The following is a 65,884-nucleotide window of genomic DNA, read 5'->3' as shown; positions in this document are numbered from 1 at the left end:
GCTGCTGGGGCAGGGAATTCTGGGGTCCTGGGTTGGGGTGTGGTCTAGAAGGGGGTGGAGTTCCAGGTGGGCACAACCCTGTGGGCCTGTGGACCTTGAAATTCTTCATTCCATGCAGAAGAGGGCTGTCTGAAGTAGAGGCCCAGGGCAGAGGTGGCCGTTGCCCAGGGCTGAGATTATTGGGGCTGCTAAGTGACAGATCCAGGAGACCATCCCAGGAACTCTGGCTAGATCAGCTTTTAACTAGGTGGTGGGGGCTGAGGATGCCTGGAGGCTGATGGGGGCGGGGGGCGCGCAGAACTAGCTGAGTTGTCCTTCCCCACCCACAGTTCTGCTCTTACCAAATTCAGGCCATTTCCACCAAAGGGACTGCTCTGTGCCCAGGTCCACGTGGGAGCCCAGGGCTCTCAATCTTGTTGCCCCTCCATCCTCATTCCCACTGACATCCCCACCCCTCCTGCTCTGGTATACGGGAAGAAATGGAGGCTTCTGGGATTGAATGGAGACCAGCAACCTCAGTGCGTCCAGCTCCCTGCCTCTGTTTCCCTGACCCCCAAATTACCGCTCTATCTCCAGAGGCTTTTTCACACAATTACTCAGGCTAGGAATTTCAATCTCTGGTGCCAGCCAGACCCTTGTTATGCAAATATAGGCAAATGAGATGCAAACAGAGCAGTCCCAGATTAACAGAGAAATCCCCAGCAGCTGGAGGAGTCACCATAAAGTCAGCTCACTGGAGCATGCTTCCCCCAAACCCCTCCTTTCCCAGCCTCCGTCCACCTGGATCCGTCTGGCCCCTCCCTGCCCGGGGCTACCACTCTTCTGCCCCGATCAGGAGCTCTGTGCTCCGACACAGGGAGGGTCTGGCCAAGGGGGGACAGCAAGGCCCAGGCCCAAACATGATTTCCAGTTTGAGATCTCTGCCCTTCCCCCCCATTTTTAAGAGAGCCAGACAGGGGTGGAGATTAGGGGTAAAGGCGGCGAGGGGAGCTGGGGAAGAGGGAGAACTCTAGTTCTCCCCCCTGGAAGGGAGAATTCTCACACACACACGAACACACGCCTGCAGAGCTGATGTGAGTGTCACCTCTAAGAGGCACATGCACACACACACACACACACACACTCATTCAGACACAAGCATCACACCTACCACCTCACAAATCTGGCCAAAGTCCACACTCCTCTTTTTCCCCCAACACACTGTAAATTAAACCACCGACATCAATAGCCCATAGTGGGAGGGTAGACTGTGTCCGTGATTCCTGGGGCCTGGAGGTTGACGGGCACTACAGGCGGGTCCCCAGGTCTGTGTGAAGACAGAAGGGAGTAGAAGATCCTACCCTACTCAGGGCGTGACCTGGGGAAGGAGGCTGGGGGCATGTGGGAGAAGACTGGCATGGGTAGTGCCCAGTGGAACCCCCCCAGCGGGGCTGAGGCTGGTGTCTATGTCTTTAGGCACCGCCCAAGGGAGCTGGGCCCGCTGGCCGGCCCAACCAGCCCAGGCCCAACTTCTAAAAATAAGAGTCAAGAATCTCAGCTCCTGGTTGGTTCTGCAGGAGCCTGTTGCCTTGGCAACCTCTTCCTCCCGGCTGCCCCGTTTGGCTGCTGGTCCCTGTGCCAGTCCCCCGTGCTGGCCCCTCTGCCAGCCCTCTGCCTGTCCTTCTGGGGAGGGAAGAGCACCCGGAGGTCCAGGGGGCTCTAGCAGAGCACAGTGGCCTGAGTGTGAGACCTGTGTGGGGCTGTGTTGGTGGCTGTCTGATGGTGGGTGTGTGACTGTGTGCGCGACAGGCCTGTGTCGAACAGCCTGCGTCAGGCTGTCTCTGTATGTCTCCGCCTGTGACTTGACTCTCAGAATCCCCGAGGGTGACTGGGCTCTTTCTTTGTGTTTCCAAGTCCACGTGTGTGACGGTGTGGAGTATCAGGTCCTGAGGAAAGATCTAGGGGTGGCCTTTTATGTCTGTTCCTGCCCATCCCCTCCCCCACTGCCCGTAGGCTTTCCCTTAACCCTGCCCACCCCACCCCCCCACTCTCTGGGGATGCAGGCTGGGAGTAGGGGCACCCAGTTGAGCCAGAGGTCAAGTGTGGTGACCTGGCCAAGGTCAGCCTCTTCTAGGGTGGGCAGCTAAAGATCAAATAAGGTCCAAATCTGCCCCTTTAGGAAATGGTGTGGGGGAAGGCACTCCTGAAACTGTGTGATCTAAATTTCTGAGTGTGTGCCAGTGTGTGCTCTAGTCCCGGTCAGAGGCAGAGCCTTCCCTCCCCCACCTGGCTTCCCCTCTCCAATCAATCACCAAGTCCTGTCAGATCTCCTCATCATCACTGCTCCGGCTAGCTCCTCCTCTCTTCCTCTCTGCCACCCTCACGAAGCCCAGACCAACCCCTCCCTCACCCAGGCACTGCCACAGCCTCCCAGCACTGCCTTCCCGGTCAAGGTTGAGCCTCACCTTCCCTCCGGTGCCCCATCCCCTCCTCCATTCTGCAGCCCCAAGGATGATCCTTCCAAAACCCAACTTGGATCCTGGGAGGCCCCCTGCTTGGGACCATTCACTGACTGTGTTCTCAGGGCAAAGCACCAGCTCCTCAGCCTGGTCTTCTATGCCTTTCCCAATCTGGTCTCTGCTCACTGCCTGGGGTTTACCTGTGCCCCCTTCACCCAGCCACACAAATGACTAAGAGTTTCCAGAAGAGCTCAGGCTATCTCTTGCCTCTGTGCCTTTGAATGTGGTTTCCTAGGCTAGAACCAGTCCACCTTCCTTTGAGTAAGGCATTCCGAGAGTCGGCACGGACATCACCTCTACCAGGAAGTCTTCCCTGACTGGGCTTAGGAGTCTCTATGTTCCTGTGACATTCTCCCTCCCCCACCCCCCACATTGCATGTATTTTTTACTTCTCTCCACAAATTTGGAGATTTAGAAGAAACAGAAAAGTACCGATTGAAACCAAAAAATTACCCACAATCCTCTCAGATTAACTCCCAGCTTATTTCCTTCCAGACTTTCTATAAATGAATGGATTAAATTTTTTTATAGAATTAAGAGCATCCTATATGTATAGATTGGTTTAACTTGCCATTACACAGTGAGCATTTTCCCAGGTTATTAAAAATTTTTCAAGAACACGACTTTTAATGGTTGCATAATATTCTTACATATGGATATATCATAATTTATTTAACCAAACCTCCACTGCTAGACATTTATGTTGGCTGTGATTTTTCACAGTTATAAATAATGGTAATAAGTATCCCTTTGCACGGTTCTTTTTTAGTATTCAGTTATTTCTTGGATAAAGTTCCTAAAAGTAGATTAACAGGACTAAGAGGTCTGTTTGGTTTTGTTTTAAAGATTTTTATTTACTTATTTGACACAGAGAGACCACAAGTAGGCAGAGAGGCAGGCAGAGAGAGGGGGGAAGCAAGTTCCCTGCTGAAAAGAGAGTCCAATGCGGGGCTTGATCTAAGGGCCCTGAGATCATGACCTGAGCTGAAGGCAGAAGTTTAACCCACTGAGCCCTTAACCCAGGTGCCCCTTGTTTTTTTGTTTTTTTAAGATTTTATTTATTTATTTGTCAAAGAGAGTGAGAGCACAAAAACGGGGAGCTGCAGGTAGAGGGAGGGCTACGATGCAGGGCTCAGTCCCAGGACCCTGGGATCATGACCTGAGCTGAAGGTAGACGCTTAAGTGACTGAGCCACCCAGGCATCCCTAAGAGGTCTGTTTTTAAAATTCTTGACAGCACAGCCAGATGGCCTTCCAGAAAAGTTGTTTTTGGGGTATCTGGCTGGCTCAGTTTGTAGAGCATGCAACTCTTGATCTCAGGGTTGTGAGTTTGAACCCCACATTGGACATTGAGCTTACTTAAAGAAAATGTAAGAAAAATTGTTCTAATTTACTCCTCTGTCAGCGGAGTCTGAGAGTGCCCCAGATTTCAGTTCACGTCAACACTGGTGCTGTCTCTAAACACACACACACACACACACACACACACACACACACACAAAACTATTAATTTCAGTAAGTAAAACTGCATTGTATTGTTGTTTTAATTTGCATGTCTTTGATTACTGGTGAGGATAAACCTTTTGTATTTTCTCTTTTGTGTCATGCACAGAACACACTGAGCGATAATTATATTTTTACATCCTGCTTCTCCCTCACCAACCTCAGTTCTTGAGGGCAGAGACTTGTTTGGGCCCAATTCTCTGTATCAGGAGCAGGGACAGAGGACACATTCCCAGAGTGCTAGATGGATTGAACTGAAGACTCTGTCTTCAGCCTGAGCTTTGACATCGGGCAGAGCTGGGGTCAAGTTTAGCTCTGAGACGTGAACTTGGGCGAATCACTTTGCTTGTGTGGGTCTCAGTTTCCTATGTTAAGTGGGTTTGAGTGAGGATTAAGCAAATGAAGAGTGTGAAGAGGCGTGTAAAGTGTTGTGAGCAGTGGCTGTTGTTTGAGGTCTGCTCATGTTTTGGATGTTGGCTTTGCTGAGGGAGGAAGGAATGTTCAGGAAGAGTTAATGCCCCACTCCCAGAGATGAGATGGTACCCAGAAGCCTGGTGGTTCAGAGGCGGGCAGGGAGCTCAGAGCAAAGTGTCTGGGCAAGACTGGGATGGGCCATGATAGCAGACAGGCCTAAGTTCAAGTCTGATTGAGACAAGGGGGTTTGTGCTCTTGACTCTGAGATAGGAACTGCTGGGTTTATTTACACCTGGCAGATGCCCACTAAACAGAGAGGGAGAATACCTTTGGCCTGGCAGTCCAGCATCTCTTTCTGAGATTGGCTCTCTGCCACAGGGAGCGTCTTGGAGACACACCCTAGCTGGGGGTGCCCTCACCCACTCTGGCTCAGGACATGTTCCAAGACAGACACGCACAATTTCTCTGCACATTACGAGCCTAATGATACTGTCACTCGAGTCTGGAAATGAGGAGAAATCGGCTTTTTCTTGGTAATTAACGTGAGTGATGGGCCTTGAGATGGAGTGGTGGCCCCCCAAGAGAGAACCAAGCTCTCAGGGAAAGTCAGCCAGGTCATCCCCCTGCCTCCAGGAAGATCTGAATTCCGTCCCTGGCCTCTGCACGGTCTCCTTTGGAGAGGCCAACCCCCACCTCCCGCCGCTGTCCCTTCCCTGTTGCTTATTTCTTTAGAGATCATTTTAGGGGCTGAACACTGATGGTCAGCAGCTCCCTCCTTGAGTCTGCCCATAAGCCTTCATGCTGCAGTTCCATTTGCTGTGCCATTGCCATCATGAGAGCCGCCTTTTTTTTTTAAGAGGGTATCCTTAGCTTAGTAGGGGTTTCCTTTATGTCATTTGCTGAAAGCAGAGGTGAAAACAGCTGGATAAGAATGGGTTGAAGGGAGGTAGTCCAAGATTTGGGTAGGTGTTCGGGAAGAAAACCTGGAGGGATGGGATCCGGGCTTGGCACTGATGAATAGGGGGCTGAAAGCAGACCCAGCTTTCCTTTCTAAGTGCAGCATCCACCAGATTCATGAATATTTCTCTGGGTCCCTGCCTCAGTTTCCCCGCCGTCCTCCGGGGAAATTCTTTTTTTTATCTCATCCCTTCATCTTCTCTGTTTGTTTGCTTTCTGTGCCGGATGAAGGAGACACAGAGTAAATCATCTCCAGGCCCTACCCGTGAGCAGCTCCAAGCCCGGTGGGACAGGCCAACGCTGATACCAACAGCTTTGATGCAGAATGAACAGTGGCACAGAAGAAGGTGACAAAGGGAACCTGGAGGAGAGACAAATTGGTGCTTCCTGGAGGAATCTGGGAGGCAGAGGATGGGGGGCCTGGCAGGATGCATTTGGTAACAAAGAAGGGGTGTTGGGACAGCAATCCAGGCAGAGGGAACAGCAGAGTCAGAGGCTGGGAGATGGGAATGAGCTTGGAACAATCAGGAAATGGGGTCTAGTTTTCAGGACACACCAGGTGGCTGTGGGTGAGGGGGAGCGCAGAAAGGAAGGGGGTTCTGCAGAGGCCGGATAGGAAAAGGCAGTGAATAGTGATGTGGGGTGCTTGAACTTATCCTGAGGGTACCGGGGAGCCATTGAGGGTTTAAGCAAGTGAGGAATCTGATTTGCTTTGTTCCTTAGGGTGATCTCTTGGGGGAAAATACAGACAGGGGATGAGGGGCAGGACTGGCAGCTACAGCTACAGTCTCAGTGGTCCTGGACAAGGGCAGCGGGTTCCAGTGATGTTAAGGGGGAGACTCGAGGGGGGCCCATGGCAGCTGTAGGTGGGATGAGTGGTTGCTGGTGGCCCCAGATCAGGACACAGCATGAGTCTCTGCATAGTTCCCTCCTCTTCCCCTGAGCCCTCAGTGGCTCCCAGGCCTCCAGGAGTGTGCTTCAGTCGGCTGCAATGGCATCCCCTGTCCAGCCGTAATTACCCACCTCGGCAGCCTTGGCACCCCCCACCCCCTGCATGAGCCTGTGCTCTGGCCTAAATGCTTTCTCCATTGGACCTGAGCTCAAATGACCTGCTCAGGCATCCAAGCCTTTAACCAGTGAATTCCTGTCTCCTATTCCTCCCCATCTCCTCAATGAAAGTGGTCTTGTCTGCTTCAGCTTCCCTCTCCTTACTATCCACTCTTCCTCCCCCTCCTCTCTACCCTACTCTTAGCAAAGGCCTGGGCAGACCATGTCATCAACATAAACAGCGCTTAAAGATCTTTAAAGGAGAACTGCAGACTTTGGCCCAGGTCTGGGCCTGAGAGCAGGCAGCTCCCCACCTCCAGGGGCTCCAGGAGGCCCAGGTCGGATGAACCGTCTTGTGTGCAGTGATCTCCCCGCCGGCCACTGGAGCTGTCATTATTGCTCCAAATTAGGCACCAATTTGCCCGTGTAATTGTTTGCTAATTGGCATGAAATCCTAATGTAATTAGTTGGGCCCCTTATCGGGGAGCCTGGGGAGCCAGAGGCGGTGGGGGGCCTCTGGAGCAGGGAGGGTCTAGGAGGCTGGGGAAATGTTCTGAGAGAGGAGGCCCTGAGCTGCCATCAGGGCTGAGATAAGGAATGAGAGAAATGGCAGAATCTCACAGTTCAAAGGGCCTTTGGAGAGCCAGCGGTGGCTGCCTATCTCACAGATGGGGAGACTGAGGGGAAACCCCTGGGAGCTGGTGGCAGAGCTGGACCAGATATCCATGTCACCTGTCTATAATGACCACAGCCATAGCCTAGTTGCGGGTCAGGGTGACGTAGCCCATGGCTTCTGGTCTCTGTTTCCAAAAAAAAAAAAAAAAGAAGAAAAGAAAAAAGGGGGGCCCTTCTGAGAAGGAGACTGGAAAGTGGGTGAGATTGTGGATACCAGTCCTCCTTTTGTAGGAAATGCAATGCGTAGAAGCCTAGGAAGAATGTCACACAGTTGAAGTTTATGAGAGCCCGTTGTTAAAAGTTTTGGAATTTGCCAGCCAGTGGACTTCACATCGGAGCTGTTTAAATTGACCACGATGGGAGGATTTACACCATGTAAAGCGGCAAATGCTACAAATCAAGGCTGTTCCTCCCCTGTCCCTCCCCAGGGCCAGTTGTTTGACAGTTAACAATACACTAACAAAACCATCTGAAACGTGCTGAAGAAGCCTCAGAAATTCTGATCCCATTAGGTCCTGCTGGGGGCTATCCCTCGAAACGGCAACACAGAGGGAAATGGAGACTCAGAGGCCACCTGGGAAATCTGCAACCTTCCAGACTCTCAGTCCCAGCTCCCCTGCTCCCTGGGACTGATTCCTGCTGCGGGAGCTGCCGAAGTGAGAGGAAAGAAGCTCTGAAGGTAGACAGGTTGGCTCTGATGGTCAGGAAGGCAGCAGAGGGAGCCCAGGGGACTTCCTGATGGAAACGGGCCTGCCTCTCTTCCAGGCAGCAGGGTAGACAGGCAAGTGAGGAGAGACTGTGGCCCTGAGGAAGATGGGAAGGAGGGGAAGCTAGTACCAGGATCATTGTGGGGGTGGGGATGCTATTTTGGCCATACGGTCCCCATCCCTGTTCCCCATCCCCAACAGCCATTCTCCCAGAAACTGACTCCACACCGTGGGCTCCTCCCTGTTCTCCTCCCTGTCTGCCATCTATCCTTAATCTCTCCTGCTGCAGCCACGCCCGCGCCTCCATTCTCCCTCATCTCTATCTTTACCCACATCTTTCCTGTTTCCTGGGCCCTGTCCCCGGATGTCCTGAAGGCACCTCAATGCAGTATGTCCAAAATAGAAATCATCGACTTCCCATAAGTCTTCCGTGTGTGAGGGAATGGCGCACTCCCCCTCAGGACCTTTGCACTTACCATTGCCATTATAGGGACTGCTCTCCCTCTGCATATCCCTCACCTCCTTCAGGTCTCTGCTCCCATGGTACCTTCTCAGAGACAGCTTTCCTGACCACCTCACCTAGAATCCCCCCACCACCCAGTTCTCCTCTAACACCCCTGCTAACACCGGACACTATTTTCTTTCTTTGTATTCATCAACATTAACCTTCCATTTATTTACACTTTTGTGTCTGCCTCCCATCCCCCACTAGGCAGTGAACTCCACATAAACTCAGGAGTTAAGTGGTCAGGTTCTAGAAATTCCTTGAGGTCCTAGCTTGTATCCATTTCACCCTTTCTCTGGCAGACAGTTCTATTTTTTTTTTTTTTTTTTTTTTTTAAGTAGTCTCTATGCCCGATGTGGGGCTTGAACTCACAGCCCGGAGATCAAGAGTCACATGCTTCACCAACTGAGCCAGCTGGGTGCCCAAGGGCCAGACACATTTAGTAAGCTCTCAATAAATATTTGCTGAATGAATAAATGAATGAATGAAAGAATGAACGAGCCTCTCACCATTCCTCTTCTCCAATCCTGGATTCCTTAAATCCACCTTCCAGCTGCCCAGCTGTTTCTCCTTAAACAAACTTGACTATGATGTTTCCTATCTGAAACCCTCCATAGAATTCAGTTGCTTTCAGAATTAAACCTACTTCTGGTTTAGCTTACAAGGCCCACAGGGATGTGTTTCCTGCCTCACCTCCAGCTTCCTGTGTCCTTCGCCCCAACATAAACACACACGCGTACACACACACACACACACACACACACACACACACACACACAGCCATGCAGAGAGCCTGGGTATACTATTTCTGCCTCTGTATGGTGCTCTTTCAGCCCTTAGGTGGTCCTCTACATTCTGACTCATTTCTTTCTTTCTTTCTTTCTTTCTTTCTTTCTTTCTTTCTTTCTTTCTTTCTTTCTTTCTTTCTTTCCTTTTCTTTCTTTCTTTCTTTCTCTTTCTATCTTTCTTTCTTTCTTTCTTTTTTATTGAGTTGATAGTGTTTTTGGAGCCGCCCTTGGTGCCAGGCCCCTTGCTGAGCCTTCCTGGGAGGAGTCAGTGCATACCCCTTCTCAAAACGCTCCCAGTCCTGCAGTAAAGGAGGACCTGAGACTGGCATCCCTCCCTAGTTCCTAATTTGTTGTCCTCTGGGCATCCTGACAGCACTGCCTGTCCCAGCCAGGACCCTGGGGGCTTCCCATGAGAAGGCGGTCCCGGGCTCCTGCCTGCCTCTGGCTGTAGGATGGCACCTTATAGGAATGACCAGGAATAACTGGATTCGGGGTCTTTATGCCTACATCTCCACCCTGGTTTCTGAGATACTGGGTGCAGGGTGAGCGCGGTCAGGGCCCAACCCAGGGCCTGACAGAGTAAAGGGAAAACGAAGTGACTTCAGGCTGCCCCTTTTCCCTGGGACTTCTGAGCTTCTGCCCCCTTCACCCCACAGGGTCCAAAACCCAGGGAGGGATGAGTTTGTTCCTGTGAGTGTGAGATGTGCCCATGAACTTGCCTGTGTCTCTGGGTGTGTGTGTGTGTGTGTGTGTGTGTGTGTGTGTGTGTGTTTACACGTGCGCACACATGCTCACTCACATGCGTGCCTTCCTGGCTTGCACCAGTGGGCCTGACCCCTGGGGTCCGTGTCAGTGGCCTGGCCCACACTCCCGTGCGTGTTCAGTGTGCCCGACAGCATAGTCCGGTGTGTCTGAGTTAGGGTCCGTGTGTGCTGGTCCCTGTTAGATGGCAGCCGCGGGGTCCTTGGTGGTCCTGGCCTGAGTCGGCAGTGCAGCCACAGGCCAGTGACGATCTCTCAGCGGCACAAGCTGGTGGCCAGCGACGACGGAGGAGCTGCCCCAAGCCCTCAGGGGAAAGAGAGCGTGAAACAGGCGCCACCGCTCCGCCCCTCGGGCTCACGGCCCATCCTCTCGGGCCATTGCCTCCCGAGAGCCCATTGAGCGCCCACGGGTCGGGGAGCGGGGCCGCTGCCACGGCGGGTGCGCGGGAAAGGGTGGGGGCGCCTTCGCACCCGGCTCCCCCGCCCTCCCCGGCTCCCCCACCCCTGCCCCGCGCCAGGCCCGCTGCACACTCGCACAGACACGCACTGTCCTTCGCGCCAGCGCTGGGGGACCCACAGTGACACAGGCCCCCGGCACACGGAGACACGGACACCCTCGCAGCCTCACGCGGAGCTGGACCCGGTCATGCTCAGATGGATACGCGTTCCTATAGACAGACGCCCGCATGGACTCACAGGGGCAAACGCGCGTACACACGTGGGCACAGACACGCGGACACACCCTCACAGCCCTGCGGACGTCCTCTCGGTGACACAGGACGTCCTCTCGGTGACACAGACAGGAGCGCCCAAACGCGTGGCCATGCTCGCAGCCACACTCAGGGCCTGGGGCACGGATACACACACACACACACACACACGGTCGTGCAGACTCGTCCTAAAAATACACACTCGCAGATGCAGCGCCGGCCCCGCAAGCCCGCGCAGACATGCGGCTGTGGACGTTCACGCGGTGACAGAGCCCCCGGTCGCTCAGGCTCCCCGGCACTCGCACTCGCAGCCCACGTGGGGGCTCGCGCGCGCCCTTCAGAGGCACACTCACAAAACACGCTCACCCAGACACACACCACACACGCAGGCGCGGCTGGGCCGACACACCAGCCCAGCACACACGAGATCGCACAACGCAGACGCACTTGGGCCCCAGCAGCCTTTGAAATTCAAATCCGCGCTCCCTCCCTCAGCCCCGCGACCCCGCGGCCCCGCACCTCGCTGCCGCCCTGCTGGCTCCAGCCTCATTACGGCCGCCCGCCTGGAGCGGAAATTAAAATTCATTTCAGGGGAGACCTGGGCGGCCTCCCCGGTAGGGGTCTTTGTGAGAGAGGAGGGGAGCCGGGCGCCCTAGGAGGAGGAGCCCCTGCGCTTCCTGCCGAGCGACCTTGACCTGTGGCCGGCAGTTTCTGGGTTCCCTTGCTCCCCCCCCCAACCCCGCTCCCCCCCAAGGCAAGGGCTGAGCTGGCCAAGATGGCTGGGAGTGGAGAGCGCCAGAGGTCTCAGCCTTGGGGTAGGAGGAGGCTTCCTGGGAGACATTAGCTTACAAAGTGCCCGAAGACAAGAGCAACAGTGTCATCCGTACAGATCTGTAGATAAACACTATGCACCAATCCATACCCTCATCTGGGCACCTAGAGAGGACACCCAGGGCCACAACCACCCATAGCCACACACCAAATAATGCCATACACAGTGCTTACCCCGCACCCTACCTGTGCCTGCCAACACCCCCCAAATACACACAGGGAAACACCACAGGCTGGCACAGACACCTTCCAAACACTGACACACAGAGGTAGTCACACACAGACCAGCAAATGCCGTGTGCCCTGACTCATACTCCGCCAAAAGGCACAGACAACACGCCTGAAAACACTTCCCCCCAACCACAGGCTCAAGCATGGAATACAAAGAAACACTACATTCTGGTTGCACACACACTCCAACAACCCTAAACCCAGCCCTGTCAACACACCCCACATTCACCAGACACCGAGCGGATTCAAAGACGCGGGCGTCCCGTGCCTGTGTGCATTATATGCCATACATATACACAAACAGAAAAATTATGCGTGAAACACCACACACCCTGCTTACAAAGACAAAGACACACACACACGCGCACACACAGAGCAGAGAACCCAGAGCCAGGCCCAGGCTTCTGACGTACGAGGCCTAAGCAGACACACACAAAACCTGCGCACAGGCACACCACAGACACACACACAGACTCTCTCCCCACGCATTGACGCACACAGCCACCCACACGTGTACCCGAGCTCAGCCCCACTCACTCCCACTCTGACACGTAGAACACCGGCTGGCGATGCACCCCAGGGCCTCGCCCCTCCAACCGCAACACTCAGAGCCTACCCCCCAACCCCCTGCCCCCTCCACAGGGCTGGCCCCCAAGCCGGGGACCCCCCTAACCCAGAGATCAGAGTTGTGTCAGGTTTGGCAGTAAGAGCTAGAAGGCCCACCCTCTCACCCAGCGGTGACCGCTTGACTGCCTGCATGAGGTGACGTATGTTCTAGCAAAGGAGACGTCCTCCTGGGGCGTGTCAGCAAGGAGCCCGGCTGTGCCCGCCTGGGAGGTGTGTGCGTACCTGTCCACGGTCCTGTGAGATGTCCTTCCCAGCACCCTCAGCCACGTCGGTTGCCTCCCCCAAATCTGGGTGTCCTGCTTCAGCCTTTCCTTAAAGCGGGCCGGCCCTGGGAGTAAGACCCCTCCAGATCTCTCATCCTGAGGGGGCTGGTTCTCCCCGGAAGATCAGCTCTAATCCTGAACTAAATTGTTTGCCATAGTCAGTGCTTGGTCTGTCCCCCTGGGGAGGGGGTGGCAGGGGGAAGAGGGAGAGGCAAAACTAAGGCAGGGCCGTTCTGAATGACGGGGGCTTGGGTTCTCCTGCTGCCTCCCTCTAAGCCATGTTTCTCATCTGGGAAATGGGGGTGACCATACCGGTAGACGGGTTTGTTGTGACAAAAAGTTAAAAGCAGCTGGCATGGCGTCAGGCCCACAGAGGGGCTCAGCAGTATGAGCTGGTCCTTCTAGACCTCTAGGTCGCCCCCACCCTTGCCTGCTACGCTCAATGTGTCCTGCTTGGCATGAGCCCAGTCCAGCTGGATCCAGGTGGCACAGAGCCCGGGGGAGAGAACATGGAGCATCCCAGATGGTGGGGACACACTGGCCCCCCACTGCCGGTGTGCTCCATGCCTGCCAAGTGGCCCAGACCCTCCTTGAGGGATTCCCCTTCCTTTTCCACCTGGGCAGGAAGCCGGGAGCAGCTCCTCTCAGGCATCTCCACCCTCCACCGTCTGCCTGTCACCAGCTGGGGGATGTGGGTACAGGGGACCATGCTGTCATTTCTGGGTGTCCAGAGTGCTTGTGGGGGCTCCTTGTCCTTAAGGCCTACAGCAGGGGAGTGTGGAATTAGGCCTCAGGGAGAACTGACCAAGGGGGAGAGCACAGGCTTCCACCTGGCAACCTGGAAGGGTCACGTCTAACCCTAGCCTAGAGCAGGAGGTGACAGGATGGATGGATGAGCCAGACAGGTCCCCAGTGGCCAGAAAAATGGAGGGTGTGAATCCTGGGGTTGCGTGTTTGTGTGTGCGTGTAGTTATTTATACACCTGTGTTTCCCAGGCACATGTATGTCTGGGGGCCAGTGACTGTGTAAGTGTGTGGATGCGGGCTTGTCAGCACATGCATCCGTATGTGCGCGTGTGTTTACACAGATGGGGAAGGCAGGAGAGAAGGAGGGACTTCCAAATAAGGAGAGGAACTGCTGCAGAGAAGTGGATTCAGACTCAGTTTCTCTGCGGGAATCCCACACTCACACTGTCCTGGTTCACTCCGCTGGCTTCCTTCACAGCAGTGATCTCAGCAGATAAGAACTCCTCGCTCCCTGGGTGGGAGGGAGGGGGCGCTGGGAAGGCCTCAAGGTCAGAGCCCCATTCTGAGTCATCTTCATGTCCTCAGAACCTGGAACAGCTGCAGCCCTCAGTAGGTCTCAAACATGCCTGCGGCTGACCCCTCCCAGGGGCTGCCATGGTGTGAGGCCTTCATCTTTTACCATCTCTTGTGACTCACATCAGCTCTGCTAGTTGGGATCATTATTTCCATTTTACGGAAGAGAAAACCAAGGCTTGGAGAGCGTATGTGACCTGTCCAAGGTCACACAACCAGTGAGAGATAGAGGCAGAAGTCCTTCCTCGTTTACCACATGGGAAAATGCGAAACACTGTTTTATTAGACAAACACAGATCAAGGATCACAGACTGGAAGCTGGGTGAGGGCAGGATCTTTCCTTGCCCTTTGACCATTCTTTCCCTTGACAAATACCTACCTTGTACTTGACATAATGCTGTGTGCCAGGGGATCCCACTGTGAATGGAGGGACAAGGTCTCTGCCTTTACAGAACTCATAGTCCGGAGGGGAAACAGATGACACGTGTGTAAACAGACAACATATTTTCAAATAATAATGTTGTGACGGAAATGCAAGGCCATGATTTGGAGCAACGGGGGGTGGGTGGGTAGGGCTGCTTTAGAAGTGTAATCTCAGAGGCCTCCTAGAGGAGGTGATGTTGGCACTGAGACCTTCCTGGTAAACTGGGGCAAGTGCCAGGGGGAGGAAAGATTTGGACTTTTTCAAGAAGACCCGTGTTACTCCCGTATTATGTGGAGATGGTGTGAAGATGGGTAGTGGAAATGGCTCTGGAGAGGCTGGTAAGGGCCAGATCACGTGGGGCTTGGAAGGTCATGGTGCTCAGTGCAGCAGGAAGACATTGGAGGGTTTAGAAAGAGGTGCTCTGATTTACATGTTAAAAAGATGGCTCAGTGAGCTCCAGGAGAATGGACTGGGGCTGGGAGGGAGAAGTAGGGACATGGAGATTAAAGAAGGGAGGTCCAGGCACCAGATGTTGGTGGCTTGGGTTCCCATGTTGGCAGTGGGGATGTGAAGAGTGAATAGATTTGGGATATTCTGGGAGGTAGAAGCAATGGAACTTGCTGATGGCCTGGATCCCAGGGCCTAGAACATAGTAAACACTCAATAAATATTTGTTGAATGCGCGAGCAAAGTCACCTTTTTGTGGCAGGCTCTCGTGTGCACCTTCCAGTGTAAGGCGTAGGACCCTAACGGTTTTCTTTGCCCCCTGCCCCGGGAACCAAAGAATGCAGGAACTGCCCAGAGGGCTGCATTCGAACCAGACTCTAAACTTCTGGGAGGATCTGGCTAGAGAGCAGCGAACACCCAGCCCAGGCTGCTCCAGGCTCCTAACCCATTTGGCATCTGCAGCAGGAAGGATGGAAATTGGACATGCAGGACTTCCCACAGGCAGAGAGGACCAGTCTGCCTTTTCCAGGATGCTGCTCCGGGATCCATGACATCTAGAGCAGCGAGGTATTTGTCACATGAGCTCCGGGACAGACCCTGATAGATTGCCACATGGATTTGGGTGTCTTTGGGAACATGTTATGAGCTTCTGATCGGTATCTGGGGTGGGGTTGGGGGACTAAAAGGGGACCTTGTACTCAGAGCTCTGGGCTGCCATGGGTGCCTGGCTGAGTGTCAGGGGAGGGTAGGGGCTGACCGAGGGACACTCCCAGGTCCCACCGACTGGAAGGAAACCTGACCAGGCTCTGGGCCCAATAAATCACTGGGAAGAGAAGAACATTTTCTCATCTGTTTAAAGGGCAACGAAGCACAGCAGTGGCTGGCCCAGTGGGAGGCAGGGCTGAGGCCAGGCGGGTGAGGCCAGGCCAGGGAGCCAGGGTTGCGCCCCCCAGACCCACTACCCTCTCCCGAACCACCCCGCTGAGGGCTGTGCTGCCTACGGAATGGACCGCTGGTGGTTGCCATTGTTAATCAAAATACGAATTGATTGGTACTAAAACAATGACTTAAAAAGGCCCTTTTCAGGAATGCTGCTCTTGCTAATCCGTATCCATTATCTCCCTGAGCCCTGATGAGATAATTTATACCATTTCACAGATAAGCAAACAGAGGCTCAGAAAGCTGGAGGGATTTTCTCAAGGTCACCTAGGGAGGCAGCGTGAGAGCATGGTAGAGAGCTTGACTTCTTAGTTGCCCTTGGGGGATGGGTCCGCTACCTCCCTTCAGAGGTTCCCAGAGGGAGCTCCAAATGAGGCTAAAAGGCTGGGGGTCATTGTCCTTTGCCCAGTCTTTGTGTTTCAGCAGAGGGGTGGGAGGGTGGTATCCCTTTCTTCTGCCTAACCCTGGCTGGGGCCTGTTCCCTTGCCCAGTCTCTGCCCAAGGCTCCCTGGAGGCCCCTCCTGGGGCTTAGACTTGTTCTTCCCACCCCCGCCTGGGCTGTCAGAGAAGTAATTTCTCTTCAACCAGCTGGATTTGAATATGGAAACGATTTGTAATTACTCCAAGTCCTCCCGGGGCGGCATTATCACCAGAGTGAGTCTGGAAGGGCAGGGGCTCTTGGGAAAGGAGGTGGGGAAGCCCTCATGCGGGGAGGCACCTCCGGGAGAGCCTTCTAGAGGTTGGCCCTAATCTAGGCTGCTGCTGCACATCCCCTGGAGGTCTGTTCTCTCCACCCAGCTCCCACAGCCCTTGCTGCCTTGCTGACCTCGACACCGCGCCCCGTGAGCCCCCAAGGACAGGGTACCATCTCTGTCAGTCCCTCACTCTGACCACCTGTCTTTCCCAGGGCATACATTTTTGTGGCTGAAAGAGTGGGGCTGAGAAGTCAGAGGGCTACCAAGGAACACAGAGACAGACAAAATGCTGCTGTCTTTCCAGAGCCAGCCCCTCCCATTACCCCTGTACCCAGCTGGATCCTGGGGGGAGAGGGAGGGCCTCAAGAATCCAGCTGCATTACATCTGCGAGAGAGACCTGCCTGGGTTTCTCTGGGCTCTGGGTCTCTAGTATGCTAATGCAATGAATATTCATAAAGAAGGAGGCAGGCTCCCTGTGGGAGTGGAAGGGCTGGAGCTCTCTGGAGTACTGGGTCCTGGAAGCTTCTGAGGACCTGTCCTTACATCCTTGTGCGTACCTCCTGTCCCGACCACTCTCCCCACCTTTGCCCACCTCCTTAAGGCCTGAACTCTAGCACAGACACACACACACACACACACCCACTGTCCTTTGCAATGCCCAAGGAAGGCAGCCTGGGATCTCCCACTGCCCTTGGGGTGGCTCGACACACTCTGTAGATGGCAAGGCCTGCCTTGGCTTTCACAGTAGCGGCTGAGCCTCCAAACCCAGAGAACCGGGGTTTGCTTGAGATTGCCCAGCAGGAACCCAGGAGCCCTGCCTGCCAGTGCCAGGCTTAAGGCACAGGCCTCCTCAGGCTCCCGCTGGGTAAGGAAAGGTGCCAGCCCTCCTCCCTGCCTCATACAGCCTCATAAATTCCCTTAAGGTGACGGGCGAGATTCCTTCATTGCCCCTTATTACCTCCTTCCATTAAAGTCGATAATCTCTCATAATCACTCACAACAAACGTCATCGAGACTACTGGGGGTGGGGGGAGAGAGAGGAAGTGAACAGGGGGCTTTTCTCTCTGCCTCCTGGTACTACTGCCCCTGGGGGGACGCGGAATCTTCTCGTCCTGTCATGGTCTCCGGGGTGACAACTCAAGGAGCTTCAGTGGAGAGGTGGGCTTGGGATTGGGTGGACTGGGGACTTCCTTGCTTCCCAGGCTTAGCCCCCTCCTGGCCATAGAACCTTCAAAAAGTAGGGTTCCTGAAACCGTCCCAACCCTCACTGCAAAGCTGCCCCCTGCTGGCTCCTCCTCTGAGCAGAGTCATCCGATTAACCTACTTGTCTTTGGCCAAAGTGGTGTGTCCCTGCTCTGCCCACCTTCCTGGTGGCAACATGCCCCAGGCTACAAAACCACCGGACCAGGGCCCCAAGCCATAGGCATCTCCCTGGGAACCACCTCCACCATGTGGGCTCTGGCCCCACCCAACTTCACAGTGCCAGGCTGGGGAGGGGGCAGGTCCGTACATTCCGGCTGCTTCTACGCAAACAGATGCAACATGGGGGCGCCCCTGGCACAGGAAAAGGCATTTGTGGGACTAGACAGGCACTCAGGAAAACATGTAACACACTGTACACGTGTAGCATCCTCGTGCCTTGGGACATGCGACATTGCAGTTTACACTAGAGTTTCATGCACCAAGGGGACCACACTGCAGTGTCCATATGTGGCTCCTACATACAAGTGACCCAGAGCACTCAGCACATAGGTGGCACTTGTAAGCTTGTCCACATATAGCATCCCTACCCGCATGAACGGCCAACATACAAGACCTGAACACATGTTAACACACCGTGTACGTGTGTAGCCATTACATGCACAGAGCCAGACAACAGTGCAGTGCACACACAGGCACCTGTGTGCACAAGCATATGCAAAGTTCAGCGCACGGGAGTGGCACCTGCATGCACAGGGATATGCAATTTGCAAAGCACACGGGGGAGGGTGGGGCGAATGTTTCAGCCCCCCGGGGCTCCGGAGACTCTGGCTGCGCGAGCTGCCTCCGGCCTGGGGTATCGCCGGAGGGGCGTCGCGGATCGCCGCATCCTGCGGTCCAGGAGGCCGCGGGCGGGGCGGGGGCTTACCCGGGGCTTCTCCCGCGCCGGCGCCTGGGGCCCAGGGCGGGGAGGAGGAGGGTGCGCTTGGCTCTGCTGACGCTGCTCCCCCTTTAACAGGAGGCGGCGCGCGTCGCCCCCGCCCCCCGCCCCTTCTCCCGCGGCTCCTCGCGCCCGGCCTGGCGCGCGCCCCCTCCCGGGCCCAGCCCGCGCAGGCGCCGCGTCCCGCCTCGGCCGTCACTCGGCCCGGCGCGCGCTGCGGGCAGCGGCCGGAGCGGCCGGAGGAACCGGGTTTGGCGGCGGCAGCGGCGGCGGCGGCAGCGGCGGCGGCGCTCAGAGACCGAGGATGCGGCGCCGGCTTTTGGAGCCCGGGGCTGCGGCCGCCGCCCGCGAATAGGAGGCGGCGCGCGGCGCGGGCGGTGCTCGGGGCGGGGGAGAGGGGAGCGGGGAGGGGGGGGGCGGCGCGGCGAGGAGGCGGCGGCAGGAGCCCGCGCCCGGCCCGGCGCCCGCCCGCCCCGCGCTGCTCCGCGGCGCCTTTTCTGCACCCGCCGCTCCGCGGAGCGGGAGCCTCGGCCCCTCCGCGCCGCTGCCTCGAGCTGCCCCGAGCCCGGCCAGGCCCCCGCCTTAGGGATGGCAAACTTGCGCCCCGTGGCTGCCTCCGCCAGCGCCGGCCCCCGCTCCTGCTGCTGACGGCGCCCAGGTGAGTGCTCGGTCCCAGACCTCGACCCGGCCCCGCACTGAGCCCTCCCGGCGCGGTCCCGAGTTTCCGCACCGGCCTGGACTCGGGGCGCTCCCCTGCCCCATCTCTGTTGAATCCTCCCCCTCCCGAACTGAGTTCTTTCTGCATCTACCCACTCCCATCTCTTTGGGAACTTCCAAGCCTGGGGCCGAAGCCCCTTTCATCTCTGGTAAGTCCCTTTTCCACCCTCTTCCCCTTACCCCTTTCTGCTAAAGCCCCCCCCCCCCCCCAATCCTGACCCAGACCTTACCCCCATTGCTGTCTGGAGTCTCTTCCTATCTTAGCTTGGATCCTGGCAGTGCGCCCCCCACCTTGATTAGAGCCCCTTTCTCCAACCTGCAGCTCGACTGTGTATTCCCCCTTAATCGCCCCTCCTCGTCTGGATGCCGGACCCTGCTCCTCCCCTCCACTTCATCTCTGCCCAGAGTCCTTCCTATTCCCATCCATGTCTGCCCATAGTTACTGCCTTTCCCCGCGCCAGTACCCCGACCATGCTTCCCTTCTTATTTCTGTCCCGATGCCTCCTCCCCCATATCTGCCTGGAGTATCTCTATCCCTCGCCAATCTCTGCTGCAGGTCTCCTCCCCCTCAGCCTGGACTTGGGGCCGTGTACCCCATGTCTGCTCCGCGCCCCCTCCTCCCCGGCGGGGATCTCGACTGGCCCTGCATCCCTGGCTCCCGTGTCCATCTTTGGTCGGAGTCTGTCCATCCCCCATCCTTCTCTTCCCACCCCTGGGGCATAGAGCCGGGCACCAAACGCACCCTCCCGCAGCCCCCGGGGACTGGCATGATGGGGTGGGGGCGGGGGGGGTTGTAGGTTGTGAAGTTGGCGGCCACTCCCGCAGTCAGCTCGGTCCGAGGGAAGTCCTCTGCGCCGCGGCGGGTGCAGAGCGGGTGAAGGGTCTGGTGCCCGCGGGGGGAGGGGCTCCCGGGCCAGAGATACTGTCCGCCTGCCCGCCTCGCCAGCTGCCGGCCGGGCCCCTGGGCGTCCTCTGGCGCCCCCTGCCCGCAGTCCTGGACCCGCCGCCCCTTTTCCTTCCGCGGGTAGCCCCAGGTTTCCGCAGCCGGAGCAGCAGTGGTGGCTGCGGGACTGGCGCTGGGAAGTCCCTGGGGAAGAAGAGGTTGGCGGGCGAGGCCGGGTGCCCCCTCGTGCTAGCCGTGTGGGAACAGTTCTGGTTGTCAGATCCTCTGCTCTGGGGATGGGGTGGGGTGAGGTGGGGTGGGGTGGGGTAGAAGGCTCATCCCAGCAGGAATTCAGGAGCCCTTTGAGCTAGCAGGGACAGACCAGCAGGACTGGCCGCTAGATTTGAGATGGTCTGGATGGGCTCTTTTGGGCTTGGGCAGGTGTCTCCAGGGAGCCTCTGTCTACCCCATGGCAGTCCCCACTAGGTGGTGGGTGGGGGCAAGGTGGGCTTAGTCCTGTTTGGGCATGGCATAGGCGGTGGGGGAGTCCACCTGGCCCTAGGACAGAGCAGGCACCTGGGGACTGTCGCCCTGCTGCCATAGGGGTCAGTGGGGACTCTGGATGGGTTATGCCTTGATGGTGGTGGTGTGAGGCCTGAGGGAGGGTCTCCCCTGGACTGAGATTGACAGATCCCCCCCCCTCTTCTTCTCTGCCTTCTCTTCTCCCCTCTTCTATCTCCCTTTCCCCATCACTCTTGAGAAAGGGAGAGGTCTAGCCTGAGGTGTGTGTGGGGGGGGGTAGGCATTTCTGTAACCCCAAGTGAAGTCTCAGCTGGTCTCTGCCCTCTTCTTTCCCTCCCAACACCCAGGTGATGGAGCTGAGTAAGTAGATAGTAAGTCAGCTTTTGGCCAGATGACCTGGGTTCAAAAAGCTTTGTGACCTGGGCAGGCTGTGTAACATTTCTGAGCCTCAGGTGGCCCTCTATAAAATGGGTCAGTGATAAATGCCTCATAGAGTTGCTGGGAGAATGAAATTAGATTGTATAGAATGTCTGGCACCTAGTAATGCTCAACAACGATTGGTTTATTGGGCTGTCTTCAAGAGCAAGGTCAGGCCCCTCTCCACACCATTCCTATTCCCAGAGGAAAAGTGCAGAACAGGTTCTAGTGACTTCACTCTAACCCCCATGATCATAAAGCCAGAAACCACCCAGCTCCCAGAGAGGGTCCAGGGAGCCTGTGACTGTCAGCCTCTCCCCTCCCTCACCCATCCTTCACCATCCCACTGGACTGCTCTGGGATCAGCTCTGGCCACAGGCTCATCAGTGAAAGCCAGGCCAAGGCTTCTGAGGTTTTGGTTCAAGTGTAGGGTCTGGGGAGGTAGGATAAATGCAAGGAAGAAACCCAAGACAAGGTCCCCAAAGGTAGGCTTGCCTGTTAGGGGGGCCCACGTGGGAAATCAGCCACAGAAGAGTACATGGTGCACAGAGGAACCTCTTACCTCTCCCCAGGGGGTCAGATGCCATCAGGAACTTTCCAGGACAGTTAATGCTCCAGGTTAGAGTTAGGGGGCGACCCGGCCTGAGGACCCCAAGAGTTCCAAGAAACCTGGCTTTGCCGGGAGGAGGGCGGGTGAGGGGGAGAGAGAACGCTCGAATCCGTGGCGTTTGGCTGCTGGAAGCCCTCTGGGCAGTGTGGCTGGGTCTGGGTCCCACCGGGGAGTTGCAGCCTCCCAGCCTCCAGTCTGCCGGGGCAGCCCTGACATTGGGGAACAAAAGCTTTCGGTTCCTGTAGCAACCGCGGCTCCAGCTGCTGCAAAGTTCCGGGGAGGCGGGCGGAGGGCGGCTGAGTCACCGCCCCCCCCCCCCGCCGCCCTCGCGGCCCCGCCCCTCCCCCTCCCCCCCAGAAGTGTTGTGCGGGAGGGCCCCTCCCCCAGCCGAAAGACCCCAGAGCTAGAGGAGGAGTGGCCCTCTTTGCGCTGTGGAGAAGGCGGCGCCGCACTCGGGGAGCCCCCTCCCCTCGGTCCTGCCCACCAGCTCCAGAAACTGGATAGAGGTGGGCGCCCTCCTGGGTATCAGAGCTCCGGGAGAGCCCCCCAGGGTCTTAAGGACCCTGCCACCCGGCCGGTGCATGGGCAGGGGACCCGAAGGCCCCGAGTGGGGGGTCCCCGCCCGCGTGTCGGCCTGGGCTCGGCCCCGCAGCGAGTGCCTAGGAGGCGGAGGGTGAGTGACGCGCCGGCGAATTGGAGCTGCCAGGTGGATAAACGCGACCCAGGCGCCTCCCCCACCGCCACCCCTCCCCCGCCCAGGGCCCGGCCTCCCGGCGCTCTGCTGCCCAGCACAGCTGCTCACTGCCCGCAGGGCGCAAGGGGGTCGATCCCGGGGATCCCAGAGTCCCAGCCTTTGCCCTGAGGTGCCCCCCGCCTCCAGTCTTGTCCCTGCCAGCTGCTGCGAAAGCCTCCGATTCCCTCTTCGGTACAGAAGGGGAAGCCCGAGGCCGGCGGCCTGTCGGGTTGGGGAGGAACAGGGTCTCAGTGTGCTTGGGCAGAGGGTGGGATTCTCAGTTCTGCTGGCGGGTGACAGGCATGTGGTGGAAGTAGCCCAAGGGGGTAGCCCAAGTCTCCCAAGGGAGACTGAGATTATGCCAACCGGCAGCTCACCCATCTCAGCCCACTGAAATCCTGAGTGAGGGGGGAGGACTTTTGATTATCCTCTCCATTAACCTCCTGACCCAGGAAGTTCTTCCTCAGAGCTGAGCTCCATACCTGTCCTCTACAGCTCTTGGGCACGTTTGTGATCGTGCTGGGCTTGGAGCTGGCAAAGTCATTTCCGTGTTTCAGCCCAAAGGGCCTTCCCAGAGATAGTGGTGGACCTCAGTAGGGAATCAGGGAGTTTGTGAGGTTCTCAGAAGGAGGGAAGAAGGGGAAGTGAGCGCGTGAGTCCTCAGCCTGGGCCAGGCTCCGTGCTAGGAACTCACCGGGAGGCTGAATGAGAAGGGTGGCCCAGTCCTGAGGGCAGGGATCATGGTCTCCATTCCACAGAGGGGGAAACTGAGGCTCAGGGAGGGTGATCATGCCCATAACCACCCGGGCTGCCTGTGACGTAAGGATTCTTCTAGGTCCCCTCCCAGGAGAGGCTCTCTCTGACTTAGCTTGGAATTAGGCTTTTTGCCTTTTTTTTATGGATGGGAAATGATGTTAAAATAAAGGGCCCCCAGAGGTCTTATGTCACCGCACAAACCACGAGGGTCATAGAGACCGCAGGTGAAATTTCACAGTTGGTGTGAAGGGGGTGTCTGAAGGAGACTGAGCGGAGGAAAGGGCTTAGGCAGGGTTTCAAGGTGGCTCAGTTGTGCAGAAGCTGGGCTGCACCTCGGAGGGTCTAGACCTAGGACTTCTTGATTGGTCAGGGCTGTGGAGGAGGGAGCGGCTGAGGCCCAGGAGGCAGGGTTGGGGGGTGGGGTCTGAGCCCCCCAGCTTCAGGAACTGCACACAAAGGAAGGAGCTGCAAGTCAGATCCTGCCTGACACTTAGCTGTCACGAGCTAAAGCCTCAAAGAGCCAGCTACCTGGATGTGTTCACACGAGCAGAATACATTTATTTGCCTCTCTGTGCAGGTGTTTAAGTGGTTGGCTCTTCACGCCTTGTACATGTGAGTGCCTGTACCCTAGTGTGCGTGTGAGTTCACAGTGGCTTCACTGATCTGTGTGTGTGTTTGTGTGCATGGGTATCTGTTCACGTGCAGAATGCCTGTGAACACCTGTCTTTTCATGAGTCTGTGCATATGTGCCTTGGTGCACACGGCAAAGCAATGTTCAGGCTTGTGCGTGCGTGTGTGTGTGTGTGTAGATTCCCCACCCTGCTCTAAGTGGGGGAGGCGAGGCCAGTTATAATGAGCCCCCACCTCCCCTCTGCTGAGCTGCAGCTATGGCCTGAATTTTGCAGCCTGCTTAAAAATAATTGGGGGCAGCGGGGGGATTGGATGTCACTCATCATCAGCTCCTGGCTTTGCTGGTGCCGCTGCTGGCCGGGCGGGCTGCATGGTTTGGGACAGGCATGATGTGGGGCAGGGATGGCAGGGCTCCTGCGTCCCTTTGTCAGTTCTGGCGGGAGCAGTGGAGATGCAGCCTGTTCTGACTTCTGCCGAATAACTCCACACGGGTCTCTGGAAGAGGGTGGGGTGGCTCCTCCCCAGTAAATGAGCCTGCCTGAGCTGGTCCCCCCCCACCCCCCCCTCCCCCATAGCTGGGGAGGGGCAGGTGCGGGATCTGGGGCAGTGAGGCGTTCCTTGGATGCTGCACAGGGATTGGAATTCTGGGGTGCTAATTCCTGCCCGCCCACCCCTGCCCTGCCAGCCTCTGTTGAGGCTCCCAAAAAGCCAAGGGGAAATCTGTGCCTGAGGAGCCTTCGGGTCTTGGGAACATCTGGCTACACCTGTGAATTATTCTGTTTGTGACCCAAGTTCCCAGAGCTAATGGCTTGTCTTTCGGGCTTGAAGCCTGGGCAAGGAAGGGGTTGGAGCAAGAGGTTGTTGGTGGACCAGAGGGAACCGCAGGCCAGGGGCTTCAGGTCCAGGCTTCTACTCCCAGCTGGATCTCTCTTGTGTGATCTTGAGCAGGTCGCCGCCCCTTTTGGAGCCTCATCTTTTCTCCTCTAATGTGGAGCAACCAGGCTCTAGGGGCCCATCCAGTGCTGTGAGCTATGCTGCTGGCATGGAGGAGGGAGGCAGCGTGGATCACCTTGGGGGCAGGGCTGGAAGCAGGACTGAGCCAGTCTAGGTGCCAGGCTCTGTTTTCTGGACAGCTAGGGTGGAGGCTGGGTGGGCTGTGGGCAGTGGCTCTGGCCTGGCCTGGTGGGTGGGAGGGTACCTGCAGGCGCCCTGGCCACCAGCTTTTGTCCACTTGGGCCTGACCACCCTGCATATCTGTCAGGGTGTGGCCTGGGTCCTGGTTGCCTGCCCACACCAGGAGTACATTCACACCTGCTGGGCATTCAGCTCCGTGCAGCACTTGGCCGGGAGGGAGACATCGGTGAACTCTTGTCTCCACTCCTAGGCGATTGAAGACTCCTTGAGATGAATGAGCTAGCCTTGGGGAGACAGCAGGGGATAGAGGTGATGACCAGGGCTATGGACTCGCAGGCAAGGGCTGTAGGAGCTGCGAGCTGGGAGATGGCTTGGTGGTCTCACTGGGAGTAGCGGCGGGCCCTGAGCCAGACCTGGGAAGATAACCCCATGGCAGGAAGGGAAGAAAGGGTAAGGGGAAGAGTGCACCCATTTTGCAGATGCCTCCCCCCATTGTTTCCACTAGGAAACCCACCCCATAGGTACTCATGACATTCATCCTTGCTACATCCCCTCCATGGGCGTGGCTCAGGTTGAGCGCAACCCCTGGCTCGCCAGTAACTCCTCCCCTTTCCCCACCCACTCAGTAAAGCAAGTGAGAATGGCATTGTTCTGGGAATAACCTTGAATTGCTCTGATTTATAAAAAAGCAAATTGTTGTCAAACATTGCTCCTTTGACAGTTGCCACTGGATTACGCGTGACACGCCTCACAGCTGATCACGATACACTGCGACTGAGAGCAAGGGTTCTGGAGAGTTCCGGCTGGGTGGCGGGGACGGGGCTAGATCCAAGAGTCAGGCCAGGTGCCCGTGGCTGGTGGGACTGACCCAGGAATCACAGGGTGACAGAGACAACAGAGACAATCACAGAGACAACAACTGATGTGTTTTCTTAAGGGCTGCCAGAGTCAGGCACTCTCCCACATGCTTTCATTTTACAGGTAAGGTGACCGAGGCTTCACGCAGTGGAGTCCTCCCATCTGAGACCACACAGGTGGACATGGGTGACTTCAGAGTCGTCACCACGAGGCCCCCTCCCGGCAGTGAGCCACAGGAGACTGAGAGCTCATGCTGGCCGTGCCTGGGACTGCTGACCACCATCTCTCTCCACAGGGCAAGGGACATAGGATGACCCCAGCCTGTCCCCTCTTACTATCTGTGATTCTGTCCCTGCGCCTGGCCGCCGCCTTCGACCCTGCCCCCAGCGCCTGCTCCGCCCTGGCCTCGGGCGTGCTCTACGGGGCCTTCTCACTGCAGGACCTCTTCCCCACCATCGCCTCGGGCTGCTCCTGGACCCTGGAGAACCCCGACCCCACCAAGTACTCCCTCTACCTGCGCTTCAACCGCCAGGAGCAGGTGTGCGCTCACTTCGCCCCCCGTCTGCTGCCCCTGGACCACTATCTGGTCAACTTCACCTGCCTGCGGCCTAGCCCCGAGGAGGCGGCGGGGGCCCGGGCCGAGGCCGAGGCTGAGGCAGAGGCAGAGGCGGGGCAGCCAGAGGAGGAAGAGGAGGCGGCAGCGGGGCTGGAGCTGTGCGGCGGCTCGGGCCCCTTCACCTTCCTGCACTTCGACAAGAACTTTGTACAGCTGTGCCTGTCGGCAGAGCCCTCGGAGGCCCCACGCCTGCTAGCACCCGCCGCCCTGGCCTTCCGCTTCGTCGAGGTCTTGCTCATCAACAACAACAACTCCAGCCAGTTCACCTGTGGCGTCCTCTGCCGCTGGAGCGAGGAGTGCGGCCGCGCGGCCGGCCAGGCCTGTGGCTTCGCCCAGCCCGGCTGCAGCTGCCCCGGGGAGGCGGGGGCCGCTCCTGCCACCACCACCACGCCTCCAGGCCCTCCTGCTGCCCACACTCTGTCCAATGCCCTGGTGCCCGGGGGCCCGGCCCCGCCTGCTGAGGCCGATTTACATTCAGGGAGCAGCAATGACCTGTTTACCACCGAGATGAGATATGGTGAGTCTGAGCAGGGCCCTGGTGGGGTGGGTACGTCAAGGTGGCCCAGGGGGCCCTCTGATGCCTGTCTGGACAGATCCCCCAGGCCATTTGTATGGTCCTTCACCCACGTCCCCTCTGTGTCCGGCCTTGTTCTGATGTTGGGGTCCCTGAAATGAATTTGGGTTAGACCTCACTCTCCAAGAGGTTGCAGTCTGGGCAGGGTGAATGGGAGGCAGAGATCGGCCAGTGTGGTGTGGTGAACCTGGGGAGAGGATGCTCCACACTGGGCAATCAAGGAAGGCTTCCTGAAGGAAGTGATACAGGAGCAGAGATCTGAAGGACGAGTGGAAGCCAGCGAAGCCAAAGAAGCGGTGAGGGCATTCCAGGCAGAGGGAGCCGTGAGAACAAAGGCCCCAAGCTGGGAGTGAGCGTGGCAGGTTCTGGCACTGCAAGTTGACAAGTTTGCCTGGAGGCTGGAGAGTCAGCAGGGAGCAGGGACGTGTTCCTGTCCATACGGGTCAGTGATTTTTGGCAGTGGCCCCAGGGTCAGAGCAGAGGGAGGTGCAGAAGAATGTGCCTGAGTGAAGAGGCCCGGGCTTCGAGGCTGCCTTGGAGGGCTGGACTGGCTCAGCTCCCAGCATCCCCTATCTCCCCCTCTGGGCCCATGTCTTCTGGGACCAAGGCTGCCAGCTGCTACAGCTTCCTGCTGACTGGGCAAAAGCTCTGCGAGCCCTCAAGTCCTGGCGGCTCTTGCTCCCACCACAGCTCCCTCAGCACAGCCACCTTCAGCCCACCCTCCTTCCTGCAACTTCAAGGCCCCCCAGCCCCTCGTCTGGATCCTGAGTCCTGAGACTGGCCAGGGGGCCTGGCAGGGAGTGGGTTGGGAGGAAGGCAGATCTGGGATCCGGTCCCCAGCTCTGGTGCTAAGAGGGAGTTCCCTCCCTCTCCGGGCCTCAGTTTCCCCATTTGGGGTAACAGGTCCTGGCCTACCAGTATGAGGATGTCATGCAGGGCTGGAAGTCAGAAGAAGCATCTAGATCTGCCTGCGAGTATTTACAGGGAGGCAAAGGGTCTTGTGTGAGGGCCACTAGGAATGTTGGAGTGTGACCTGTCCCCGCCCCTACTTTGGAGGCCAGAGCCCTGGAGTTGGGCACCGCCTTTGACCATCCCCTTCAGCGGATCCCATCTTTTGGCATCAGTTTCTTCATCTGTAAAATGGGGAGATATCTCTCTATTAGAGGGGCTAGTTATCGTGACTGTGGCCTCTCCCAGTGCGGTGGGGGGGGGGGCTCCTCAGCCTCCCCCAGGAGACATCTGGCACCATGCCTATCCACGGCAAGTGCCCAGTGGCCTTGCTCTGGCTTCTCCTCCTGGCCAGCTTGGTCTTTAACATTGGTCGATGAAGCCGTCTGAGTGACAGCCAGGCCGTGGGCAGGTTACGGGCCCTGGAGGCCGGCCTGGGATTTAGTGCCTGCAGGAAGAAATTGAATTTTGCTTCTTTGTCGAACATCGGCAGAGAGTGCTAGGCGTATATCAGGAGGTTTATGGCTCTTCCTGCCTGGCGGTCACTGCCTGGGACTCTGTGGGGGCCTCCCCCATTATGCTCAGCAGAGGGCAGGCTCTTTTGTCTGGATTTCCCTGTGGTCCATTGGCCCAGTGGTCCGCAGCGGACGGAGCAAGGCTCTCCCCTCATGGGCGAGCAGCATCTGGGCAGGCTGCCATGTGGAGCACGGAGCCAGGAGCAGCCAGCTGGGGTGGGGGAGGCCGGAAGCAGGAGTTGGTTGATAGTTGGGGTGTCTTTGGGGGTCAGAGAGGGCTGCTTATGGGAAGGCCACCATGGTTGCCATCATCATCACAGCCTCTGCAGGGGCCTCTGGGACTGGGGATGCGTGGAGATTGGATGCTCCCAGTCCCTGGGCACGAGGCCTGGTATCATCTCCGAGCAGGGAGCCTCAGGCTCCCAGCTGTTCCATGCCTGACCTCAGCTCATGCTCCTTGTCCTGCTTGGCCTGTTTTCAGGATGCTCCTTGGGTTGCCTGCAGGGAGGGCCCTTGGGGGGAGTTGCCAGGGCTGAGGTGGCGTCTGACTTCCTAAGTGGGCTGGCACAGGACACTGCTGCCCAGACTTCCTTCCTCTCCCCGGCAGGCAGGCAAGAGACTTTCCCTCTCTGCCACCTCCCCACTTCTGCTCAATCTCTTCGGGGCAAGAGACAATGGACATGTGGCTTAGTTCGTTCCATGAGGCAGGGGGCGTCGGAGGGCCAGGACATCATCAGGGCTCAGGGCACTTTGGCCTGGTGGCAGCACCACCCCTGCCCCGCCCGGCCAGCTGGACACATGTACCAGCCCGGGGAGAACCGGCTCGCACATGGAACTGCCAGATTGAGGACAAGATTGGTGGGGATGGTGGCGAGCAGGGAGAGTAAGACCCTTGGCCTGGCCCCTCTGCCAGGGACTTCAGCAAGGGAGTGGTGCTCCCCTTCCCTGGGAGACCCTGAGTGGAGTGCATGGCAAGGCCAAGTAGAGTGGGGCTGGGGCGCTGCTGGAAGGGCCACGAGGCCGGGCGCTGGTGGGCAGCGCTGGAGCGGAGTGCCGGGGCCCGCCTCAGAGCTGAGTGCACTTGACAAGAGGGTACAGGCGCCTGTTAATTTCACGCAAACTGCCTTTGATAGATCTCTTGTTATTTTTGGTGAGTTGAGCCATAAATTTGTGCCATCTTGCTGCCGCAATCTGTTAAGTGGGGAGAGAGGAAGAAAGGGAAGGCAGGCAGGAAGGAGCTCAGCGGATGCCGGCCGAGGCCGGGGCAGGAATCGGGGGCGCAGTTGGGGGGTGGAAGAGAGAGCTGCCACCCCGCAGTTCCTGCCCGCAGACCCTCGTGACCTGATGAGGCACAGGCCAGTGGGGAGGGCTGTGTGGAGTGATACCCGGGAGAAGGTGTCTTTCGCTCTGGCGGCCCTCCCCCTCCTCTCTCACACACTCTGTCCTCCCCAGAGCCACTGTTCCATCCTTGGCTTGTTACCACTCACCCACCTCCCCATCATCCCGGCTCCATTCCTGCGGCAAAAGTTCACATCCGCACTCTGCCATTGCTGCAGGGTGACTTGGACAAGGGGCTGCCCCTGGGGGCCTCAGGACCTCTCATCCTCTGAGTATCACTTCCCTGATCCAACCCCCAGACTCCCTGTTGCGTCCTAGACTCTTGAATCTGGCATTCCGGCCCCATCCCAGACCCCACTGCCCCCTGCTATTCAGCCTTCCTCCTGATTCTATCCTGCCCTTGACCGGGGCTCCTCACTGGCCCCCAAGTCCCTGCTTGCTGGACTCCCCACCTGTGCTTGGGCTGTTTCCTAGAATGCCCTTTGCCCTCGGTTATCCAGATCTTCCTCATTCTTCCCAAAGCTGCTCAAGCCCTGTTTCCTCCAGGAAGCTACTTCTACCTGCCCAACCCAGTCCTCGATTGGTCTTTTCTCCTCCCAGCACTCACGCCCTGCTGTCCTCTTTTGGCCAGGCTTGTCTGGTGGCAGGAAACGCAGCCTTCACTGCTTGTTTGGGGCTCAGACACTGGGGAGGCTGGGCCTCTCTCAGGGCAGGAGCGAGCGGGCAGGGAGACCTAGAGAAGGTCCTTCCAGTCCCTACCCGTGCCGCTGGAGCTCTGTGTGCTCTGTTACAGGATTGGGGGCGGGGGGCAGATTCCTGAGACATCTCAGCAGGGACCGAGTCCCAGCCCGTCCAACACGCACATCTTCATGTCTTTATCAGAGTGGAGTGTGTGCCAGGCCTCGGGGCGTCTCTGAGTGGATGAGATCTGAGATGAGCCAGACATACCTGCCCTCTGATGGGGGAGAGCCACCACTAGGGGACAGCGATCACAGGCTGAAGTCGCCCAGCCCCCGGTTCAGTTCCCAACCCCACTACTGACTAGCTGTGTGACTATGAGCCAGTTTCTTCACCTTCACTTTGCCACCTGTAAAATGGGGCTAGTAGAGCCTATTCACGGAGTAACCTTGAAGATGAAGTAAGAAACTGTGGGTCAGTGCTTAGCCCGGTGTCTCACACATGGTAAATCCCTAGTCAATCGCCACTTGGTGTCCTAATTTAGTTCAGTAGGTATGATGTACATGGACCAGAGGTCAAGGGAGGAGGAAGAGTGAGGGATTCAACCACAAAGTGGGGGGAAGGCAGTCTAGAGAAGGTGATTCGGAGTTGGGTTTTGAGGACTGAATAGGAATCCACTAGCCCGTGAAATTTTTTTTTAATTGAATCACTTTTAAAGTCAAACGTATTAGGAAGAAATTTCACATCATAAACAGAAAGGGAGTATCACTTATTTGAAGGAGAAGATAATGGAAGAGACAACCGTAGTGAAAACAAAGCGACGGTAGTAAATTCTAACTAGCTGCTTGTCTTTCCTCTCCATTTGTTAAAAAGAGAAATGAGCACGTGCTGGGGACTTTTATCTTGTGTGCGTTTGGAAGGATTAAAAGTAAAGCAAACCTATAATTTATTATTTAACTGGGACATTTCTGAGGTTTTAAAGTAGGGGAAGGGGTCCTATTCCTGGCATCAGGGCAGGCACAAAATACACCACCCCAGGCAGATTGGTAGGAAGTCACCCTAATTAAAAGAGACCTGGAAGGGGGAACTGCCTCAGTCCACGATCCAGCGTTGTTTAATGGAACGTTTGCGAGCCACCCTAAGTCATTTCCTACTGTATGCTTTGGGGCAGTTCTGCAGGAGGAAGCAGCCCATGCAAGAACGTGGAGGGGTGGGCATGTGGTTCTGGGGGCCTAGTAGACTGGCGCTACTGGGCAGTAGCCTTGGAGATGGGAGATGGGGGCCAGGCTCTGACTGCCATCCCCAGACCCTGGGACCCTGCCCCCACTGGCCGAGGGTGATAAGGCAGCAAGAAGTTGGGTGTCGGGGAGGCCAGGAGGATGGATGAGGCTGAATGAGTCAGATGTGGTCCCTGCTCTCCAGGAGCCGCTGGCCACGTGGGGGAGGTGGCAGTGCCCCAACTTGCTCTGGTGAGAGGCTGGGCAGACAGGCCCACAGCTTGGGGGAGGGAGTCATCGGCGGGGAGCTGGCATTGTGGCTGGGCATCTGTTCTCATGGGGATACCCAGTTGCATTGGACTGCAGAGGAAGAGCTTGGGGCTCTCAAAGCCATCTCCCAGTGCAACCTCCCTGCAGGGCTGGGAGGCACTGCTGGTGGTGGGAAGCCATGGAGGGACATGACAGAGCCCTGTTTCAAGGGGATCTGTTGGTGCCTACTCAGGGCCCCGGGGCCAGCCTCAGGGAGGATGTAGAGAGCCCTGGGAGGGAGGACCGCTTTGTAAATCGCACTGCTCTCCCCATGGAAGTGATGATTATCGTGGTTATTTTTAACACATTCATGACAAAGGAGGCTGAGGGGGCTGCACTATGTGGGGTTTGGGGGCAGGGTCTGCAGAGCATGAGGGGAGCAGGTGTCTGCAGTCCTGCTCATATGGCAGAGAGCCTGCACCCACCCTGCCTGCCAGCACCAGGGGGGAAACAAGAGCGGCTCCTGTATCACTGGGCTGGGGGAACACTCAGAGATATCTGGCCTGTGTTTCCCGAACGCCTGTCTTCTGTCTAGCGGCTCAGAGCTAGGTCCTCAAGGCGAGAGGAGCGAGGGAGATTGAGACCCTCCGGTAGTGCTCACAAGAGGGACAAGTCCAGGATACTCACAGCTGCAGGGGGCACCAATCTAGGGTCTCAGCCACAGAGGGGACCAGGGTAGCCAAACTCCTGTGTAGTCAACCTAGGAAGGCTTCCTGGAGGAGGCAGCATTTAACATGTAGAAAATTTTGGCAGATTGAGGTGGAGGAGAGGCATCCCAAGGGGAGGAAACACCAATCGCAGAGAGGAAAGCATGTGGATGACAAGAAGGAGGTAGCACTCCCTTTCCACGTAGCTCTTATTGTAGTCAGGCAGTCCATCTCTCTCTCTCTCTCTCTCTCTTTTTTTTTTTTTTTAAGATTTTATTTATTTATTTGACAGAGATCACAAGTAGGCAGAGAGGCAGGCAGAGAGAGAGGAAGGGAAGCAGGCTCCCTGCTGAGCAGAGAGCCCGATGCGGGACTCGATCCCAGGACCCTGGGATCATGACCCGAGCTGAAGGCAGCGGCTTAACCCACTGAGCCACCCAGGCGCCCTCTCTCTCTCTTTTTTAAGATTTTATTTATTTTTTGACAGAGATCACAAGAAGGCAGAGAGGCAGGCAAGGGGGTGGGGGAAAGCAGGCTCCCTGCTGAGCAGAGAGCCCAATGCGGGGCTCAATCCCAGGACTCTGGGATCGTGACCTGAGCCTAAGGCAGAGGCTTTAACCCTCTGAGCCACCCAGGCAGTCCATATTTCTTGTTTCTTTTAATTCTGAACTGTGATAGGATGTATCATTTCTATTTTCAGTCGAAGATGTTTAAGCTCAGAGAAGTGAGGCAACTTGCCCAAGGGCACACAGCAAGCCTCTGAGGTGAATTTGGGAATCAAATCTGCATCTGTCTGTCTGGCTCTTAAAGCTGTGTCCTTCACACTGGCCCACATGACCTTGCAGCGGGCTTGGCTGCCTGGTGGGGAGAGGAAAATAGGACTGGGCAGGTCAGCAGGGGCCAGCACGTGCTGGGCCCCGAGGTTTACGCTGGTAGCAGTACGGAGCCACAGAAGATTCCTTAGCGGTGGGGGTGGTTTGAGCTGGGCTCCCAGAGGATCACTTTGGAGGCTACAGAAGAGAATCAGGCTCAAGGGTGGGGAGTGGAGGTGCAAAGGAACAATTAGAAGGTGGTGTGAAGACTGGATCACAGTAGCAAGTGTGAGGGGCTTTGGGGAATGAGTAGGTAGGTGGAAGTGACTCGAGGGCCCATGGGAGTGAAGAAAGGCGTCTCTGAGGAGGTCCCAGTTGGACTGCATTGTGTTAGAACCAGCGTGGTTCAGAAGAAAGAGCGTGGCCGCTGGAGGAGTCAGGCGGGCCTGGGTTCGAATGGCACTCAGGCTCTCTGTGGCATGGTACCTCAGAGCTGCAGTCCCGATCAGTAACATGGGAGAACCTACGCTCGTGAGCACGAGATGAGGCGAGGGTCCATGGGTGCACGGTGACTGGCAGCGAGGGGTTGTGTAGTAAACGTTGCCTCATTCAGAACCAAACACAACAGTTAAGAGCCCATCAGGGGTTGAGCAGGGATGTGGGTTCTGGGCAGTAGGTCCCTCCTGCCCAGGGTGGGCTCCTGGGTGACAAAGCCCACAGATTGCAGGGCTGTGAGCATCTGAGCCCGGGATCCTCCAAGCTTATGCTGCTCCATGGACGAGACACTTGGGAGTACCGGAGGGCACTCACACCTCCTCCTGGACCCCTTCTTGTGCTGTTGGCTCAGCGGCCTCTTAGATTCCCCCAGTGGTGGGCCTCGAGCCGTCTGGACCTGTCCGCGGTATAGGCTGAGTAAACGTGGTTTCGGTAGTGACTTCTCTGGTCTTACCTGTGTTCCTCCCCTTCCGGTAGAACTGCCTCTCACCTGTGGGGACATGAATTGCTGGCTTCCCTTCGGAGGGAAGTGGGGTGGGGATGGAAGGGAGGGCAGTCCACGTAGGCCCCGCGGCCTTGGGGTTGTCCCCTCCCCTCTCTGGTCCAGCGCAGGAGGCCACAAGAGGGACTCAAGAGCTGGGCCTGGGACATGTTCTGATTTTCAAATCGGGTGCATTCTAGAAACCACCACCGTCACCTCTGGTTCTTTCTTGGGGCTGGCCAGCAAAGGGTTGGCGCCCGGTTTGTAGAGGCCGTGGAGACCCTGGGCAGTGGTGGGGGTCCACGGCAAGCGGGTCAGACAGCTCTCTCATCGCGTCCAGGTTTGCTGGCCCCAGAGGGATGGTCTAGACGCCAAAGCAGGAACTGAATGAGGGGATTCTCAGCTGGATTGGTGATAGGGTGGGCAGCTGCAGTGTTTACTAGGACACAGGTGTCAGGATGGGGGCTGGTCTAGGCAGAGGAGTGCTGGGAGGGGCTGATACTCAAGGCTTACAAGGGACCATTTCCAGCGACCCCTGTGGGGTTGTGGGGAGAAGCTGGGAGTGGCATGTTCATTGGTGTTCACTGGTATGCCTTTGGGCCTGCTCCGGGGCCAGCGTGCACTGTGCTCGGGGAGACAGCTTCCACGACCTTCCTCCAAAGGGGTCCACGGGCACGGGGAGGTTCGGACGGTTGGAAGGCAAAATCCTCCGTGGGGACAGGGCCCACAGTGGAAGGGACAGCTGACGCTGCCCGGGGAGTGGGGGACGAGGAGGGCTTCACAAATGAGAGGCCGCATGAGCTGGGTTTTGAACCTCAGGTAGGAGCTTTCGAGGTGAAAAAGGTGGGAAACCCGCTGGTAGATATTTGAGAAGAAATGGTGGTCCGATTCTGGATGGGCTGAATGGGAGGACCCCTCCTCAGGAGACCTGTTCAGGAGGCAGGAGGCAACAGGGGAGCGAAGCCCAGCGTGGGGGTGCTGCAGGGGTGCCCCGGGAACAGCCACTCAGAGGGGCTAAGTCAAACCTGGGGGGGGTGCAGCGGAAACCCGACGAAGCGTGGCTGCCCCATGTGGGAAGCAGCAGGAAGACAGAGCAGTCAGGGAGACTGGGACAGAGGCTGGACAGGTAGGAGAGAACCAGGAGAGTCGGGGAGGAGGGGAGTGTTCCCAGGTAGGAAGAGTCAATGGGACCCCATGCTGGCATGGGGTCAAGTGGGACGAAGCCAGCGGCCATAAGACTGAGCAATAAGGAGGGCGCTGATGACTTTGTCAGGAACAGTTTCAGCATAAAGATGTGGTCAGAAGCCAGACTGCGGTGGATTACCAGGCGAGGTGACATTTTGCACCAGCATGTGAGTGGCAGGTGAGAAACCAGAGTGCCAGCTGTGGAACACTTATTGATGGGGAGGAGGAGTGGGGTGGGGGACAGTGGCTAGTGGAGGAAGGAGGGTTGAAGTAGGGCTCTCCCAGAATGGAGGTCCATTTGGGGGCTGCCGTGAGAAGCCCGTGCTGACCAAATGCTGAGCCAGAGGGTCATAGGTGGAGCCCTCCTGGACAGTGGGTGGGATGGGGTAGGAGTGGGGAATGCTGGGCCAGGCCAGGGTGGGGGGCTGGCCTTTGTAAGAGGGACTGCAGGGAATTTGGGAGTTGGAGAGGTAGGACAAAAAGTCAGGGCCCAGGGTTGGGAGAGGGGTTCCTAGGTCACGGCGCCTGCTTTCTCTGTAAAGGAGCCCCTTGCAGAGAGCAAGGGGGCAGAGATGAGCTCAAGGAGAGAGGTCAAGGTCTGGCACAGCTAAGGTGGGAAAGGGGAAGGCAGGGAGCTGGGGAGTGCTGCTGAGAAGCCCCAGGCGCCCGGGCAGATATGCAGCCCTGAATCTGTCCTGGTGCCAGTTGGCACAGCTGTGGATTTCTTCAGCAGCCTGGGGGTGGGCGTGGAGAAGGCGGCTTGTCACAAGGCTCCCGGGCTGGGGACTGGCTGAGCGGGTGTGGTGGAAGGGCTGGGTGAGGGAATTCGGGAATGCGCAAGCATGGCACGGGCACCCTCTCTGTGGTCCCGCTGGAGGCAGGGCACAAAGTGAGGCCGGGAGGAGTCGCAGATGCTGTTTGAAGGGAGGAGGCCCGGGGGCCTGAAGGGTGGCAAGCGAGGGTGCAGAAGAGAGGCAGGTCGTGAGGGGAGGGGGAGATGGTAAAAATAAGCCAGATGGGTCCTGCCTTCTGGAGTGCTCACCCCATGCCAAGCAGGGTGCTAAAGGCTTCATGGCCCCCTCTCAGGGAGTCCTCAAGTCAGCCTTCAAGGGAGGCGGTATTCCGAGAACTGTTCTACAGAGGTGAAAACAGAGTCAGAGAGGCAAAGACACTTGCCCAAAGTCACACAGCATGTCAGGGCTGTGCCGCAGTTGGGATCCAGGATTGTCTGACTCCAGAGTTGTCCTGGGGGCCCAGGTTTCTGAGCTGGCGGAGAAGTTTTGGGGAAGGTATAGATTGAGTTCTGGGACTTGTGGCTGAAATGGAGGTAGGGGCCCCGGAGCTGCTGAGACCAGAAGCTGGGCTGAGTGGCACTTCAAGGCCCCCTGCCCAGTGGGTTTGCTCAAGGTGGCCCTCTTCCTGCCTGGTTGGATAGAGCTTTCTCTCAGACGCAGAGCCTGGACTGGGCAGCAGGGGGCAGGAAGAGCATAGCCCTCCTGGGTTTCTTCAGACACCAGGCCTTCTTGGTGCTGACCTGGCTTTGGGATATAGAAGAGGGTCTGAGGCTGGGGGCCAGCAGTACCTTCAAGTCCGGTGACAGCTTGGGCTGAGTCTTATCCCAAATGCTGCTCCTCCCTGCTCAGTAGCCTCTACATGGGCTGGGTCTTGCCCTTCTGTGTTTGTGTCAGCCCCGATCCGCGCTGCCTAGCCTGTGGGAGAGGGCCTGGATGAGCTCATGTCTGAGCAGGAGGGGCCAGCTTTGGAGAATGGGAGCTCCCAGCCCCTCCTCCGGCACTGGTGGTGCTTCCAAGGCCTAGACCAGACACATAAATCAGGGTGGTCAGCTGAGAGCCTGGTGAGGCTGGGGCCGAGTTGGCAGCGGCCTCCATGAGCACCTGCTGTTCTCCCAACCGCAGGGGAAGTGGGGAGGAGGGTCTATGGGGTTGTAGGCACCTGCCTGAGGCTCTGGGGTCTTGGCGGAGCAGCATTCTGACCTGGGCCTCAGGGTCCCAGTCCAGGGCCACATGGGAGCAGAATCCAGGCCTAACACTCAGCCCCTGGCTTGGTATGAATCATGTCCCAGCGACTGGTGTCGGTGGGGGTGGGGGTGGGGGTGGCTGTGGTCTGTTTGTCAGCCTGAGGACTCCGAGGGGAAAGCACCTGGGCCTCAGGCTCCCTCAGCTGTGTGCTCTTAGACAAGTCACGTCCCCTCTCTGGTCCTCAGTGTCCTCATCTTTAAACAGAGACAGTGGTCCCTGCGTCCCGGAGGAGGACTGGGGGAGATAGGTGTGGGTAGCACATGGTCCAGAAGCCTCCTGGAGCCTGTTGATGTGAGCAGCCACTCCTCTCCGGTCTCCCTCAGTCCAGCTGAGGCGAGAAGAGGTTGTAAGACTGTGGGCAAGTCCTGCGTGGCCTTCTGAGTTGCCTTGTCTGTTAAATGGTGGTGGTGGGGCAGGGGCCATGACTTGCATCGCCTATTGTCGGTTCCAGACCCTCAGGCTGAGGGCGAGCCAGGCCACCCTCTCTGTGCCTCTCCGGCAGGACAGAGCTCCCTTTGCTGAGCCCCTGCCACCCTCTCCGTGTTCCAGGTGAGGAGCCGGAAGAGGAACCCAAGGTGAAAACCCAGTGGCCAAGGTCTGCAGATGAGCCTGGGCTATACATGGCGCAGACAGGTAACTCGGGCCCGCCTCCCTTCCTCTGCGGCGGGGGCCCGATGGTGTGGTGTCTGGTGGCATGTGTGCTTGGCGTGTGCCCGTCTATGTCTGTGTCCTAGAGCTCAGTCACATCTCTGCCACGTGAGGCCTGTGGGCAGGGCTGGGCGGCCTCCTTACGAGCCTGTCCCCTGGGGTCAGGGCAGGAGGATCCCTAGGAGGCTGAGTGCTTGGGAGGTGCCCCCTGCCGCCGACGCTGTCCCTCTCTCGTAGGCGACCCGGCGGCCGAGGAGTGGTCCCCATGGAGCGTGTGTTCTCTGACGTGTGGGCAGGGTCTGCAGGTGCGGACCCGCTCCTGCGTGTCCTCCCCCTATGGGACCCTGTGCAGCGGGCCCCTGCGGGAGACCCGGCCCTGCAACAATTCGGCCACCTGCCCAGGTATGCCCGTCCTCCCACCCGCTCGGCCTGCAGGGGTAGGTCCGGCCTGGGGCTCGGGCAGATTTATCTGCCAAAGATGGTGGGTCGCCTCCTTTTTTAATTCAGCAAACTTGATTGTCCCCCACACCATGCCCAGCCCTACACAGGGCACTGGGGACACAGGTGAATCAGACCAGGGCCCACACTGGTGGGCTCGGTTCTGGGCCCCGCACTCTCCTGATGCCTGTGTCCCGGTAATCAAGGCTCATCTTTTTACCCTCATTGCCCTCTGTGTTCCCTACGCTCTGGCCATACCAGTGCCTCTTGCACTCTCGTCTCCCAGCATTGGCTTATTCTCATCCTATCCCCACCTTGGCTGTTACAATTCAGCCTGCCCTTTAAGATCTAAGACAAATGCCACTTCTTCTTCTTTTTTTTTTTTTCTAAATGAAACCTTGCCTGACCATCCCCTCCCTCCTCTGACTCCCCATCCCAGTCCCCAGGGAGCCTCCTCAGTCCAGCATGGAGTACTGAGAATGTTGCATGCGTCTGCCTGGGACATGGTGGTCCGCCAGGGGGAGGTGGGGGACCGCTTCCGCCAGTCCTGTTCCTTGTTCTCGGAGGGAGCGCAGCGGTGCCTAGGCCATGACCAGCTCCTGGCCAGGGACTTAGAATAGGGCTATCTGGGAAGGGGTCTTGGCACCCGGGGTGTGGCAAGAGCTTGCGGAAGGCTGGGGCCAAGCTGTGTTCCAGAGTGTGAGCTCTCTGTGTCAGTGTCCGTGTAGAGGTTTGTGTCTCTTTGTGTGTCCATGCGCTTGGGATCGGGAGGGGCACTACTCTTGCCCCAGGCCTGTCATGTTGGATTCTTGCTTTGGGTCTGGGGATCGGGAGGGCTGGGGTGGGATAGGCTGGGGCGGATATGGAGACTTTTCCTGGGCTCTCCTGTGCCCCCAGGAGAGGAGGAGCCCCCGCTCCCCTCCTGGGTCAGTCCTAGTCTCCCTGTCCCCGTGTCCGCAGGAGGTATCCTGTGTGAGTTGGGACTAGAAGCCTGTGTCTTTGACTCCCCCCACCAAGGGCGGAGTCCTGGGGAACCAGTGTAGAGCCAATGAGGAGCTGTCGCAGAGCTGCCAGAGCTCCTGATTGGTGGGCGGATGGGCAGTGGGCGGATGGGCAGTGGGCGGGGCCAAGGTGCTGCCCAGCCACCGGCCACGTGCTTCCTTGCAGTGCACGGCGTGTGGGAGGAGTGGGGCTCCTGGAGCCTGTGCTCCCGCAGCTGCGGGCGGGGGTCCCGGAGCCGGATGCGGACCTGCGTGCCCCCCCAGCACGGCGGCAAGGCCTGCGAGGGTCCCGAGCTGCAGACTAAGCTCTGCAGTATGGCTGCCTGCCCGGGTCAGTAGTGCCCGTGGGCTGCCAGGCGGGCGCTGCCCAGCCGGGTGGGGGTCGGGAGACCCAGGGGAGGCAGTCAGGTCCAGTGCCCTGCCCCTGGGGGCCCATGAACTTGAACCAAGCATGGGGAGACTGGCGAAGTGTACTGGCCAGCGTGGGAGGTGATGTGGCCCGGCCCAGACTTGGAGTTGGCACACAGTAACTCCATGGAAAGAAGACTGCCCCTTTCCCTAAGTCCCGGGATACCCTTGCTGTTGTCACCCTTTGGTGCTCATGGCCAGCCTGGCTGTGAGGCGACACAAATCTGGGCTTAAGAGTGGGCAGAGATCCAGAGGCATCCCTGGGGCCCATTTCCCTAACCAGGAGAGGGCAGGTGCCACCTTGGTGCTGAGTGCAGAGGGATGCTGTGTTCCTGGAGCTGGTGACAGGCAGGCAGACCCAGGCCCAGGCACTACCTACTCACCGCAGCCCCCCTGCATCCACCCCTCTCCTGTGGGTCTGACCTGGTTCAAATGGAATGCCTAGCAGGCTCTGCCTCCTCCCTGCCCCTACTGTTCCCCACGCCCCTTGCTCAACGGCCACCCCTGCTTGTGTCTCCCCATGCAGTGGAAGGCCAGTGGCTAGAATGGGGTCCCTGGGGCCCGTGCTCCACCTCCTGTGCCAACGGGACCCAGCAGCGCAGCCGGAAGTGCAGTGTGGCAGGCCCAGCCTGGGCCACGTGTACAGGGGCACTCACGGACACCCGCGAGTGCAGCAACCTTGAATGCCCGGGTGAGTACTCACTGCCAGGGCCGGGGGCAGGTGGCAGCCCCGCCTCCGGGGGGCGACTGGGGCCACTCACGCCCCCCCCTCCTCCCGCAGCCGCGGATAGCAAGTGGGGGCCGTGGAACGCATGGAGCCTGTGCTCCAAGACGTGCGACACAGGCTGGCAGCGCCGCTTTCGCATGTGCCAGGCCTCGGGTGCGCAGGGCTACCCCTGTGAGGGCACCGGAGAGGAGGTGAAGCCTTGCAGCGAGAAGAGGTGTCCAGGTATTGGTCACAGGCCCCCCGGGAGGCTGAGGGGCAAGGCTGTGGGCCTGGCTGAGCCCCTACGCTGCCCCCACAGCCTTCCACGAGATGTGCAGGGACGAGTATGTGATGCTGATGACATGGAAGAAGGCAGCTGCTGGCGAGATCATTTACAACAAGTGCCCCCCCAACGCCTCAGGTTAGGGCTGCGGTGGCTCTCCCCAAAGCCCCCACCCCTGCCCTTTCTGCTCACCCCCTTTTGCTGCTCCCACCTCCTGCCCGTTTGAGCCTGTGAGCTTGGGTGTGGAGTGAAGTGGGTAGGAGTCCAGCCCCCATGCCCAACCCCGTGTCCCTTCCTATCCCCCCTGCAGGGTCTGCCAGCCGCCGCTGTCTCCTCAGTGCCCAGGGCGTGGCATACTGGGGTCTGCCCAGCTTCGCCCGCTGCATCTCCCATGAGTACCGCTACCTGTACCTGTCTGTGAGTGTGCCCCATGGGGCTGGGGCAGCACAGGATCTGTCCCAGGCTCTGGCAGGGGGTGGGAGGAGCTTGCCTCCTGCTCTGGCCCATGTGCCTTCGCAGACATATGCTGTCTGGCTGTACCTCTGCCTGGCTGTGCCCCTCCTTGCCCAGCACACTCCTACTCACATCTCAAGGCCCAACCATCAAGTGTCTTCCCTTGTTCCTGGCGGCTCCTTCTGTGCTCCTCTGGTCCCCGGAGTCTCCTGGTCATGAGGTGTCATGAATGTTCATCAAAGTATCTGTGTCCCTCATCGAAGTATCTGTGTCCCCTTAGACTGAGGGTTCCTTAAAGGCAGGCACAAAGTTGGATTATTTTTGTGTCCCCAGTGCCCAGCCCAGGAGGGCCTTCTGGGGGGGTAAGAATGTCGGTAGCGAATGTGGCCTCTGTGTTGTGCGTGTCTGACTGTATTTGGTACCTGTGTGTTTGCACTCAGCGCTCGTGTTTGAGAGAGAGAGTGATAGTGAGGGTGCGTTACGCTTGGGAGCATGCCTGACCCCTCTGAGATGGGGAGGCGCCTCGTCCCTGTGCCATGCTTGTCATCTTTTCTGTGCACATCTGAGCACCTCCCTCTTCTAGCTGTTTCTATTTCTGTCTTTTTCAAGTATCTTTAGGTCTTTTTCTTGGACTCTGTCTCCTATGAGCCCCTTTGAGCAGCTCTCTCTGACCTTTTCGCCCCTCTCTCTCCCTCTTGGAAGCAAGCAGTGGGTGGACCTGAGTGGGATGGGCCCGTGGCCGGTCCCAGCTCCTGACCCCATGGTGACAGCAGCCCGCCTGTCCCCCGCAGCTTCGGGAGCACCTGGCCAAGGGGCAGCGCATGCTGGCAGGCGAGGGCATGTCACAGGTGGTGCGCAGCCTGCAGGAGCTGCTGGCCCGGCGCACTTACTACAGTGGGGACCTGCTCTTCTCCGTGGACATTCTCCGGAACGTCACGGACACCTTCAAGAGGGCCACCTATGTGCCCTCGGCTGATGACGTGCAGGTGCCACCCTGCCCCACCAGAAGGAAGGAGGGCACCCTAGACTGAAGTGGAGGGTTGGGACCCCATGGCAGAGTCTATGTTCGGGGTGGCAGGGGAAGCCACCGTCCCTGGGGCTGGGACCTCCTGACTCCTGCGGCTTTTGCCCCCAGCGCTTCTTCCAGGTGGTGAGCTTCATGGTGGACGCAGAGAACAAGGAGAAGTGGGATGACGCTCAGCAGGTGAGGGGCGGGGCTTGCAGGCTCCATCCCCCAGGACCCACCCCTGCCTGGGACCCTTATATATTCTCTGTCTCCAGGTATCCCCTGGCTCTGTGCACCTGCTGCGTGTCGTGGAGGACTTCATTCACCTGGTGGGCGATGCCCTCAAGGCCTTCCAGAGCTCTCTGATTGTCACAGACAACCTGGGTACCAGGAGGCAGGCTAGGGAGCCGGGGCTGGAGAAGGCAGAACCCAGGCCGCTCTGGGGGAGGGATGGTTTCTGCGGGGCTCTTGCTACTTTTCTGTCTCTCTGGGTCCTCTCTTTCCTTCATTTAACCCCTTCTTTGTATCTCTGTCCCTGTCTTTTCTCCCCTTCTCCCTACCCCGACCCGGTTGTTTCTCTGTGCGCGTGTCCCCCACCTGCGTGTTTGTACCAACCTTGGTGTCTGCGTCTGCCTTCCTGGCATCTGTCTCTCCCCTTTCTGTTTCTTTTCCTGTGACTCTCCCGGCCGCCTCTGTCCCTCTGTCTCTGGTGCCGGTCGCAGTGATCAGCATTCAGCGTGAACCGGTCTCAGCTGTGTCCAGTGACATCACGTTCCCCATGCGCGGCCGCAGGGGCATGAAGGACTGGGTGCGGCACTCGGAGGACCGCCTTTTCCTACCCAAGGAGGTGCTCAGCCTCTCCTCCCCGGGGAAGCCAGCTGTCTCTGGCCCAGCGGGCAGCCCTGGCAGGGGGAGGGGCCCAGGAACCGTGCCCCCTGGCCCCGGCCACTCCCACCAGCGCCTCCTGCCGGCAGACCCCGAGGAGTCGTCCTCCTACTTTGTGATCGGTGCTGTGCTCTACCGCACACTGGGCCTCATCCTGCCTCCCCCCAGGTGAGTCCCCGGGGAAGGGTGGATGGGGCCACCCAGGTGAGAGAAGGAGGACTGAGCCTTTGCTGGCCACGGGGAGCTCCCTCCGCAGCCTCCTGGACCTTGGTCACTGTTGCCTGGCTAGGGACACAGGGGCTCCCAGAGGCTTTATGGGGACTGGGGCTGTTGGACTGAGCTCTAGAGCTCATATGAAGTCCTGGGCCCCACTGAACTCTAGGCCTTTCCCGGGCCATGGCTCCCTGGTGGCCCCCTACCCCTGATCTAGAGCACCTCCGGGGTTCTTGCCTGGTCTGGGCCCCACTGGCACGAGCTGACCTCGGTACCTGTCCCCAGACCCCCACTGGCTGTCACATCCAGGGTGATGACAGTGACTGTGCGGCCACCCACCCAGCCACCAGCTGAGCCCCTAATCACAGTGGAGCTCTCGTACATCATCAACGTGAGTGGGGGTCCAGACAGTAACCTCGGGGTACCCCATCGCGGGCAGCCAAAGCCCTGTCCGATAGCAGGCTGAACCTCTGGCTTGTGGGGGGTCTGCTGTGGCAGGATGGGCAGTAGTCTGGGGGAGCTCCCCCCACCATGCTGCGCTCGTGACTTCTGTTCCCCAGGGCACCACGGATCCCCACTGCGCCAGCTGGGACTACTCCAGAGCGTGAGTTGGGTGGGGGCTCTGCTGGGGTGGGGGGGTGCAGCTCTAGCACCTCTCTGTCAGGGGGCTGTCTCACCTGGAAGGCAAGAGAGTTCTCTGGGGCTGTCCTTGGCTGGAGGGATCCAGGGTTCATCCTGGGGCTCCGAGCCACTGGCCTCACCCTGGATTTCCTCTAGCTCTGGGGGTGGGGCCGCAGAATTGGGCTGGGTATCACTCTACCTCTCCCCTGACTCCAGAGATGCCAGCTCAGGAGACTGGGACACCGAGAGCTGCCAGACGCTGGAGACACAAGCAGCCCTCACTCGCTGCCAGTGCCAGCACCTGTCCACCTTTGCTGTGTTGGCCCAGCCGCCCAAGGACCTGGTGAGCAGGAGGGAGGTGCCTGGGCTGGTTGGGCGGCAGGGGATGCTCCTGGGTTGCCAGGAGCCGTATGTGGCGGTGTTGGCGGGGACCTGGGTGATCCCGCACACGGGTCTGAGCAGGTGTACTTGGGGGACCGCACACATAAGTCCGTGCCACTGGGAGGGTGCTCACAGGGACGACATGCGCCTGGGGGCAGCTGCATGTGTGTACACACACGTACATGTCTGGTTGTGTGTAGTAGAGTGTGGGTGACCGAGCCTAAATGCACATCCACGTGTGTGACTGTGTCTGCCCGTGCACACGTAGATGCAGCGGGGAGTTCCATCCTGTGTGTGAGTGTGGGTGAAGGTGTAGGTGCCCGTTGGTGCAGGACAGGGTGTGGGGAGGGGGCGGGCCCCCCTGCAGCTGCCCAGCCCTGTGCCCTCATGGACCACCTACTCATCCTCCCTAGACCCTGGAGCTGGCAGGCTCCCCCTCGGTCCCCCTCGTGATCGGCTGTGCCGTGTCCTGCATGGCACTGCTCACCCTCCTTGCCATCTACGCCGCCTTCTGGAGGTAGGTGGGACGCTGGGCGGGGTGAGGCGGTGGGGGGTGGCCAGCCAGCCCCGCTTGGACGCGGTGGCTAGCTCCTCTGCCCCTGCCTGCCGTGCCCTCTCAGGTTCATAAAATCCGAGCGCTCCATCATTTTGCTGAACTTCTGCCTGTCCATCCTGGCTTCCAACATCCTGATCCTCGTGGGCCAGTCCCGGGTGCTGAGCAAGGCAGGTGCAGGTCATGGGTGCCAGGGTGAGGGAGGAGTGATCGGGCTGAGGGCAGAGAGCACTTGCTGGGGACCGTGCAGTGGCAGCTGTTTGTAAACACCCGAGCTCTGCGCCGGGGGAGGGACTGAGTGGGAAGGAGTGTGTGTGACTGCACGTGGGGCCACTGGAGAGGGGTGTGTCCCTGAGGGGTGACTGTCCCTGTGCCTCTGGGAGCACGTCTGTGAGCTGAGCTCCTGTGCTCATGCATTGGGCCGCCTTGGGTCTGTGGGAGCCCAAGCAGGGCTTTTCATTCCACCTGCCTATGGGTGACCTTGGCTGGCTGTCCCCTCTGCCCCCTTGGCCGGCTCTGCGAAGCACCAGGCACGGGCCCGTCTGGCTGTGACGTGGTAGCGGTTCCTGTCTGTCCCCTCCCTGCCAGCCCTGTCTGCGTGTGGGTGGCCTGCCCGCCCGCCTCCCGGATGTCGAGTTCTGTGTGCATGTCACTGGGCCCGTGTCGTGCTGTGTGTGGGTGCAGAGAGGCGGGGGTGCCTGACAGGGCTCTGTGGGGGGGCGGGATGGAGCTCAGGTGGGCAGCCGTGGCAGCGCCCAGCGGTGGATGTGGGAAGCCCGGCGCCTCCCACCCTGGTGGCTGCTCAGGGCCACTCCCTCCCTCCCGTCTCCCTGCAGGGTGTCTGCACCATGACTGCCGCCTTCTTGCACTTCTTCTTCCTGTCCTCCTTCTGCTGGGTGCTCACGGAGGCCTGGCAGTCCTACCTGGCTGTCATCGGACGGATGCGTACCCGCCTCGTTCGCAAGCGCTTCCTCTGCCTGGGCTGGGGTGAGCAGGGCCTGTGCCGGACTCTGTCGCTGGGCTTTGGGGGCAGGAGCAACGGGACGGGGTCAGCTTTGGCCCTGGCCCTGCTCTCTGGGCCCGGGGTCAGCTGCGTTGGGGCTGGGAGGCTGAGAGGACGCCGAGAACCCGCAGCCATCTCACTGTGGCCCTCCCCTGCTCCTCCAGGTCTGCCGGCCCTGGTGGTGGCTGTGTCTGTCGGCTTTACCCGCACCAAAGGATACGGTACATCCAGCTAGTACGTGGGCCTCCTGCGGTGGGCAGCAGGGCGATGAGTGGACCTGTTTGCGCATCACACTGGGCGTGGGGTATACTCGGGCCGCGGTCCTAGCCCCTGCCTGCTGTGCTTGGGGCAAAATGTTGCCTCTGAGCCTCTGTATCCCTGACTGTAGAAGGATATGCTGGGATTGGGGATAATCGCTAAGAACTGTTTAGCTCAGGGGTCAGACCACCGTTCGATACCCATGGTGGGCTCAGGGCTGGGTCTTTGTTAGAGAGGAAACAGGCTCAGCAGGAGCCCAAGGCTCACTGTCACCCAGCTGGAGGCTCTGCCCCACCGACAGCCCAGGGGGCACTGAGCGGTGGTGTGTCTGACGCCCCCTCTTTTCCCTCCACCCCAGCTGCTGGCTCTCCCTGGAGGGCGGCCTGCTCTATGCCTTTGTGGGCCCTGCAGCTGTCATTGTCCTGGTATGTGCCCCGTTAGCGTCCTGGGAAGGGTGTGGCCATAGGGGCTCTATCCTCTCCCTGCACTCCAGCTCCCACCTGGGGGTTTCCCTACTAGGAGGGCACCTGGTGATCCCGTCTCTCCCCCCCCCACCCCTCACTGGGCCCCCAGGTGAATATGCTCATTGGGATCATCGTCTTCAACAAACTCATGGCACGTGACGGCATCTCCGACAAGTCCAAGAAGCAGAGGGCCGGGTAAGGGGGCTGCGACTTGGCCTTGTGGGAAATGGTGCAGGGAGGGCAGGCCGGGCCTCTCGGAGACTCAGGGCTTGCCGATGCAGCCGGGGCTCCCTGACCTTGTTGCATCAAGGGTGCAGGCAAGGTGGGCACCTGGAGTGCTCCACTGCATCCCCTCACCCACCCTAACCCACCTCTTTCTCTCTCGTCTGCCCTCCCCCTCCCACCCCACTTGGGGCTCATGCTGCCCCGTCTCCTCCCGCTTCCCATGTGTCTCCCCCCCTCTCCCGTGTCTGTGCCGCCCCCGAGGTCGGAGCGGTGCCCCTGGGCCAGCCTGCTCCTCCCCTGCTCAGCGTGTGGAGCGGTCCCCAGCCCCCTGCTCAGCTCAGCCTCGGCCAGGAACGCCATGTTAGTTGTGCCCCCCGGGGGGGAGGGGGTGGGGGCGGGCGGGGGCAAAAGAAATGGGGGGCAGTGCCCATGGTTGGGGGGAGGAGGGATATCAGCCCAGTGCCCTGAAAAGCTTGCCCTGCCCTGCCAACTGCCACACACTCTCAAGGGCTTGGCACTGATGCAGCAAAGGGCAATGGGGAGTGAATGTCTGTGCCTCTTGGAAAATGCTGGGTTTCCTGTGCCCACCCCTTGCTCCCACCCCTGCCCCCCACTCCCAGCTTATGTTTTATCCAGGCACAGCTGCAGAGCCCTCCTTACACCCCCACCCCCAACCTACAGAGGCTTTTAGAATCTTAGGCCCTTAGAATTCTTGAGCTCATAGAACCTTAGAATGATAGAATCTTAGAATAAGACAATCAGAAGCTAAGAATGTTAGAATGAATGAATCATAGTCTTATCATTTGTCACAGAATCTGAGGTTTAGAATTTTAGAGGCATTGAATCTCACAATCAATTGGGGGGACAGAGAATCTAACAGACGGAGAAGTATTTCACCAACATAACCCCCGGAGGCGGAGAATCCTAAAATCAGAGCCACTTAAGAGCAGAATGAGTGAATGAATGAATCCACAGGAGCCTTGGGCCCAACCTCCTCCTACCCAGGGCCAGAAATCCATCGGAGCCTCCCTGACCAGTGGGGGTCCAGCTTTATCTTGCACACCTCCTGGGTCAGGGAAGCTCATGGCTTCTGGAAGCAGCTGGCACCATCTCTGGGAAGCTGTGCGTGGTAGAAAGCTCCCTCTCCCTCGGGCTTCCGTCTGCCTCCCTGACCCAGTCTCTCAGAACTAGCAGTTAAAAGTCTGGGCTTTGGAGGCGGCCAGGCTGGGTCTGCATTCCAGCTCTGTCTCTCTCTCCCAGTTGGGCACACTCCAGTTTCCTCATCTGTAAATTGGGATAATAATCCCCATGCCTGTTTACTGGCGTTGTTTTGATCACAGTGTGAACTAATGTATGTAAATTGTTCAGTGTAGGGCCTGGCAGAGGATTGGTGGTTAATCAATGGTAGCTCTTATGACTGTGATTAGGCCCTTTCTGAGTCTTGGCTGTGCCCCCAGGGGCTGTGGAGACCACTGTGCCCGCCCCCTGCCAGGCTGAATAGCCCCCAGCTTCTCTTCCTAGGACAGGTCTTGGCCCCCTGCCCATCTCTCTGCCTTGTCCAGGGCTGTTCCCACCCCTGCCTGACTCTCCTGCCGGCGTGTTTGCGAGGCAGAGTAGGCTGGGCGTGGCACCTGGCCCAGTAGGGCAAACTTGCCCTGCTGTGCCCACGTGGGCCCTAGCTGGTGAGGGTGGGCTGGCTCTGGGGCCGGGATGCCAGGGCACGTCTACCTCTTTCCTTGGCCGTCCCTGCTCAAGGAGTGTGGGGTGGGGTGTGGGTTTAGTCATGACCCCAGCTTTTCTGGCCAGCCCCAGCTATGCACTTTCTGCCCAGGGCTCTGAGCGCCGCCCCCCCCCACCCCAGCCTGGCACAGCCTCCTTGAGGGGGAAGAGGCTCTGCTGCCCCGGGCCTGGGCCCATCCCCAAAGATGTGTGCGCTCACGTCCTTCGTGCTCTCTGACTGCTGGATCTCTGTGTCAGCCTGCCTCATGCTCTCTCCCTCCTGCGTCTGCTGTCTCTCCGTGTCCGGCCCCCTCCCGCCTCTCCTGGAATCTCTGGGGGTGCATCCCAGGCCTGTGATTCCACGCAGATTGGGGCTGAAAGTCAACAGCATTTGCATCTGCTTCCCTCCCGGTCTTCTCTCCCATCCAGCTCTGTCCACTTACTTGCTCGGTCTCCATGCCCGGACGCTGGCCCTGGCTCTGCCTGAGCCCCGCCCTCTCGACCCCTCCCACCTCTCCGCCGCGCTCTGGCCTCCGCTGCAGCCCTTCTCCGCTCTGTCTCTGGTCTCTGTCTCTCTGCCGTGGGCTCCTGGCCTCTGTCTGCTTGGGGACATGGCTGAGGGCTTGGAGTTTGGCCCTCTGCCAGTCTTGGGCGTCTTACGGGCCCCAGGCCGAGCGCGGGCCTGGACTCAGCAATCCCGTCCCCGGAGGGTCACTCTGATGGGCCCTCTGCTGCCGTTCTCAGGGCCTCGCTCTGGAGCTCCTGCGTGGTGCTGCCGCTGCTGGCGCTCACCTGGATGTCGGCCGTCCTGGCCATGACAGACCGGCGCTCCGTCCTCTTCCAGGCTCTTTTTGCGGTCTTCAACTCCGCGCAGGGTTTCGTCATAACTGCGGTGCACTGCTTCCTGCGCCGGGAGGTGGGGCTGGGCTTCTCCCCGCCCCTTCCCATCCGCCTCACCTGTGCGGACGGGGCGGAGCCAAGCCTCAAGGTTTGGGGAGGGGGCGCTCCTAGCTGGGTGCGGAAGCCGGTTGCTTGGGGAGGTCTTGACCTTGGCCTTTGGGCCTCTGGGGCTCCTTCTCCTTTCTGACCTTCCCCTACACTGGATGCCCTTCTTTTCTTCCACACCCACCTGGGTGCCTGGGGTGGGAGGCACAGCCAGCTGTGCCCAGGGGGCCTGTGGTGGCCTGAAGCCCAGCGGGTGCCCGCTGCCCCCAGGTCCAGGACGTGGTGAAGTGCCAGATGGGCGTGTGCCGGGCGGATGAAAGTGAAGACTCCCCGGACTCCTGTAAGAACGGGCAGCTGCAGATCCTGGTGAGCGAGGAGGCTGAAGCAGGCTGTGGGTGGGTTCTGAACATGCTCCCCGGCTCCAGTCCTCCTGCCCCGGGATGAGAGACAGGGAGGGGACAGAGACCTGGTCTGAGTCAGGCCCAGTCACTGCCAGCTTGGTGGCATCAGGCAGGTCTTCTCCCCTCTCAGTTTTCCCACCTGTTGGGTGAGGCTGGAGAAGACCCCGTCTGGGCTCTGTCAGGCACTGTGCCAAGGGCAGCCCCTCTGGGTGGCTGGGGAGGGTTGAGCCCCCTGCCCCCACCCTGATACATGGATCCTCTCTCTGCCCTTCTGCTCTGTTCCTCTCTGCCTATAGTCAGACTTTGAAAAGGATGTGGATCTGGCCTGTCAGACAGGTGAGTCTGCCTGAGAGCCGAGAATGGCCCCTGAGAGTGGGCAGGAAGGGAGGGCCTGTTAACGGTCTGGTTGTGGAGTTTAGTCAGAGAGCCCGAAGTTGGAGTCAAAGCTGTGAACACCACTTACTGTGTGACTTTGGGCAAAGGGCTTACTTCTCGGAGCCTTAACTAAATTAGGGGACATCAAATGCCCAGCAGGATGGTTGGTATGCAGTGGCTATCACGTTGTTGTATCATTTCCATGCTTCGTACCAGAATCCACTTTCCACTTCTGGCTCCTGGGGAGGAGCTACCGGGCCAAGGCAGGGAAAGGAGCAAGGCCATTTTGACAGTCTTGGGGCTGTGGGGGTCAGAGGTCAGGACCTGCACTGGGAGCTGACCTGTGGGAGCTAGGCCTTGGCTTCATCCCTTGCCCTGCCTTGCTGTGGGGCTCTGGGCCGGTCTGTCCCCTCTTCTTAACCCATCTGGTATGTGAGAGAGTGCCTCCTGCATAGCCATCTCTCCAGGACTGTTTCCTCTCCTTGGACTCAGTCCAAGCTCAGGAGCTTGGAACCCATCCAGCCTGGGCCAGGGCATCGGGGACCCCTCCTCCTCAGGACTTACCTCTCTCCCACTCCTGCCCTCAGTTCTGTTCAAGGAGGTCAACACTTGCAACCCATCTACCATCACGGGCACACTCTCCCGCCTGTCCCTGGACGAGGACGAGGAGCCCAAGTCCTGCCTCGTGGGTCCTGAGGGCGGCCTCAGCTTCTCACCGCTGCCCGGGAATATCCTGGTGCCCATGGCGGCCTCGCCAGGGCTGGGGGAGCCCCCGCCCCCGCAGGAGGCCAACCCCGTTTACATGTGTGGTGAAGGCGGCCTGCGGCAGCTGGACCTCACATGGCTGCGGCCCGAGCCAGGCTCTGAGGGGGACTACATGGTGCTGCCCCGGCGGACTCTGAGCCTGCAGCCCGGCAGCGGGGGCGGAGCTGGCGAAGAACCCCCAAGGGCCCGGCCCGAGGGCACCCCTCGGCGTGCTGCCAAGACGCTGCCCCACCCCGAAGGCTACCCCAGCTTCCTGTCTGTGGACCACTCAGGCCTGGGGCTGGGCCCTGCCTATGGGTCCCTACAGAACCCCTACGGGATGACCTTCCAGCCACCCCCGCCGACGCCCAGTGCTCGCCAAATACCTGAGCCTGGGGAGCGCAGCCGGACCATGCCCCGTACTGTGCCAGGCTCCACCATGAAGCTGGGCTCCTTGGAGGTGAGGGGCCATAGGGCGTGGGGTGGGTTGGGGGAGGCCTGCCCCCATGGGCCCCAGATGATGTCTCAGTAGCAGGCAGCAGCCAGGGAGGGACAGCAGGCGCTGCCCCCTGCCAAACGGCTCCTTTGTACCAAGTGACTGGGAGTGTGTACACCATGCCTTTCTTCCTCGCTGTGTGCTCCCACGGGTACAAGGGAATTCTGGCTTCTCTGGACTCAGATGGGCTGGGGCTCCGTGTGCAGAGGGCGCACTTTTCATGCTTTCCGGCTTGCTTCGGTTCCTCCTTTGAGGTGACTGATTAGGACGGGTCTTCCTTGGAGGGGCGCAGTGTTGGGTTGTTAGGGAAGCCACATCAGGGGCTGGGAGCCCAGGTCGCTGAGTCTGGCAGGTCTGAGTTTGGATCCGAGCACCACCGATCAGCCGTGAGGTCCCGAGTGTCATCTTTCTCCAAGCCTCAGTCTCCTTGTTTGTAAAGAGGACAGCCTCTTTGTAGAGTTGTTCCGAGGACTAATTGAGTGGTATAAATGTTTGTGTATTTGTGGAGCAAGTAGAAAGTGCTAGATAATTGGAAATTGATGCTGTTAACATCCCTGAAATCAGCCTCAGGCACTGACCCTAGGCCTCTGGTGTTGACCCTTTCTTCCTGAAAAAAACCCCTGAGAAAAGCCCCTTTGTCTCCCTGCCTGTGTGTTTTCTGTGGATGCCCCACCTTCTCTCCAGCTTCCTCAGGGAATTACTGGGAACAAGCAGGTGACAAGCAGTGAGCCACTGTAGAACTCTAGGACATTCTAGAACTCTGGAGGGATGATGGAAACACAGATAAGGACGGGCTGGAGTCACAGCTCAGACACCGTAGGCTGCTCGTGTTTGGCCTCCGACATCTCTCCTCATCCTCCGCACAAAGGAAATTAAGTTAGCAGCTAGAGGTTTGCAAGTTTAGTTTCTCTCCCAAAAATGTTTCTTGAACATTTGGTGCCCGCTCCTGCTGCAGATGGCAGAAACAGGAAGGCATAACAAAGACAAAACGACACCAGAACCAGGGAGGAGCTCGGTCGGCGTCACAGCAGGTTTTGTTCTGTGGACACCTGCCCGGGGCTGGGCCACGGAGGAGGGGCCAGTTTTGGGCTCTGTGTGTGGGAGGTAGCAATAAATGTGGCGGTGTCTTGAGGGGTCAAGGATGACGTCCAGGATTCTGGTGCAGACAACTGCAGTGGAGTGGAGGCGGAGGAATGGGTTTGGGGTGGGGAATTCGGAGTTTTTTTAGTTGGGCACAGCTGTGTGTGTGGTGCCTGTGGGCAACAGGGGACAGGAAGAGATGTCCTGCTGCCTCCAGAAAGAGAGATGTGGCCAGAACAGGGAGGGCATACGCGTGGTGGTGCTTGGTCAAGGGCACGAGAAGGTCTAGGGCTGAGCATGGAAGGCCTCATGCGGGGGAAACCAGGGATGGTGGGAAGACCAGGAGGGCGTGGTGTCATGGAGGCCAGTGGTGATGATCATGTCTGCTGGGCCCAGGACTTAGGAAATCTTAGCTGGTGGTCTTAGCATCATCCCTGAGGGCCTTGGGGGAAGTCCCTTCCCCTCCCCAGACCCCAGTTTCCCCAGGGTAACCCGGGACAGTTGACCTACTCTCATGAGTACTCCTGGTGCCAACACTAAGACTCTCAGGCCTCATCCTTGAACAGCACTGTATACTGCATAGGTCCTTGAACATTTCGTGCTCTTAGGCAAGCGAGGGGCTGGAGGGGTGCAGAGGCCAGGGAGGCAAGACCTGGTTTGTCAGCAAGGCGGGGTCCAAGGAAGGACTGAAAACTGAGTCCTTGTGTTCACCGGGCACGTGGAAGGTTCCAAGGAGAGGGTCGCCTGTGGCTGGCAGAGAATGGGGCAGGATGGGGTGAAAGGTAGAGTCCGGGGCCCAGAGGAGGGACGGTCTACTCTGTGATCCCATGTAGAAATCCATGTCTCGGTGACACTTGGCTGGGGTGTCTGTGGTGTGTCTGCCTGCAGGTCTGGGTGTGTGTGGGCCTTGCAGGAGCGGTGGGAGTGTGGGGCTGCAGTGGGGTCACACCTCAGCATCTCATCCCCCAGGCTTCTGTCCTGTTGCTCCAGTCCCAGGGCTCCCCTTAAGAGCTCCTGGCTCCTGGGCCTGGGCTGGCAGGGGGGTGTGAGGGCAGATGTGGAGTACCAGGGCTCCTGCTCTAAAGCCCCCGCATGCAGTTAAAACACTTTCTTCTCCTTCACTGTCTCCTTGTTGCTCCCTCCCAGCGAAAGAAGTTACGATATTCAGACCTGGACTTTGAGGTAAGTGGTGCGTGTGTGTGTGTGTGAGTGTGTGTGAGTGTGTGCATGTGAGTGTGTTGGGGGGCATCTGTCCATGGTGTCTGTCCCCAGAGGGTCCATTCCTAACATGAGCCAAAGCTTCACTGCAGAGCCTGACCCAAGGACCACAAGCACATGGCTTCCGTGGGCATCTTCCTACCATCCTCCAATCTGAGCCCAAGCTCAGATCTGGGAAGTCGAGGGAGAGTGGGGCCTTGTCTTAGGGGGCCAGCGGCAGGCAGAGATGTGGAGTGCTAGGATGCTGGGGAGCAGGGGTAGGGGCTAGTTCACCGTGCTGCCCGGTGCAGTGCCCTCCCCCTCCTCTGACCCCCTGTGGCTCCCAGAAGGTGATGCACACCCGGAAGCGGCACTCGGAACTCTACCACGAGCTCAACCAGAAATTCCACACTTTCGACCGCTACCGCAGCCAGTCCACAGCCAAGGTGAGGGCCCCTCCCGAGTGTCCCCTGTCCACAGCTCCGGGCCCAACCCGACACAGGGCCCCCCAGGGTCGGACCTGGACCCGTGGCCCCCGTTGCAGAGGGAGAAGCATTGGAGTGCGTCCTCAGGTGGGACAGCCGAGTGGAGCATGTGTAGTATAAGTCCCCCGGGCTGGGTCAGAGTCAGGGTCAGGTGGGCTCTGAGGGGCTTCTGCCCTCCCAGCCCTCCTCCCCTTCCTGGGCAACCTCAGCCCGCCTCACCAAGGGCCTACCCATGGCATAAGTGACAGTTCTGGGGCTGCCTGGGCATGGGGAGCCTTGCTGGGGCTCCGGCAGGATCTCAAGGAGGATGGGCACATAGAAGACATGAACCCTAGGGGCCTCTCAGTGCACAGGGCTCATTCCTCCAGCTCTGGAGCCAAGCAGATCTGGGTCTGTACCCTACTCAGGCACCTGGATACTGGGTAACTTTGGGCTTTTCTGGTCCTCTCTGGGCCTCCTCTGCTTGTCCTGCCCAATGAGCGAGAGGGTATGGGCCCATCTCCACGGGTCATTCCCACTGCCTCTCACAGGAGAAGCCCAGCCCTGGGGAGCATCCCGGCTTGTCCCAACAGCGGAGACACCAGAGCTGGAGCACCTTCAAGTCGATGACGTTGGGCTCGCTTCCCCCCAAGCCCCGAGAACGGCTGGGCCTGCACCGAGCAGCCGCCTGGGAGCCCGCAGAGCCACCTGATGGTGACTTCCAGACAGAGGTGTGAGTGCACACCGGACTGCCCACTGCGTATAAATATATATATCTCTCTATTTTCACACTCCACTTTGGAACCACCCAGGAGCCGGCGCCCCCTCCCCTCTCCCGAGGGCTGGGCAGGGAGGCGCAGTGGACTCAGCCGGGCTGGGGGAGCCAGACACGGCATGGCTTGGGGGGGTCAGGGCCCTTCCCTGTTTCTCAGAGGCCCCCCATCTTCACCCCAGCTGTCTGTCCCTGTCCTGGGCTGGGGAGGGGGGAGGGAAACTTTGTCGGGAATAAACTTCACTCTGTGGATTTTGCTGCTGAGCTGTTTGCTTCCCGTGGGTGAAGGCCCAGCCCCGGGACCCCAATTTTGTTCCCCTGTCTCCTTGGTTCACCTCACTGGGTCTCCTCGAATTGTATAATGGGGTCAGGCCTACCCTGACTGGGAGGGGGCATCTGGGCTCTGACTCTGTCTTTGCCCCTGACTCCCTGGGTGACCTTGGGCACATCCTGTCTCCTGTCAGGGCCTGGGTTGGGGTAAGCAGATTGGGAATGTGGGAAGGGGCCCCTGGCAGCTGACCTTCCCCCTTGGCTGTGATGGTCATGGTTGCTATTCCCTGGGACTCACAGTCCAGACTGCCAGGGCTGGAGCCAAGGCAGAGCTTAGTGACCGTGGTTTCTGTGAAATAGGGCTGGTAATAGTACCCACCTCACAGGGTTGTTGAGAGGATGAGTCACGTTAATATGAGCAAAGTACTGAGCGAGGGCCTGGCACGGGAGACACTTCTAAAGGCTTTTATCTATTATCTCTTGGCACTTGGTCTCGAGCTGTGCTCTGTGCTAGGAGCTTTGGACACACAACCCCTGATCCCTCAGAATAACTGGAAGGTTTTAGGTCTGTGGGTGGGAAAATGAGGCCAGAATTGGGAAGTGACTTGCTCAAGGCCACTATCAGAGTCAGAGCTGGGATTTGCAGCCCAGGCTATGTGGGCAGTGGAGCCGCCTGCCTCCATCTTTATCAGCCTCCCCCTGACAGGACAGGAAGCTGGAGCTGGGACCTGGGACCTGAGCTTCCTGGCTGCAGGGGAGCGGCAGGGCGCTGGATGGCCATGGAGCCTCAGGGTCCAGGGCTCAGGGTGGGTGAGGAGGAGAGGGGCCAGAGGGCCAGGGTGGGAGGCTTGTGCTGGGGTCTATTCCTCACACGCTGGAGTGGATGGTGGCGCCCAGGAAGAAGAGGTGTAGGATTGGCACATGGAAATGTCTTAGAGGGTGGGCATTGGCGCTCCTGTGATCAGGCAGCATTGTGAGCAGGGCCACAGGTGCGGCTGTCGGCCTGGTCATTCAGCAGCACAGGCACCCCTGGGCCACTCTCCAGGGACCCAGTCTCGGGATGGTTGATCCTTCAGAGGGAGGGGTTAAGTGCTGTGGGAGCCTAGATGGGGGAGAAGGGGGAAGGGACTGGCTGCTGCGGCAGGGGTCACAGCTAAAAGCCCCTGGAAGAGGGGCTGGCCACAAGGTCCAGGCTCCCCCAGTCTTCTCTGAATCCTGCCTGCTGTGGGCCTGGTCAGAGGAGCAGCAGCAGAGTCCTCAGACCTGTGCCTCTAGGCCCTGGGCTTTTCCAGGCCTCCCTGCCACCCCCCGCCCCCGGCAGCCCAGGCACGCACAGTGCACAGGGCTCTCTCAGGAACGACTTCATTTGAGACTTGAAGGTAGGTACTGTGACTCCCCCATTTGACAGATGAGAAAATCAGGGCTCAGAGAGGGGACATGACTTTCCCAAACACACACCTTGTAAGTGACTATACTGGGGCCTGTGGCTGTGAGGGGCAGACTCTTGATCCCAGCCAGCCTGCATAAAAGGGAACTTTGTTCACTCAGGAGTTGCAAGCTTCAGGGAAGATAGCGGTGGGCATGTGTGGCTGTCCATAGGTCTTGGGACCCAGGGTGAGGGTGCCTCCAGATGATCTGTCCCTTACAGCTGCTCTGTGTCAGCTTCATTCTTTCAGGCAAGCTTCCTCACTGTCCCCAACTAGGCTTCCTAGCTCCTGTCACTGGCTTTGCCCCCAGAGAGGAAGAAACTTTCTTTTAAATTCCAATCAGAAACTCCCCAAGGAAGGGCTGTGTATGGCCCAGGTAGAGGTTGGGTGCTGTGATGGGCGCAGTTAGCATAAACAAAGGCCCTGGTCTTGACCTTGGGCCAGCAGTGCCAACCACCACCCCCGCCCCCAGCCACGGGCCAGGCTTTCTTTTGAGCTACCACCTAGTGCCTTCTCAGTGTCTTTCCTATATTCCTATCTCCTTTCTTCCTGGCCTTGGGCTTCGCTGGCCACCACGGGGTTCTCTGGGGCTGAGCTACCATGCACTTTCCCCTCCCCTCTTGTGGTTTCTTGCTGTGCATCTGGATTAAGGCAGCTTAGTATTCACCTTGTTGATTCTGCTCAAGCAGCAACCACAGCTGCAGCGCAGAGGCTCCCGAGGCAAGAAACTCACATCTGTGGTCAGGGCCAGAGCTTTCCTGGGCTGAGGCTCTGTGCTTCTTGGCCCCACAGTCCTCACTCCCCCAGGCACTGCCTAGCAGCAGCAGGTGTGACCTTAGACAGGCCCTATCAGCCTTGAGTTTCCTTATCTGTAGGCCTGTTAGCCCTTCTTTTAGGGCTGATAGCAATCAACCTGTCGTTTCTTTCCTGTACTTGAATCTCTCTGCTCATCATCCTCCTTATTCTCTCTGCCTCCTGTCTCCAGGATTTTGTCCACCTGGCCTGCCTATTGCCCTGCCCAGAAGCCTCCTAGGGATCCTAGAATTAGCCTAGAATGCAAGGCCCTTGGTGATGTGACCCTTGTCTACCTCTCCTAACCTGTCTCTCTCACCTCTGTGCCTAGGCACATGCCATTTCTTCTGCTTGGAACTCCCTCCTGCTCGCACCGGCAAATCCCTTCACCTTTCTAGATCCAGCCCAAGTGGCCCATCTATGAAGCCATCCCTGAACTCCCCATCTCAGCCCTGGCACACACTTTCACTGTCACATTGCTCACAGAACTGGTGATAGTCACGTTGATGTGGTTCATATTTGTGAGCTCAGTCGAGGGCTCCAGAGTAGGTATCAGCAGATCTTTACTGACTGAACAGAGGGAATGCACAAACCAGCATTGGTTTCTTTATCTGCAGAATGAAGATATCTATAATTCGTACCCAGTCTTCCTTGCTGGTATTATTCCTGGGGAGCATTTGCCGGTGACATGTACACAGTACCAGGCTCAGAGGGGAGCCAGGGCGCTGTCCAGGGTGCTGAAGGGGACATGCCGCTCTCCCAAGAGATAGGACAGCCCCAGAGGCTCACCCAAGTTCAGCCGCAGCTTCCCTTGCCTTCCGGGCCATGGCAGGGTTACGGGTGAGCAGACCAGCCCTACCTTTCTAAGAACAGACCCTGGGACAATGTCCAACAAGAAAATGAAATTTACATACGCAATTGTAAATTTCAAATTCTCTAGTAGCCATTTTCAAAAAGAAAAAAGGCGAGATTTATTTCATTTGTTTGTTTGTTTGTTTTTAAAGATTTTATTGCCTATTTGTCAAAGAGAGAGAGAGAGCACAAGCAAGGGGAGAAGGAGAAGAAGGAGAAGCAGGTTCCCTGCTGAGCAGGGAGCCTGTTGGGGGATTCAGTCCCAGGACCCGGGGATCACGACCTGAGCCAAAGGGAGATGCTTAACAAACTAAGCCACCCAGGCACCCGAGATTTTAAAAAAATAATATATTTAGCCCAATATATAGAAGACATCATTTCAACACATACTCCGTAAATTACCAACAACATGCTTTATGTTCTTTTTCATACTAAGTCTTTGAAATCTAGTGTTTGTTTCACACGAACAGCACATCTCAATTCAGCCTGGTGACATTCTGAGTCTTCAGTAACCATGTGTGGCTAGTGGCTACCATACTGGATGGCACAGCTCTAGACAGAATAAAGACAGTGACCTTGGACAAGTCAGTTTAGTGTCATCTGTGGAAAGGAGGTCACAAGTACCGCTTGCCTCACTGGGTCATGGTGAGGGTTCAAGAAGGTGACGCAGGGAAGAGTCCTAGCACAGTATCAGCATGAAGTAGGTCCTAAGTCAGTGTTCCTAGAATCTAGGTATTCAGGGAATATAGGTGGACAGGGAGGGGGGTGTCCCAAGGAGACCTTTCCCTCACCCCACAGCCTGTCTTCCTTCTACCTGCAGCCCCAGACCCTGGGAGAAGGGAGGCAGGTTAGGACTGGCACTTGAACAGACATAATAAAACTCAGTAGGGTTTAATTCGCTTCCATTAGGCACCAATTAAAAAGAAATTAGGTGACCAAGGAGGCCTGAGGGAGACCCCAGGTGCAGGATGCTGTGAACTTCTGCCTCTCTGGACTTAGTTTCCTCAAGGCTTCTTGCCTACCGTGGCAGTTCATGGGGTCCCACAGTTGGGCTTTTTAGGGCCAGTCCCTAGCACCCCCTATTATTCTTCTCTGCACTTCTCCAAGGCCACCAACCCCAGGAAGACCCCTACCCTCTCAGGCCCTCAACATACATCTTAATGTCCAGGACAGGGGAGCCTCCCACAAGGGCTTTGGCATGCAGGCTAGTGGGAAGTCAAGAAGGGTGTCGAGCCAGGGACCGGCATGATCAGATTTATTTATTAACAGGATTGCACTGAGTGGATGGGAAATGGATGGGGGTGGGTTATTAACAAAGAGTGAGGATGGATGCAGAGAGACCAGTGAGGGGACCATACACGAAGGGAACTTAGAGTAGAGGGGGCGCGGAATTTATATGTATGTAGTGGGTGGAGTTGTCGGCCCCTGATAAGGACAGTATGGGAAGGAGCCAAGGACAACTCATGGGCTTCTTTCTTATGATGGACAATTGTGCCATTAGATTTGGAGCACCAGAAGAGAACCAGCTTTGGGGGAGACACATTATGACTTTGGCCTTGAGTGTGTTAACCTGGAAATACCTTGGAGGTAGTCAAAGGGGAATTTCAAGTAGGAAGTAGGTGGTCAGACTCACGGAAGTGGAACACAGAGCTGTACTAGGGTCATGGGTGCGGCAAGAGGCCATATTAGAGTAGGCTGTAGAGTGAGCAGGAGGTAAAGAAATGAAGACGGTATAGACAACTCTTGCAGTGGGGCTACGAAAAGGGACAGGAAGTTTAGGGTCCACTGTAGGGTCTGAAGGTAAATTAGCTGGCAAGGATGATGGAATATTTCCAAGCAATGAAGAGGTCATCCTTACCCCGTCCCCAAGTTCCTACATAATGACAGACCAAAAATAACCAGCTCTGCCATTCGGGGAGGCAGGGTCCTGAGACCTGGGAATGGATATCATCATGGAGATTGATTCTACTCATTTATTGGGCTGCAGGCCAGCGGCAAGTCCTGCAGAGCAGATGGAGGGTAGAGGTGGGTGTTCAACAAAATCTCAGCTCTAAGACCTCTGGGAGGAGGGAACTTTGGATTCCCGGGGAGTTCCCAGGGTACAAGATGGAGATACAGGCACGTGCCCGGGGCTCTCTGTAGCCCTCTCTGCCCTCCCACTGGGCTCCCCACTGGGCTTGCCCCAGACTGGTATGTCCCCATTCCTTGCAGTGCATGGCAGAGCCCCAGCCATCAATCCAGGCATCCCTAGAGTCAACCAGGAAAGTCAATATTTAATTTGGGCATCATGTTAATGCTATTGATCGCTGCCTCCCCTTCTCCGCTTCCTCAGGCTCATTTGTCACTTCCCACCCACTGGGGGTTGTGGGGGTGGAGTGTGCTAGAGCCCAGTGGAGGCAGAGCTTACTCCGGGGTTGCCTTGGGGAAACTGGACTGCACATGGGGGTGCTGCCCTGAGCCACCCGCCTTCCATTCTCCCTGAGAATCTCTGATCTGCTTTGTTTGAGTTTCCAGAGCCCTGTCTCCAGGGAGCGCATTGAGGTGGGGAAGGGAGGTCAACCTTCCTCCCCCTCGGGAACTGAGTCTAACTCCCTACAGGGTCCACAAGCAGAGCAGGTGTGGTTGGCATTGAATGATGGATAGAAACTGTGAAGTCCGCCACTGTGGGAGTAAGTAAGAAGTAAGAGTGAATCCTGGGACCCAGAGCCCAAGCCCAGAGCTTCTGTTCAAGCTTCTGGAGCCCCTCTGGGTGCCTAGCACTGTGTCTATATAATGCTGTGGGATCCATATGGAGACCTGGAGACAAGGATAAGCCCTGGGAATGGCTTAGGAGTGCTTTGAGCTTAGAGATCAGCTGGGCATCCAAAGAGGCTGAGCCCAATGTAGAGCCCACCACAAGGCTGAGCTGGGTTCAGCGCCACAGTTCGTTCTTCTCTTCTCTGGGAATCAGATCTGGACAGATAGGCTGTGCCCCTTGGTGCTCTTGCCTTGTCTGGCCCACCCAGAGGAGGAGGGGAATGAAGTCGGCTTGGGGGCCAGTCTCATGCTTAAATTGCAACTTGATCTCCACTTGCTGAGTGACTGCAAGTTAAACAACCTTTCTGAGCCCTAGATTCTTCCTCTGAGAAGTCTCTCAGTGCCTTGGTTACTTTGTACAGTTTTCAGAGGGTCAGAGATGGGCAGAGGCATCAAAGCCTTGGTGGCCCAGGGGGTGGCATGGGTTCATGCACTGAGCCCCTGCCACATCAGGCACAGCCTTGAGGAACTGCCAACAGTGCTTCTGTGGGCCACTTGCTATCAGGCCTGGGCCACTGGGGCCACTTTGGCATTTGACGTTGTCCTGAGCTCAAAGCCAAGACCATATCACTGAGGGGACCATTGGGTCAGGCCTGCCTTCTAGCATGGTTGACCCAAGGGTCAGATAATCCAGCTTGGGGCACCTGCAAGCCGGCAGCAACACACACACACACACACACACACACACAGAGAGAGAGAGAGAAGAAATTCTGCTTCGATGAACTTATTCAGAATTTTGCAACTGAAAAATCCCCAAAAAGAAGTTGTTTCCATTTCAGCATTTCAGTAAGTATTATGCTTCACAGAATAGTATTATTTCTATTATGAATTATGTATGAAGAACACCAGATTCTTTTCAGTGGGCAGGGCACCTAAATATATTAATCTTGCTCAGATGACTCCCATCTGAGCTGCCTGAGGACTCCCCAGTGGCCCAGCTCACCCACTCTGAGCCACTCATTCATTCAAGCCTTGAGCCAGGACAGCCTGAACCGGCCATTCATTCATTCAGCAAACATTGTCTGATGCCAGCTCATGCCAAGCCCTGTGCTGGGAACTGATGATATGATGATGAGGAAGACATAGTTTTTAAGAAGGATACCAAGAGGGCGCCTAGGTGGCTCAGTCGCTAAGTGTCTGCCTTCGGCTCAGGTCATGATCCCGGAGTCCCCAGATCGAGTCCTGCATTGGGCTCCCTGCTCAGCGGGGAGCCTGCTTCTCCCTCTCCCTCTGCTGTTCCCCCTACTGTGCACTCTCTCTGTCAAATAATAAAATCTCTAAAAAAAAAAAAAGAAGAAGGATACCAAGGAGACGAGGCACAGAGAGAAGGAATAGATTTGGTTTCCTCTGCCCAGAACCTTCTAGGGGCATTCCCTTGCTCTCAGAATAAAGTTAAGTCTCCCTACTGTGTCCAAAGCTCTGATGTGTCCCCTGCCACTCTCTCCTCACTGATGGAGCTCCAGCTATGTGGCCTCCTTTCTGTTCCTCAAATACATTTCATGCTTTCTCCTACCCCAGGGCCTTTGCATGTGCTGTACCCTCTGCTTGAAACGTTCTTTCCTAGTTATCTGCTTTGCTGGCTCCTCATCTTTTGATTGAAGCCATCCCCTCAGAAAGGCCTTCCTTATATATACTTTGCCCCTCTGAGTCATTTTGTATCCCATCAGCCTAATCTTTCCTTAGTACTGCTTTTCTGAAACTACAGCACCTCTTTCCTGTTTGTTGTCTGTCTCCCTCACTAGACTGTGAACCTCTGAGCGCAGGACAGGGTGATATTCACTGACATATTTGCCGCCGCCTGGCACATGATGTGAACTTAAGAGCCATGGATGAAGGAATGAATGTGGAGTTTAAGGTTCCCATAGGACGTCAAGTGGGGGACACCTGGAGCTAAATCTCTGGCTCTTTATACCACAGGCTGGCCGTGTCTGTGTCTAGACCTGGGGGTGGAGGGAGGGTACTGCATGCGCAAGCCTGGGAAGGACAAAGCCCCATGGGACACCAGCCTCAGGCCATGCATGTTGCAGGAGGCTCATTCCTTGCATATTAACTTGCTGCTGGACTGGCATCTCTGGCTCCTGCTGAATTTCTCACTGCCGGGGCCAGTGGTTGATTGGGGAGGGGGGTTGGGTGGACAGAGAGCATCAACACCCAGAAGACCACGCACGCCTTTGCTCACGTGCCCCCATACAGGCAGGGACTTGCTCTCAGGTGGCCGCGCATGGGGAGCTACAGGTGCAGCTACACATCTGAGCGTGCTCTGCCCTTGGTGGGCCTGCAGGGCACACAGGTGAATGGTCTTCCTTGCACCATCACTGCCCCGCCCAGCTGAGAGAAAGAAGGGCCGTGAGAGACCATTGAGTTCCACTCCCACCCCCATAGGGCAGTGAGGAAAAGCGAGGCCCACAGAGGGGAGAGGTGGCTCGAGATCACATCGTGAGTCCACGGAGGGTTAGGACTAAGGTTCAGTGAAGGGTGAGCGTTTCTGGAAAGCCTACGATGTACGTGGCAGGGTGCGGGGCACTAAAGAAACCACCACCTGGGAGCTGGGGCTAGGGGGAAGAGGGAGTCTGACCTGGATGTGAGCAGTCGGCTCCAGAGACGGAGGGGTCTCCTCTGCCTTTGTGGGGAAGACATCAGGGAAGTCTTAAGGAAGGAAACACTTGTGCTGAGCTTTGAAGACTGATTGAAAACTCAGTAGGTGGAGAAAGGGGCAGGGGCCAGGTAACCAAAGGGGGCACGGGCCTGAAACAGGCTGGCAAGTCTGGGAAGCTATGAATCATGTGGTTTGGCTGGAGAGGAGAGGAGAGTGCAGAGTAGGGGTGGCGTGAGGGGAGGAGATGGGCTGCCTTGATGAGGCCATGAGGGAGGCGGGTTCTGATCACAGTGGGCCTTGCTGGCCAGGATAGGAGTTTGGATTTTATTCTGAGGGTTGCAGGGGAATCACTGAAACAGACATAGGTTTTAGGAAGATCTCTGTAGCTACCAAGGAAAAGTGAATTCAGCATATGTATTTTGAGCCCTTACTATGTGCCAGGCACCCCGCTAAGTCCCAACAATTCAGTTCAGGATGAGGCACAGTCCCAGCCCCATGGTGCAGATACAACAGACAGGTGCGCCTGGGAGAAATCTTGGCGCACAAACTCAAGAAACACTCCATTTCTGTATTCTTGTTAAGTCAGCTCCAATCTGACCCATGCTAAGCCCTGTCCTACAAGTTGGCAGCAAATGCAATCTCAACCATCCCTGGGGTCCCCTTGCCACCTCCTCCAGAGTCTTGCACAAGGAGCTGTTGTCCCACTGGGGCTAAGCATGGAGGAGACAGCACCTGTCTTCCAGCAACCTTGATCACAAAGATGCCCATTGTCTCAGTTCATGTGGTCGCTCAAGGTTCGAGGCTTGGCAACTCAGCCGTTCCTCTGCCACTCTGGAGCACTGAGGCTAGAACCCTAGTGCCTGGGCTCCTTCTCTGTGCCCTCTCCCTCCCCCTGTGCACCACTCTCCATCTTCCACAGCTCCTGCCACCAGTCAGGGGTGGGGCTGCTGGACACACATCCCTACCACTCCTAGGATCCCCCTTCTGCCCACTCTGCAGCTAGCTGCTCTGCCTCCGTTCTCTGCCCTCACTGGCTCTCCTCTTCTCCTCATCCCTTGGGAATACCCAGCATAGTCACTTCCAGAAGGTTAGCTTTTTCCAAAGTCAGGATGAGCCATCAGACTTCAAACAACTTTTGTGTTCAGCCCTGCACACTTCCCCGAGGCTAGGAAAACCAAAGGGCTGGGCTATCAGCATGGAACTGGGAGGGGAGCAAAACAATGAACATCTCTATAAATTATCCTGTCACAGGAGTGCATAAGTGATGAGACCCAGGCAGTGACGCTCTGAGAGGGGCAGGGAGGCACCCAGGACTGTGGGAGCTCAGACAAGGAGGACCAAACTCATTCTGAGAGGGGGCCAGGAATGGCCTCCCAAGGAGCAGAGTTTCTGCCAGCCTGAGTCTTGAGAACAGCAAGGAAGAGTGTTCCAGGAGAAAGGAACAGCAGGCGGGAAGGCCTCTTGGTGAGCGCCAGCAGGGATGTGTGAAGAACTGACAGCTGGCCTGTGTGAAGGAGATGGGGTTAAGTGGTGAAAAGCCTTCTAAGTCCCCAGCCAAGGTCTGGCTGTTCATCTTGATCATAAAAAAAATAAATAAATAAATAAAAAAATTTGAAAGATATTAATCAAGAAAGTGACAGGACCAGATTTCTGATTCAGAAACTCTAGTTGGCTGGCAGTAGAAGAATGGAGGGGGAAAGGGGAAAGTTGGAGGCAAGGGCAGCAGTAGACAGGAGCTGCAGAGATCTAGGCAAAGGAGAGCAGCTGCCTGAACCCCGGGGTGGTGGCCTCGCTGGACAGAAGGGGACACCATCCAT

General features: G+C 57.8%; 1 protein-coding gene across 3 annotated transcripts; it reads left to right on the top strand.

The window, feature by feature from the left end:
- The first annotated feature begins 18,969 nt into the window (after positions 1-18,969).
- LOC111142994 (adhesion G protein-coupled receptor B2) lies at positions 18,970-55,552 on the top strand. Of its 3 annotated transcripts, XM_022496376.1 has the most exons (31): positions 25,679-25,693; positions 26,037-26,874; positions 38,145-38,228; positions 38,481-38,645; positions 39,849-40,013; positions 40,617-40,781; positions 40,872-41,039; positions 41,116-41,217; positions 41,390-41,496; positions 42,324-42,518; positions 42,668-42,736; positions 42,814-42,922; positions 43,261-43,591; positions 43,922-44,027; positions 44,197-44,240; positions 44,474-44,600; positions 45,052-45,155; positions 45,259-45,361; positions 46,028-46,178; positions 46,359-46,428; positions 46,811-46,877; positions 47,026-47,111; positions 47,403-47,501; positions 49,605-49,776; positions 50,076-50,171; positions 50,503-50,542; positions 51,169-51,785; positions 54,048-54,083; positions 54,446-54,544; positions 54,643-54,717; positions 55,114-55,529. In XM_022496376.1, exons 2-31 carry the CDS (start codon positions 26,052-26,054, stop codon positions 55,297-55,299), a joined length of 4,761 nt encoding a protein of 1,586 aa, XP_022352084.1. In that variant the 5' UTR covers positions 25,679-25,693; positions 26,037-26,051; the 3' UTR covers positions 55,300-55,529. The 3 variants fall into 3 exon arrangements, with proteins under 3 accessions (XP_022352082.1, XP_022352083.1, XP_022352084.1); XM_022496374.1 differs by lacking the exons at positions 25,679-25,693; positions 39,849-40,013; positions 54,643-54,717 and adding an exon at positions 18,970-19,139 and having other exon boundaries at positions 55,114-55,552; XM_022496375.1 differs by lacking the exons at positions 25,679-25,693; positions 38,481-38,645; positions 39,849-40,013; positions 54,643-54,717 and adding an exon at positions 18,970-19,139 and having other exon boundaries at positions 55,114-55,552.
- Positions 55,553-65,884: the final 10,332 nt, after the last annotated feature.

The sequence above is a fragment of the Enhydra lutris genome, unplaced genomic scaffold (assembly GCF_002288905.1).
Source record: "Enhydra lutris kenyoni isolate GAN:26980312 unplaced genomic scaffold, ASM228890v2 scaffoldscaffold9, whole genome shotgun sequence".
In the NCBI taxonomy this organism is placed as follows: domain Eukaryota; kingdom Metazoa; phylum Chordata; class Mammalia; order Carnivora; family Mustelidae; genus Enhydra; species Enhydra lutris.
This window is presented reverse-complemented; position numbering and strand designations above follow the sequence as displayed.

Coding starts and splice junctions, on each gene's coding strand:
- LOC111142994 (XM_022496376.1), top strand. CDS start 26,052: ATGACCCCAGCCTGTCCCCTCTTACTATCTGTGATTCTGTCCCTGCGC. Junction 40,014..40,616: donor CAGTATGGCTGCCTGCCCGG/GTCAGTAGTGCC, acceptor CTCCCCATGCAG/TGGAAGGCCAGTGGCTAGAA. Junction 49,777..50,075: donor ACTGCTTCCTGCGCCGGGAG/GTGGGGCTGGGC, acceptor CGCTGCCCCCAG/GTCCAGGACGTGGTGAAGTG.